Raw genomic sequence first — 72,089 nt, forward strand, 5'->3', positions numbered from 1 at the left:
CAATTAGTGAAATTTACTGAAATTTGACTTTCTTTCTTCTTATGGAGTATGTGTCAAGTCGTGTAGCTGAATTACTAAATCAAACATTTGACGATGAGGCCTACATATAAACCTACTTTGTGGTTACTGGGTAAAATTCTACCATTTTATTAAAAGAAATGGTAATTTGTATTTGATCCGAAATACATTTGGGTAGTGATCGTTTCCTCTACTTGAAACAATTCCGGTTCGCTAGGTACTAAATTCTGAGTTTGCTTTAAGGGACGTGTATGCAGTTGGGTCATAGAAGTTTAAAATACAGAAAATTAAGATTTCGATATATGTTCAATTAAGGAGGATAAAAAGCAGGAAGAAATTGTTGCATGTGATGTAAAAGGCTAGATCTGTCTCGATATATACAAAGAGGGAGAATTGTTAGTCACTTTACTTGAAAACTCTCAGGCCTGTTCAGTTACATTACCGATAACTGACAAAGGTTGTTGAACCAGAGTACACAAAAGTGTAAATAAATTACTTTGGATGCTATACAGTAAAGGACAAGAGAATATAATTATACAAAAAAGAGACGAAATTACTCATTTTATTAGACGTCGCTCTACCATAAGTACCTTATGGATTGCAGCGGTTTTCCCTGTGTCAGGTGAGTTGAACAATTAACAAATATTGACTATAGAATAACATAATCACTATGTATTACAAGATTCATCAATTAATGAAGGCAAATCCAAATTAGTTTAATTATTATTCTGTGATATAAAACGTTTCCGTATTCGAAGAATTATGTTCAAACTGATGGCGGGAAAGTCGACCATAATCATTATTCAGATTACCCCGGGCTGCTGAAATATTTGCTAGAAAATAGTTTTCTTTAGTGCTCAATACCAGGAGGGTTTGTAAACGATATTCTGATTTTGTAGGAATGCTACTGACATTAATAGCAGTATCAAAGATTAGGATATGGTCAAAGGATTAGGAGTGATCTTTGTAGGCGAGACGAAAGTTTGTAATCCACTTTGATTTCTGTTCTCGTGGAATTATCAAAGGAAATGTTAAAATTGTTTTTATTAGGTGTCTAAAGTGTTACCGAACTTTACATAACATCTTATTCTAAAACCAGCATACCGGGGAGGCTGCTATGCATTATGAGATTTGTTCTCATCACCGCAGTCACCTCTCGTTTGAAGAGTTCACAATTTTTGTTGTACTGCCATTGCTGCTGGCTTTTGATATTGAAGTCATCTTTAGAAATACTGATCCAGTTGGTGATGGGTTTGGTACAAAAGACAATGCATACTTATTCTTTATGGAAAGCTTTACACTACTTCTGGTTTGAAGAGATCGTCATTTTTCTTGAGCTTTAGTATGGACTGGGTGGCAATGGTTCAGTCGAGGGCTGGGTGGGATAAGCTATAGGTGACGACTGTGGCACTATTTAAATACGTAGAATACAACACTTCGGATATTTGCATGTGGTTCTTAACGATTCTTATTTGATCTACTGATTAATGTTCAAAATATAGAAAACAGCGCCCAAAAGTCACCTTAAACATACATTTCTGGGGTATAGCAGCCCTGGCTAGTAACTGACAGGGTATAGCATCATAGTCAGTATTGAGTAAATAATGTCAAAAATAATAGCAGATGATGAGGGGCGTTTGCTTAACGTTTTAAATACCCAACTTGTGGTTATTACATCTATATTTTTACCAGATAACTCTTACTTAGAGGTGGGAGAAATCTGTGAACCCAAAGAAACCCCACAGTACTGGGTAAAGATTTCGTGCTTCTTTCTATTTGGTGAAACTTTAGACCAGTTTGTGCAGAAACTTGGGACGTTAAACCCCATTTCATCCATTCATTTGTTAAACCATCCGTTTCTAATTATAGTCCCTCTGTTTATCTGGGCAGACATGTTATGTTCTTGTTACTTTCAGCAAATTTGTGCTGAAACTTGAAAGCGCTCAGCCGACATTTTTTTTTTATTTCCATTCTTCATCTATACCCGATTAAGCACCTTTAAGATGTAAATACACACTACATAAATACCATGTGCATGTTGTATTGTTTATATAGCGGGCGTTCTCTGGATTGTCTCCATATACTGGTTCTTAATTATAAGGTGTAAGGTGTTTCTGTCGTATTCCATACTACATACTCAAGACTTTGTATACATTTTCGATGTCAGCATATAGAGAAGAAAGAGTGCCATTCACTATTTAAAAATATGTTAATTGATTTTAATATCAACTCAATCGATGATCGTTAATCTACATACGTCTTAACCTCATATTAGATGTTATTACTTAGGCACAAGCAAAAAAGTCGTCGTATAATGAAGATGCTCGTGCGTACCGATAAAGCTGAAAAACACGACACCATAAGCTGGAGATTTTGACACGTTGCAGCATATGGACATAGGACCCAATTAATACGAATGTTATTAATGGTCTGCCTTTCCCTGTCGCTTTCCCACCTTTGCATGACGATTTTCGTTGACCTTTTGCTGTTGGATCCAAGACAGTTGCATGTTTTCTAGTATGATACTTCCAGTTTGTGTCGGTTCATTCCTTGCCAAATCACCCAATGAGGTAAACCCTACGATTTGCGACGGAATGATCCCTACACTACAGGCAGCGCAGTGAATGTTTGCGTCCATGCCCAGATCCAATCACCTAGTACTTTTATTGTTTATTTCTTGCAATGCCTGTGTGTTGTGTTTTGTCCTCGGGTTTTTGTTCTGGGTTTCTCTTTGTTGATGGGTTGTACGGTTCTCCTATACTTACAATAATAAAAAAAACGATATTCAATATGATAACCCATGCTGTGCTCATCTGACTGTTTGATCGGATACGGATAATAACATAATACACAAAACGGGCATTATCAATAATACAAGAATTTGTGAGATATTACTTAGAACAGAAGGCTTATCTTGAATAAATACTTCAATGCAGAAAATGTTTCAGTTTCTGTTTTTAGCTGCTAATTGTTTATTTCTCATTCTTACATGTTTAGCTACAAATCTCTTAGGACGAAAGCAAATCGTTTAGTTTCCAAGTGGTAACTATAAAAAATATCGAAAGCTTAAACGAATTACAAATAATCATGCACAGGTTAAGTTTGGATTTTTTTAAATCGGAAACAAATCCGATGCTTGTTTATATAACAGAGAGACACAATAGCTTAAGTTCTTCGATTATAAACAATTTCGAGTATTCTGTTTTTAGTTTCCGTGACAAAATGACGGTTAATAATTCTAGGGAAGCTTTGTATCTTGGCCATCACATTGGGAGATATATGCTGGTAAGGTATCTTATTTTAAAGACATATTTGTGATTTATCAAATTAACAAAATGATGCTCTGAACATGTACAATTTATAATATAATTTGTGATCTAGAGCGGACTTTATGAATTAAATATGATCAATGTCTAAGCGTGTTTAAAATTACGGAATGATAGACTCCCACCCCATTCCCTCTCCTCCGTCGACACAATTTTGACCATTCTATGTTCATGCAAGTTAACATATTGTGTCATTTTGTATCGGTGTTCAATATAGAGTTATTTTCAGAAAATATGTGCTTAAACAAAGGAATACAAGTACATCGATATCGTCAGTTATATCAGGATTTGTTCATTCTTTCAAAATTCATGATACCCAGCTTCTTCTTCCACTTTTCTTCTGTTTAATACCCTCACATTTTATTAAAATCCATATATCTTAATGTGGCTTCTCTAACTCGTTGAACAGAATCCCACTGATTTTAAACGTTTTTCTGCAATCGCCTCCGGAGTTATGCCCCTTGGTAACAAAACCTTTACATTTCACAGTTATCAACCCATCTTTCGGAAAATAAAGAATAAACATTGATATTCAACACTTTTGAACATTTAAAATTTTGTATAAGTTATTGCTATAGCTATAGTCAGTTTTTTTTCTGATCACTTCCAGATGTATTTTGGGTGTCTATCTTTAATGATTTTTAATGATCTTTTCCACGGTTGTTGCCTCGTTAATGGAATGGCAAAGCTTGATTGGTTATTTAACGATAATTTGGTTTATTTAGACTGCATAAGGTAAAAGTTTACAACATTTTAAGGTAAGGGGTGGGGGTAACGTCCACTCAATATAATTAAGATCATTTCGGGACTAACGTTTGGTTGAATTTTATTTCAATAATTCGCTTGCGCATAGGGGTATTTAGCGGTGAGAGGAAACCGGAGATCTTGTTACGATTCCCATTGTTAAATACTGGCAGACCATATTCATGCACTGGTGACAATATTCGGGTGTTTCCGGACGCGACTGATTTACATAGCTTACACATCCGAAAATCCGGGAGACCTTTGCTAAAAGCTTTAGTTCCAGTCCCCAGGGACCCTTAATGAAACCTGGCCTTCAGATTTCCAAATCAGTAAAGTTAACTAACATCTCAGTGTATTTTTGTCTATTTGAAAGTCCTGAAAAAAATCTTACGTGTTACTAAGTTATGTAATGCATTACAATGATGTGCAGGACAAAACAGTTACAATGCATTGACAATAAAGTTGTCTTACCTCTTTTGTTTGCAACTAGATGTATACCTCAAAGAAAGTGAGGACAACTAACTAGCTTATGAATAAAGCTCATTCTTGGACTCCATTACTCTGTAAATACTTGACAATAGTAGATTATAGAACTTATTGTCAATTTTCTCTTTAAAGTACTATATAATATATTTGTCTTTTTTACCCCTGTTCATTTCGTTTGAATTTTGACAATGACGTCTGCTTACTATTGGAGTTTTATTCAAACGCATGTTGAAAGATGGGGAGTGGTGTGTTTAATTTGAGTAATTGGAATAATGCATCATTCGCAATACACGGTCATCATATGTTTAATTGAAATTTTTATATAAACTTTGTAAATATGTGTAGTACCTGCCATATTGTTAGGTAGATTATTAGTTAGATCCGTGTAAAGCTGTTGAAACTATAAGTTGGTGCAGGCTGGTGTAGGACATTTTTTTCTTAGTGAAAAGATACAAAATCCGCAAGAACAGGTCGTCCCAAGAGAGGAAATAGGTAATTCATTCCACCTTTATTTTTCACACACGACTATTTAAAATTGTTTGTTTGGTTTTAATCGGGTATATTCGTCGTTATTGTTATTTTTATATCGTCATCAGTGGTACCATCGACAACTTTTGGTTAAAAAGTGTGTAGCCCTGTTTTATTATCAGAAGTATATTTGCCCGGTAAATTTTTCGCCACTGAAATCATTACACCCATTTGGGGGTTTTCTCCCTTTGGAGTCCTGTGTGATGAAGGTGTGGCTTAAGGGTTGTACATTCTTTGACCGAATATATCGATGAATGCTGCCTGAAATTGATACTGTAGCCGATAAAATATTTTCTTTTTCCAGCAAAGACTCGAACTCATTTCTTGGTGTGAGGGAGCGGGGTCCCATCGTTCAAGGTTAATATTTGTTTGTTTCCTTGTAAAAAAAAACAAACTTACGCTTATAAATTCTACTTGTAAATTTTCTCATGTAAAGTAGTATCAACAATTAGGTTTCAAATGATTCTTTAGACTTAATTCATTTATTCCCACACCTCGATATGATCACACGTTTCTTGATGTTTGTCAAATTAAAACATATTCTAATCGCTAAGTGTTTACACCTTAGGATTATCCTACCAAGTTGAAACATAATTATTACACAACCTACTCGTGGGAGGATACAATTTCTTACAAAAGATGCCAATATTGACAATCTTAATAAAACAAAAATATACCGCCATTTTGTACCTTTTTATATTTATCAAAATAAACAGGAAAAGAGGGAGGTAACGCCCATGCAACACAACCTAGGTAATTTTGGGGATAACACATGTACATGTATATATCTTCAATACTTCGCTAGCGAGCAAGGGTCTTTAACAGTAAGGGGTGGACATAAAAATAAAACCAAACTTCGTGTCACATGAAACCCTGAAATCGTAACCACGATTACTTTATTATACCCACTCTTATGCAGAGAATTTAATTTCATTGGTAGTATTTTGTTTGTGAATTTTGTTTATTAACGCAGGTGACGTTTTTTTTTTTGGGGGGGGGGCACAAATTAAGATAATAATACTATCGTTACTTATAAAGCGCGGTAATACTGAAGAACGTCTGAGGCGCTGTTGGTTGTTATATTCACTGATTATTTACAGGAAGATTTTTAAAACAAGATTGATTCATCTTAGTTGAGATTTAAAACAGCCCACTGCTGTTAATCATTTCATGGGAAAAGACAAGGTGTTTTGATTGTTAAATGTTTCGGATTTTTCTGGTTTTTTCGTATCTTCTCAGCGAATGTAACTGCGGTGTATTCCTGTGGCTTCTATTTTTGTTGTTCAGCTTTCGTATACTTTAATAGAAAACATAGTATTCTCTTTCTGATCCCCGGATTAAGTTAGCGGATTTTGGAAGGGACTTTGGTATCTGTTCTGTTATATTTGTATCATGAACTCAAAATTAAACAGATCATTCTTTAAAGCACCTCCGGATCGGAGATTATCCAGCACATGTGTATAATCTTACTACACCCTTCGTATCTCTGGAATCCGCGGTCGTAACAAAACGGTGTATTATTGTATTAAGTCTCAGCCCAAAGAGTACAAAAACAAGTCATGAGGATCGCTAGTTATCCAAGATATTTTCTATCTGTATTCTTGGTATCCTACACCGGCTTTTTTTTGTCACCTGCATTTCAAAGAAAGCATGGGGCTATTAAAATGGGTCCGTCCGTCCGTTACACTTTTTGCGACACAATAACGCTCCTTCTTTAAGCTAGAATGTTCTAAGCAGAGATAAGCAATTTGATTGGTTGATGGTTTGGGACACGATCACTTTGGTTTTAATTAAGTGAGAGCGATGAAACTTGGTGTATCATTTCGTTATATAGATACCTTGACTGAGTTCGATAATGAGCATTTTCGGCTAAGGGTAAGCAGAGCGATAAGCAATTTGATTAGTCGAGACGTTGGAGCTCGATAACTTTGATTCAAATTGAGTTTATAGTTTTATTACATCAATACCGTGACTAACTTCGACGATGAGCATTTTCTGTTAGGCTTAGTAAGTACTTCAGTCTGATTGGTCGAGACTTTGGAACATAATAGCTCTCCGTCTAATTGAGGTAGAATATTCAAACTTGATGTAGGTGTTTATTAGGTGAAATCTTTGTCAGTGTTCGACCATGCCCATTTTCCACTAAGGCTAAGCAGAGATAAGCAATTTGATTGGTTGAGACTTTGGAACACGATGACTTTGGTTCTGATTGGATGAAAGACGTGAAACTCAAACTATAAATTCATTATACCAACACCTGGACTAAGCGTATTTTGTGGCCTCTTCTGGCAAATTTCTTAGGAAACACTTGTCTGCGATATCACCCTAGGTTGAAGTGGAGGTAAAACCCTAGGAACGAACGAACGTGGATTAAGTTCGATGATGAGAATTTTATGCTTAGGCTAAGTAACGATAAGCAATTTGATTGGTCAAGACTTTGGAACATACTAACTTTGATTTTTATTGCGGTAGAAAGTTTAAACCTGGTGTAGATGTTCATTAGGTGAATGCCTTGACCAATGATTAACGTTTTCCGCTAAAGCTAAGTGCAGAACTAAGCAATTTCGTTGGTTGCTGCTTTGGGATAAATTTGATTCTAAGAGTAGAGTTCGATCGTGAACATTTTTCTGCTTAGACTAAGATAAGATAATCAGTTTGATTGCTCGATACTTTTGAATGAGATAAATGTGCAATTAATTAATATGTGTCATCTATTTATTTTGGGATATCGGCGGGGGACATCAGCCTCGTCGTTGGATGAAATTAGTTATTTTACACCTGCTCAAACCATGAAATTTAAAGATATGAAATAACAGCATTGATGATTTGATAAACGTCAGCAATCACACCTATCAATTATTATGCTAAATATGTTAGCATAAAGACAGAATGCCGACGGGATGCACCTTCATTGGTTTTGAACTGTAATTTAAATGATTTAACACTTTAAAGATAATAAGACTCCGCAATATTCTTGAAACGAACTTTAAGGGAAGATAGCACACTGCATAAACATAGCTTAACGGTGCAGCAAGTGCAAGTAATGTTCTCATCTTCATTTGTCTATTGTATCTGGTGCACAGAATGTATTAAATAAATACACGTTATGAAATTAACCCATCTGTCTCCCTTTAACGGCAGATAACTGTGGGAAAGACAAACGCCAGGGCAACAGTTTAACTTTAATTCAAACTAATACTTCGAAGTGATCTTTTATTCTTCAAATTATACACGGCGTTAGCAATATCAACATACTCGGTAGCAGAGAAGTATTATTTTAATAAATGCCCAAGGTATAATATGATTTGAAAGAAGCTTTCAGTCTCTCTCTCTCTCCACTGCATTATTTATATGATCTGTGTGATACACTGGCGTTTTGACGCTACTACTTTTTTGTATTAAGTGTTATAACCGTTTTCATGATGTAAAACAGCGATAAACAAGTTATTGAACGATATTTGGTATGGGCAAGTTTTGACTGCTGACAAAATTGAGACAGACGGAACCTGTAACGATGTTCTCTTTTTTTTAACAAATGGTGACTGCAGATAGGCTTATGTACCTCAATTGATGTGGGTTAATGAAGATTGGATTTCGCTTTGTCGACTTTTCACATCTTTTGAGTAAATAACGAGGGAATTAAAGAACTGTGTCCTCCACCCTTTTTACTCTTTCCCGCTCTTTTATTTGCCTCTCGTCTCTTCGGCACGTAATGGCCGATTGGACAACCAGGTCGTGACAAAAGTTTAAATAAGTTGAAGTCTAACTCCATCGTTTTTCTCCCCCGTCTTTATTGATTGTATTTTAGTTTGATGAAGGAATTACGTGCCGAATGGGTACATTCTATCTGTGAAAGGTCTAAGAATTTTATTTTTATTATTGAATTCTGCAACGGAGACATTTGCATTATAGATCCCGATATGTCTCATTGACATGACACCAGCTTGACAAATTGGACCATTCTTTTGTTTCGCTTTTTAAGAAAAAAAAGTAAGACTTTTGCTCTACTACTTTTTCTTGTTGACCGAGTGTACATTTGCTGCAGAATATCTTCCGTTATACAAATGTCTACAAACAGTTGGAAATGCCGTAACGATTTTTTGTGTATATATTTGCTGGGGCTTTCTATGACTCTTAAGTAATTTTTTATCCAACAGTTTCGACGAAATGACCTAGCCTGTTACCGGTAGGTGGGTGGAGCCGATGTGATTAGAATAATATTTCTGTTACTTGAATGGCGACGTGGTTCATAGTTTAGTCTGGAACGACAAGACAGAAGTTTGGAATACTTAGTTGTTCAACTGTTTAGGATGATAAAATATTTAAAAGTGCACGTGTTCATGGGGATTAGAGTGGATTAAAAAAAATTAGGAGTGACTTTATATATAAATTCCATTACAACTTGAAACAGATCTTGGCTTTTAAATTGGCAACAGAATTGGGTGTCTTGCATAGAACTTTTTCCATTTAATAAAAAATGTAGAATTTCAAGTCAAAGGATATTTGAAAACATGGTCTTGTCACTGCAGAGGATTTAGTGCGGAATTCTGGAACTAGTGTGCGACTTAGAAACAGGATTTAACGATCAATCATTTACTCTAGAATAGCTGAACTGTTTTGGTTTCATCAAAAAGCCCAGCATTTAATATCGACCTTTGATGGCCAATGATATATATATATTATGTAATTGTGGCATCAACCGATATTGAATAGCTTTGACTGTTAGAACTTGCATAGCACATAGAGTAATTTCGTATCGAGTTTCGGTTCTAGAAATGATTCGCTATAAACATTTAGATACGCACACGGAAAATATTTTCTTTAATCTTATTACGAATTTCGTCGATTTTAGAAAGCATCAAAGTTCGAACTATTTTTTTGAATGTTTAGTTGTGGATTCAGACTTGGATTAACTTCAGGTATTGGAACTTTACAATGGCGGATTGACATGGGATTAAAGATTCTGGCGTTCAGATCTTTCCAATAAAAGACTAAAGCTGGCGTGTGTGTGAAAGACCAGCACTAGATGTTGGATTAGCACATCGTTTAATTTTTGAACCGATCTCAAGTCGAATTTATTCACCAAATATCTGCACATACTGAGGGATTCTGACATCAACAAAGTGTTTTTCTTGGGGAAATTCTCTTCTTTTTTGATAATATTATCGTCTCAAGAAAGCAAGGGTTGTTCATTTCAGGATCGATTGACTTCACGAAAAGATGACGAATTCGTTTTATTTTCTGACTTTTCGCTCCATGTGTATTTTACGCGTGGATATTTCTGAAAAATAAGGAGGAAACTCTAGTTTTGGCTCCAGAAATCGCTGAAGACATTTTACTACCAATAAACGGTATCACCGAATCTGGTTACTCGAGTTCCGTGTACAGGAAAACTCCATGATTTTGTTGCTGAATTCCTTATTAATCTACAATGCGCCAGTTGATTAAAAAGTTGGGGTCCTCCAATTCTATTCTTAGAAAGGTAAGCAGAATTATTTGGGATGCCTTTTTTGTAACTTTGTTTTACCAAAGGAGTGTGATAGTTATTTCATTATATATAATGGAACTTAAACGTTTGTATTTGTCACTTCGATATTTCGACATAGTTATTTCTTATTCGTGTGATGATTGCTATATATTTTATTGGGCGGATATTGTACAATTGCCTATTTATTTATATGGAATAGACATTACGGAGAAACGTTAAACCGGGAAGTACCTTTGTAATAGTTTCTTTGACGTATTTCCATCTTTGCAGTAAATGCCAAGACTTGGACAAATAACTGGCTAAATCTATACTCTGTGAATATTTTAATGAATCCGGGTTATCTTTCCCGTTACATATCATACTGATTATATGAAGTGTTGAAAAATAAGACTTCTCTAGTTTTATGGGATAGTTAAATGTTTCCTTCGACCAGTTGCATCTTTGGTTACTCATGAAATTAGATTTCGGCTTCTGAAATACAAATAACAACAGGTATCGAAAGAGAGAGAGAGAGAGAGAAATGGGATTTAACGTCCACTCGATACAAACTAGGTCATTTCGGGACTAACATATGGTTCAATTTTATTTCCATAATTCGCTTGCGCGTAGGGGTCTTTAGCAGTGGGAGGAAACCGGAGGACCCGGAGAAAACCCACGAGGTTGGACAGGCGACCCTACTCCTTGTCACGTACAACCGGGGATTCGAAACCACGCAAGTTGACTCAATGACAGACTTAATGATACAGCGCGCACGTGCTTACCACTAAGCCATCCAACCCCCCGACAGGTATCGAACACAACGAAGTCTGTCTATGGGTCATGATACCATTTCAGTTCTATATTTGTATAGCATTTTCAATGGCCATCTATAAATATGATTCCCGTCATTATTCATTTCAAGGTGGTAAACATTCTTTTAAAGTTGTCGATATGGATTTCACATGTCGGGGATTTATAAATATGCCACAAGGAAAATAACTTTACATTTTTGGCAGCGATTTTGCTTACCTTTCGTTGATGATTTTACCTTTTAACCTTGCTAATCAATAAAGTCAAGAACATTGTTGAATTTTAAAACCAACCAATTTGCAATCAATGCAAAGAGGTATCCTAAAGCTTCAGTAGCTTGTATATCATTATAAAAATATATTCTCCAATCTACTTCATCGTTCTTGTTTTTGGTTTGTACTTATGATGTATTATTATAATTTATTTTGAATATCTTTAAAATTTAACTAATAAAATGAATATAGCAATGCGACTTCAAAAACTGCATGTAGATGCAATTATCTTTTACTTAGTGGACGTTTAAATGGTGAACTTAAACCAAATAGTGAAATAACGGTATTCAATAATGCAACTAATCTGTATGTATTGTACCAATCCGTTTCGTATAGATAGGGTTAGATCTATTTGATAAGGCCAACTTCATGTAAACATGGCTGGCGCTAATCCCAACCCTAACCCTAAACCTGGACCTAGCCCTAACACTTACCCTAACCGACAATCTCGCCAGCAATCACATGCCCTAACCGTATTTACATCCCAGCCACCTTGACGAAACTTGAGTTGGCCTTAACAAATAGATCTAGCCGTTTAGATATCAGTTGTGTGGTAGTGACAATCCCCCTTTTTCTGAGAAGATTCTTCTAGATGTACATCCTGATGTTTTGGTAGGGAATTGGCGGTAACGCGATGGCTATTACTTTTGCCAAAAACATGTACAAATAAAGTTCGTTTATTTCTAACTAACATAAGACAGGATCATTATTTGGTTCTAAAAGTTTTACATGGAAGGGGACTCGAGGAAGTATGTTACAATTTGCAGTAATCATGTTCTTGGAAATTTAAAGGTCGTTAGTAATCACGGCACCTGATGTTTTTCTTTCACATTCAGATGCGTTGACAATGATTCAATTCAGTTTCTTTCTGACACACAAGATTTTTATCGAAGCTTTGTTAATCCATTTATACGTAATTCCACAACTTGACATCGTGTCTAAGGTGAGGGTGGAGACAGGTTGGGCCTACCTTCTAATTAAAATAACATTTATTCAAACTTCTATCACAAATTAAATCAAAGAAAACAGTATTTCGAAATTTAGGGTGTGCTTTTCCAATTGTTTCAGTTTTTTGTAAAAGCTAATTTTATGTAAAGGATGAACTACAAAGCCCTGAATCATGTAAGCCTAATTTAGAATTTTGGGAATGACATTTAATTTAAATTGAGTTTTTTTTAGTATGTTTAAAGTTTTAAGAACTGGCATAAATAATTTTCAAAAAGTCAAACTAAATGATATTGTCGCCAAATGCGATAAACCCTACGTCAAATAAGATACCTGTACATACATTTCTGATTTTCATTTACGTTGTGAATATACAATTTAAATATCGTCCTTGATATATAGTCAATAAACAAATTTACTTGAAACTTTTATCTTGGTTTGAAAATGGGCGATTGTAACACGGAGAGAGAGGGAGGGAGAAATGGGGTTTAACGTCCACTCGACAATGTAACTCAGTAATATACCAACTGTACAAAGCGGACATAAAATTACCTAATCCAAAAAATATGGATGATTTTAATTTTTGTTTTCAGACAAACAAAACCAACATTTTTTATCAGTCTGTTTCGGGAGTTGGCTCGTTGTAAATGTGTTAAAACAGAATTTGTTCATTGCTTCAACAAAACATTGTTAACAGAATTATACTGGCAGGCTGACTTCGCATCTAAACGCACATGCCGTGGTCTATGTTTACCTGTATGTCCTGATTACGTGCCTCAGTTAGACAAACCCTTAATTGAGTTAGATTAAGTTTTGTTTCATTGCTTGCATTCCATTCCTACCTAGTGAAAGGATAGAGAGCTAGGTGGTAGTTGAATGGATATCATCATGTGATTATGTTTCGAAGATCGATTTACATCGGTAAGAAATTTTTTTTAGACTGATTTAGATTTTAAAATTTGATTTGCATATTATATAAAAGCTCGGGTATTTATCACCCCTACATTGGTAATAATATTTACAGCTGCTAGTATTGAAATTTTAGTTTTACTTTAGTTTATGTAAAAGTAGATGCTTTTATTACAATTTTGATTTAAGATTTAATGTTTGAACTATTATGTGTGTTGCGTTGTTCTGTAGTAGTTCAGGGTTCGCTATTAATTCATTAAGAATTTTGGATTATTATCAATTTAATATGACTTCGGAATTACGTATTACGTAAAAACCACAACACAATTTATATGGAAAACAATCACTGGTTTATACACATATAGCACGACGTTTCGACAAGTATTCTCTTATTGTTATCAAGTATTCCCTTATCGTTATCAAGTACTTGATAACGATAAGAGAATACTTGTCGAAACGTCATGCTATATGTGTATAAACCAGTGATTGTTTTCCATTTGATGTGCTCAGTCACCAAATGCCACTCAAAGATTATATGTATTACGGACCTATTACACACTTGGATCTACATTGAGTATCACAATTATTCAGTTTTTTGTGCTGATTCTCTATTAAATTGGTAGGAATTTTTAGATTCATTATCAGTTTAATTATTTGACGTTTGAATTTTGTGTTTATTATCCTTTTATCAGTAAGAATGTTTGTAAAATGGATGTATTAATACCTCGTTTCTCGTTAAGAATAATTATTAACATTTATGTTTTATATGTGTATAATTATAATGTAAAACGCAAAGTCCTCATATAGGTCTTACTTCGATGGGTCTTCTCAGATTCAGTAATGGCTGAAGTTGACTTTTAAAAATTATGTGAGCAAATATGTAATTATCACTTTTGGGTCAATGTATTTAAAAATATACCGTGAATATTCAAAACAATTGTATTAGGTTAACAATGGCTTCACCGCGCTATGTGAAATTTTATGTTGTGACGTTGTATTCGTTTACTCTTTTGTTTATAATATTGTACTAGTGAAGGAAGTTGAAAATATTTTTGTGTTGGGAACTGAAGGGAAGGGGTACATTAACACTATTTTTATTGGTAAACTAGGAGTAAGTATGATATTTCCATGTGCAAGTTGGGCAGACAAAATAATCGAATAAATCATTTCTTTAACATAAAACATTGTCCTTAATGACCCACACACGGACATTTCTCTGGTTGCCCTTCTTGCTGTGTGGCATTTCTATATTTATTTTGGTATTTGAATCAAATTTGAATTTTAAGAATTTGCTTTAAATGAAAAAACATTTACATATTTGAAAACTCCTCAAAGAATTGGAAATGTTTAAAATTTCAATATTATTTTTAATACCGACGTTAGGTTTATAACAACTAATGGTTGGCATGTTTATTTCCTGTTGTTATAAGATTACAATGATCAAAAAACACAATCTCAAACACATTGATTTGTTCAATCAATTTTCTCTGCCTTGTTCAAATTATTTTATGAAGCATATGTTATGAAACCTAATTGATTTAGAATACTTTATAACGAGTGTCATGTAAATACTAGTCGGGACTACTGTACTTATTAGACAGCGCGGGAAAACTGTTCAATAAAACCTAAACAGAACAAAGAGTGCGGGAACCTTATAAATCGGAATTTCTAATTTGTTGATACGACATTTTTTCCTTACCAGATGTTAGGTGGGTTTCTTTATGAAAAAATTACTGATTGGAAGTTTTTTTCTTACTTTTAAATGTCTGATAATAATGTATGCAAATATTTCACTATTACGCTCAGTGGTTGTTTATATTTTATTCTCATCTTACTTCAATGTAAATGCTAAATCCTCACAAAAAAATCCAAGAGTCAAATAACATGAGAGGTTGAAATTACTTGATATTTACTTTGTTTATATTTCATTTATACGTTAAACCAAACTTCTTCTACAACGTTTATTTGCAATTAAGACAAGTTGGTGATTTGGTATTTCGTTAATAAAAAAAAATCTCTCCCCTCTCCATTTTTATTTTGTTTAAAATATGCTGATAGAACATAAATAACATATGTTAGTCTTAAAATGGCGGAAGTGGTATTCGCAAGGCGTTATTTGCTAACGAATAAAATAAATTACTAATGGTTTACAAATTGGAAGTAAATGCCTTTGCCAAGGAGCGATATTGGCCCCCTGTCTTTTCTAACAATATTTGCATGAATTATGTCAATGTCTTATCCGTTTAAAATATTTAAGCAGATTTAATATTCTTCGGCAAAAAACTGGTCCTATACACTTTCCATCCTATAAGATATATTATGGTACAATAAGTAGGGCATGTGGATAACAGACAAAGCTAGCACGACACAACGGCAAATGGTCGGATAAAACCTCGGGTGTTTGTGTAGACTCATGCACCTACTTTCCTGAAAGTTACACGTAAAGTCAAATATTAACCTTAATTAAATATTTATATCAGATAAAAGCCTATATTTTATAATTGATTTCCCACATTGGATTTAATCTAAACATTATAAAGCCATGTTTGGATAACACTAGACCAATCACTATGTTGACCTTGAACCGACCCGAATCAAATTTTTCCATGTGTATTTTGGGATATATTTTAAGACATAGCATTTCATCTCATTGTGGGTATTATAATTTATAGCTTCAACAAAATTGGGAATCCAGACCGTTAAACATATGGACGAGATAAAAATCCAATTGTATGATCAGTTACGACTCCTAGAAGTCTTTAAATTTAAACTATTTGGTTTTTGTGTGTGCCGTCTGGGAAGTTATTCCAACCCAACTTCTAAGTTTCGATATTGGAAGGACGCATACATAAAATAGTTCATATCTGTAAGCTGCCAATATAATTCGTGCTGTTCCTTATACGTTTGATTGGAAGTTTCCCATGCGTGTTAAAAATCTTGAATCATTTTCTTACACTTCGTGGAAGGTGTAAATGACCTGGGGAAATAACGCGCAATGATGTCGAATCTTGTTAGCAGGAAAGACTGTCTTTATTTATTTATGCTGAGCTACAATATTTAAAATTCCAATAATCTAAATCGAAACATCTGACCTCGGCTGATGCAATTGTCTAAATATTGCTCTACCCAGACATACAAAAAACACAAGAGTTATCGTATGAATATATAGAGGGCGCTTTATTGACAAAGCGCGTGGTATAATGATCTATCTATGTGTTAATCCAATGTCAATATTTGACCTGTTGAGAATAACTCTCAGGTTTTTAAAATGAAAACATGTCTGAATATTAATTTTATTTTTTCACTGACAGGCTTTATTGTTTTATTGTTGACAATAAATTCAACAACTAAATACAGCGGTATGCCTAAAAGGGATTTATTTCATTCTTAAGATGATATTTTCCTGTGTCAAAAAAGTCTAAGGAAACCAAAGTGAATAGAATTTGTGCAAAAAAATCGAAAGCATTGTTATGAGAAACTCTTAACAGAACAGAGGGAGAGAGGTGTAAATGCATAAAATAATAGCATGTAATGCACAGAGATCCAGTCTTTCTTTCGAACTGCCAATGGTATTCAACAATCATTAAAGGATGCAAGGCTCTAACTCAATATTAGCTTCCACAATGCAAACATGACGAAATGGTCAATTTAAATCAAATTCATGTTGCTATCTTACCGTGAAAAGATGGGCTTTTGATAGCCAATATTTAAGACGAAATGAAAATTTTAGAATTGGCACACGAATCGCGTGGCAGAATGCCTTCGAGCGCCATTGGTAATGAAGCGACTCGATGAACGCAGCTAAACATACCCCACAGAAAAATACTACCGGTGTAGACTGGATTAACTAGACGCCAAATACTGCCATTAAATTTGGACTCTTCGCGTATTTCGCCGAACATAACTGATTAGACATTACAGTAAAAACAGAAACGATTGAATGTAAATCAGTTTAAATACATTAATATTACATTATTATATGCGTTACGACCCATTTCTAGGTGCCAAAGAATAGAGATTTAGCTCTGTTAAGCTACCTTCACCTGTATACGGTATCGAATTTAACAGTTCGCTAATGTTCGTTATGGATATCTACTGAGAAGTAACGATACTTTTGTTGGATGTTAGAATATTCTACGAAATAATGGCATCAGATTTTACAAATACAGCAAACATATTTTGTTTTGTCTGATAGTATTACCACACATATAATTGTACGTAATAAATACCACGGAGTAATCAGAGACAAAGAGTCCATAAACGGAGGGGATAATCGAGTAAATAGTAAGTGTACTTTCAACAGGTGAAACAGTATACCCAAGTAGCGTGATGTGTGCATGGAAGGGTAAACATAGTCTGCCTCTTACACAGCTTTAAAATCATAAAAATAGAATCACCAGAAATCGGTGTCAATGATAAGGATCTATGATGATAATAATCACAGATTATTAATCTCAATTATCTCTAGAAGGCGGGGGGGGGTGTCACGTGGCTAAGTGGGTAAGACGCTGGCTCGCTAGCCTGGAGGTCGGGTGTTCGATCCCTGCATTGGCCGAGAAAGTTCATCCAGATTTTCCGGCGTGGTTTCCCCTTGTCAGTGATGCAGGACGGAGGGCCTGACAAGGACAGCTGTCTAGTCGTTCGGATGGGACGAAAAATCGAGGTCGCGTGTACAAATTGGCGTGCACGTAAAAGATCCCTTGGCAGTTGGAATTCGATATAAGAGTAGGCCGTAGCGCCGCTGCCCGGGCAACAAAATTTCCCTCATAGCACACTGTATGGCGTATGCCCGTCTTCATTAGCCCAGTTTAGGAGCAAACGAGTACAAATTGGCGTGCACGTAAAAGATCCCTTGGCAGTTGGAATTCGATATAAGAGTAGGCCGTAGCGCTGCCCGGGCAACAAAATTTCCCTCATAGCACACTGTATGGCGTATGCCCGTCTTCATTAGCCCAGTTTAGGAACAAACGAGTACAAATTGGCGTGCACGTAAAAGATCCCTTGGCAGTTGGAATTCGATATAAGAGTAGGCCGTAGCGCCGCTGCCCGGGCAACAAAATTTCCCTCATAGCACACTGAATGGCGTATGCCCGTCTTCATTAGCCCAGTTTAGGAGCAAACGAGTAGGACGTTAAACCCCATTTCATTTCATTTCATTTCTCTAGAAGGCGACCATAAAATGTATTGACTGCACATTTCAATTTAGATGGCTCCTAGCCTTGTCTCAGTAATGTTAGCAATTTACTTCTTGCCAAGAAGAGACCATACCATGTCTCGCTCTGGCATTTGATCTCAACTGAGAAATGTACACGCTCTCTTGGGATACATTGCGTCATATGAAAAGAGTTAATATTTGGGACATTAAAAATTATTTTCTAAAGTTGTTAATTACATTACATAAAATTACATTGAAATAGCCATTATATATGTGATATTAAATTTCTGTAAGCTAGCAAACCATTGTTACAAGGAGTTGTTGGGCTGTGACACATAGGGACAAAAAAATAGCGCCTTGTACTTTAAGGAGGGTAGGTGAGGGCGGGGTGTTGTCTACGATATCACCTTAGGTGGAAGTGGACGTAAAACCCCAGAAACGAACGAACGAACGAAAGGGCGGGGTGATTAATAACAAATTAGTTTTATTTGCTTATGAAATGAAGTTATCGTTTTTAAATGAACAAGTAGTATTTTAAAGGTGTCTCTTTGTCCGATATATCTATGTGTGAGGGATAGGTCGGGGCGGGGTGATTAATAAGAAATTAGTTTTATTTGCTTATGGAATGAAGTTAACGTTTTAAATGAACACTTAGTATTTTAAGGTGTCTCTTTGTCCGATATATCTCTGTATGATCAATTTTAAGGCCAAATTAATGTTTGTTTGAATATTAGGGAGATGCCATAGATGTGATTTCGAAAATGGTCACATTTATCATATAATTTCGTTTAGTATGTTTAAGTTAAAATACTATATATACAGTATTATTATGAATAATTGTATTGCTACAAACCCCAGTGACAGTAATGGCGGGAAACATGGATGGAGTTCCACGGACTAGGTCAATATAATTCATAAACATCTGTGTTAGTTGGCCTTAGTCCGATTTAGTGTATTACTAACTATATGTTTCCAAAGGTATTACTTGATCAATAAAAAAAAACGGTCTATAGGTATATTTACTCTATCAATAGCCTTAGGATAGGTTCCCCATTGATCGAGAGGGCGTTGAGCAGCTTCCTTTTTAATAAACTGAAAGTAGCAATTGCTTTTAATATTTACTTGTGATTTATTAAGGGTTGCCACCAACATTAATTGTATACTGAAGTATTTGTTGAAAGATTGTCGTGGATTGGGTACATTAAAAAAAAATGAGATAATTTCAGCGGATATTTATTTTGTGTTACAGGACATTTTGATTATATTTAATCTTCAATGTAGTTGTTAATAAAGCTTTTGATAATTTAATAATTTAGGTATATATATAGAACTGAGTGGATGCGAAACTAGGGTATATTAGCTATTTTGAGACCTTGCTCCTTTCCGTCTTAATGTAAACCAGTGAAGTGTTGACTGGATCTTGTTTGAAAATTAAACATTTCTTAGACATGTATTTCAAGTATTATTGTGATTTTCTCATTTCACAACGTCACGTGTGAAATGGGCGACACTTGTTTCAAATTTGTTGGATGTGAATATTTTAAAAGAATATAGAATTCAGTGTAGAAATCTTCATCTTAACTTTTGATTTTAAAATGGAGGGGATGGACTGTATAAACTGAGATTGTTTTTTCTGGAATTATTGCGTCTTGAAGTCCAACTTAGTGACAGTATTTCAACCCGTAAAGAACTGACTAACCACAGTTTGTAAGGAAATATTGATCTACAAATTTGGACTTAAGTACCTTCTGATCGCCGAATTTCCACGAGCCTTTTATCATAGCGGTATAAGAAGTGAGAGTATTTCAAACCGTATTCCTTAAAGAGTATTTCCTAAAGAACTGACTAACCACGTTTTTTTAAGGAAATATTGACCGACAAATTTGGACTTAAGTAGCCTACCTTCTTCTGATCGCAGAATTTCTATGAGCTTTTTCTCATAGTTGTATTTCAAACCATATTCCTTAAAATTAATTTCCTAAAGAACTGACTAACCACAGTTTTTAAGGAAATATTAACCTACAAATCCCAGAGTTTCCATGAGCTTTTTCTTATAGTTTTATTAGATTTGACGGGATACGTAGATTCGGGGATATGAGTTTATATTGATTGTGGGCGTATTAAAGTAGCAAGTTGGTCAAGAGCTTTCATTGACATTCAGACCATATTCCACAGTGTTTCTAGGAACTATGTTGTAATATTTGACATGTGGTGTTGGCGACAGAGTGATATTTTCTTTGTGTATCTGTTAAAAATCGAAGAGTAACGAAATCGCCAGTGCTTGAGTGGCGATTGCTTGCCTGTTTAACCTGGCGTACAGGTGTGGACAGTTGTATTAATATTATCACTACTAAAACCACCTGGATTAGCCAACGACTTACTGACCGAATGGATTTCTTGGGTTAATCTTGATAGAATGACGTTCCCTGACCAGTCATTTTTCAATTCGGCCACAGGTATTTAACAAGGTAACTAGTTCCTACCAATGTTGAATTCACCTCTGGCCTTTTAATGGATCAATGTTATTTACATTCGTAAAATACAATATATTTAAGTGAAAGCTTTAATTTGAAAACAAAATTGGGTGCTTGACCATAATATCTACAATCGATTCTTCATTAGTTACTGACAGTCACCTCCATAACAGTTGCGTGTAGTGTTTTCTGATTAAACAATACCGATTGTCCATCTAAATGTCGAGTATATAAAATGGATATATACCCATGATGAAAAACAATATGGCCGTTTTATACAAAAACAATAGATCTGCTACTATTAACAAAATATCATAGGTGAAGGAAATAAAAACAAAATGGCGGCCATTGCTAAAAAGGTTGCTGAGATTATGGGATATCTTTTTTATATGTGATCGGCTTATCCGCTCTGATGGATTTCATATTGAGAGACCAGTTTCCTGAAACGAGAACACCCAAACGTATTAGAAAGGTTTATAAAACAAATGTAAGTAAACTATAACTTGATATTACATGACTGAAACGCTTTACATAACGATTATAGATATAAAGTTCCGGGGAGCCACGGTTGCTCAGTGAGTAAAGCGCTGGCTCATAAAGAAGGGGGGGGGGGACTGTCGGTCCGGTGTTGACAGTGAAAGAAACTCTGGAGTTTTCAGCGCAGTTTACACGTTGGCGTGAACGTAAAAGAGTTGAAAGTGGAAATAAGGGTGGACCGTAGCGTATGGCGTATACCCGTCTTCGTTAGCCCAATTGGTGCAAATATGTAGGAAGTTACATCCCAATTCATTTCATTTATTCTATATAGTACCAGAATTAGGGAAAATATTGTAATGCCTGTTTAATCTGTTGAGATCTAAATTACAGAGACAGTGCTATACACCATTTAAACTAAAGTGTGCATTAAAGAAATGTTTTTTTGTTATTCACTAGACCTATGTATATGCTTTAATAGTTGTGGTGGGTATCGTGCGAGCCAGAATATGTTTACTTCACTATTGGGTATTATTATTTTGATAACTATTCGTTTCGAAAGTCAACTATTAATTCAATCGCAAATAGTGATTCTAATTGATGGTTCGTTTGTCTCATGTTTTCGGCTTTTGGACGATAATTCATTAAGGCCACACCAATTCAAAAACAAACAAAAATGTCTGGTTGCTCTTCTTAAAGTTTTAATTATTTAAACATTAAATTTTTTGACCTAAGACTGTGAGTGCCTTCATCGCATTATTGGTATTCTATGTACCGGTAATACTGTTGACTTGTCGGAGTCACAGTGGCTAAGTGTGTAAGATTTTCCGGCGTGGTTTCCCCTTGTCAGTGGTGCAGGACGGAGGGCCTGACAAGGACAGCTGTCTGATCGTTTGGATGGGACGAAAAACCGAGGTCCCGTGTATACATTGGCATGCACGTAAAAGATCCCTTGGCTGTTGGAATTCGATATAAGAGTAGGCCATAGTGCCGCTGTCTGGGCAAAAAATTTCCCTCATAGCAAACTGTATGGCATATGCCCGTCTTCATTAGCTCAGTCGGAGCAGAACAGTAGGAAGTTAAACCCCATTTCATTTCATTTCATTTTCATTACATTTCGTTGACTTGTCTCGCAGTTACTTACAGTATGAAATATCAATATATCACCGACTGTCTACATCAAATGTGTTACAAAACCCAAGTTTGCGCGTACTCACTATCAAAAATACCTTTACACTACTAATTAAGGGTCACTTTGTTTTAAAACAAGACTAACATTCGTAAACCAAGCTACCTCAAACAATTTAATTCAAATAATATCTTTATTTCGACTGTCTTTATGGTTCTGATTTTCGGCGGCTGTGTTATGCACGAGAATTCGCTGATGTTATAAAGGGATGCTGAAAATAATCTGTATTTATTTAATTAATAAAGATCGTCTTATTTGCAGTTTATAGTTAGTGTACGGTGTAAATTGCAATTTTTCATCACTATGGTGGAGATAATAGCCATTCGATGTTTTAACATTATAGTTTAGGCATTACAATTTCGTTTATATTTTGACAAGAAGTCACTTAAATGTTGCTTTTCTCTACCTTTTCACGTCTGAGAATTGCGAATGTTTTCCTTTAAAATGTTGTTTTCAACACAGCTGTATTGACTAAATCCGAAAATGTTTAAAACATCGACGAAATTCCATGTGAAACATGACTGTTAAATTCTTTTCCAAAATATTTCAAAATTTTATCCTCGACGACAAACAAAATAGTGGTTCGGGAAAAAAGTACGAAATAAAAAGAATGACATTATTTTCCCGAAACAGGGTTTAGATATGATGGGGAAACTGGCACTATTTGGGCGATCTGATAAAATAACAGACGGAGCATGATACCAACAACCGAAATATGTCTTTCGTTTGTTTTCCAATGTATTTTTGTTTTATCAGCCGCGCTTGTTTGATATCGATTACCTCTACCCAGATTCATGTAATTTTAACATTATCAAATCATTATTTTAAGAGATTACTGAAATAGTTATTCTTTGATACAATCGATTGTCACCGACCTTAAGTATATTTTTTCGAAAATCTGTCATTATAGTCTTTTTTGTTTATTTCTTGGGGATTTTCTTACGTCCTTAATCTTATTTAGACTCAATGCTACCATTTTTGATTTACATTATGCAGTTTGTATAACTATAACAATGTTCCGTTCACAATATTAATCGCAATATAACCAAATCTATCGGCTACTATTTATTGAAAGATCACAGTGAACGAGTAGCATTCAAAAATTCTAAGAATACAATGTGTACACAATTAGTGCAATTTTCAACAGATTTGAATTCTTATTGTAATTGTATACGTTGGGAAGGCTGTAGTAGTTTAGTTGGTTTATATGCAGCGTATCCGCGAAAACGAGAAACGCCTATTTTATCAAAAAACATTATAAGTAGCACTGTAGGAATAGGTGAATAGAAAGACACTCACGAACGCGTTATCTTCTTATAAACTTTAGACAAAAGGGTTACGACCAACTTCTATTTAAACCAAAGGCGTTCCGAATTTCTGCTCGTCTTTTTAAGAAATAAGAATGCCACAGGCTCAAAACGAATTTCAGACTGAAAAGCGTTCAAACACTTATGTTCGGTTTCCCCTCCTTCAGTAAACTCAAGCTCGATAGAACCTACACAAACACACATGTATTCTACACACAAACTCTAACAATACGTCGTTAGTTTGTAGCAAAAGCGCCTTTGGTAAAAGCAATGCGTTTTAAGCGGGTCTGGTAGTGAAAGACTTCACTGTGGAATTTTGTTGTCGGTGGTTACTCCACTGTGAAATGTTTTAATACAACATGAAAATAACGTGTATGTCATCTGTAGTCTCGATAATTTAGTCAATTTTAAGCCGTTTAAACAACCTAAGTTAAACGTTCTCAGACATAAAACAGGTAGATATAAACTGGTTTATGTGCCTTATTTACAGAAATATTTCAACCAGCTGCATAATCGAAGTGTAGTCGGACATCATATGAACGACATAACAGAATTGGTGTTAATTTGGAATTTAATGTCCAAAATAGCTCTGTCCTTGAGAAAATTTTATTTCTCAATTTTATATTATTTGTACGTGGGAATGATATTCGTCGATTTTGCGGGGACAGTTATTTCTATTCAAATCCCCAATGAAATTTCAGGGAGCCCTTGAAAAGATATTAATTAATACAATGCGAGCATATCCCAATTAATGTTAAAAGAATATTCATTAGTATAATTCAAGAAAGTGTAGCATTTAATATTAGCCATCTATAATTTTTAAAACAAAAAGGCCAGGGGCTTAGCACATTGATCTTTAAATAAACATGCAACCCAAGACACAAACAAAGTTTTTAACATTGTCGGTGAGAAAAGGTTCTCCCCAGGACGGCGACTTTTGAGCAGTCGGCTACATTATTGACGGTGAAGGGGAGATGAGATTTGTTCAGGGCTGTCGGGGAAATGGAGTTAAAACTAAAATCAATTTGACTCCTGGAATCAAGAACATTAATCTGGTTTTTGAGATTGCTCTCTTTGTTTTCGGTTTGCTACATTTTACTGGTTAGGTGCCACGGGTGTCTCATGAGTCCCGACTTGACGGGGCCTGGTGCTAAATGCCATGAAGAATTCAAGATTTTTACAATCCTTCTCTGTCATCCTTGCCAGCGATGTGGCTTGTGAGATTGCTTGAAGATAATTTCGAGCCCGCAGGTCAAATACTCATAATATGTATAACTTGCACAGAGGATAAGTCTGAAGGAGGCGGTGGTTTCGAGGCGTTTTTTATCTCGTGTCCAGTTTTCATACATTTGTGGTTATGTATTGTAGAAAATTCTTTTCTTCAGATGTTGTTCATATGGTAGGTTTTTCGTGGTGTTTATCATCTGGAGTTGTATGTGTTGAATTTGGGTATTGTAGAATATATCTTGACTCATGAAACGGCTATTTGCATTTCAGTATAATATAGTTTGTGTTCGGAATTGTCCCTTTTTCTAACCAAGACTCTTATGAGCAATTCATAGAAAAGCTATTATACAGTAAGATTCTTATCACAGAATTAGAGGTAGTGACTGAATGCCACATACTCTGGGTCAAGTTTGACGGTCAGGTCTACTGTGTGGTAATGTCGAACCCATAGACCAATATTTCTAACCTTACAGACGAGTGCCTATAATCCAATTAAATATATAATAAGAATGTTATTTTTTTTTTTCAGGGAAGTCTCCCCAACACTATGACAAATGGGCCGTTCGTAGATAGACCTATTACACTTCCTTCGTATAGCTCCACATCTGACCTTTTGGGTCACGACTCCAATCTTGCCGACGGTGTCATCAACCCAGTTTACCATGATAGTTTAGAGACTGGGTTACATCTAGCTGGAAGTTACTGCGACTCTCCGGCTGATATGATGAAAGGGGGCGATCGAGATGACGCCTCTATCAGTGAAGCTGGTGATACATTGCGAAGGCGAACACCTCCAGGCAGGCAAGATCCACGAGACAGCCTGGCAAGGTAAGCAACATTAGATAACTCTTTAAAACATTATGAATTATAAAACGTTTAATGGCATTGTTAATAATTGCTATGGAGACAAGGGCTCCGTGGAATATATTAAACCGACTGCATTAGAAACTTCATTATTTGCAAAATGAACAAGAACGTCCAAAAGTATCACCTTTGTGCGACCGCACCTCTCCGTGACGACTGGCTGTGTCAGTTTCACTATGGAATAAATGTAATATTTACGTTTAAACGATGTAAAAGAAAATCCAAATAAGTTTTAGTATGAACACTTCTCAGTATTTTTTATTCCAGCATGGATAGCTTGCCGGGCTTGCGGCCGTCATGGAAAACCTGGGATATATTTCGCGTTGTGAAAGAAGACTCCGAATCAACTTTAGACGACCCAACGCTAAGTTTAGTGAGGAAAATAGTGAAAGTTTTAGTTGGAATATTTTTAACTTTAGCTGTATTAGTAACTACTGTGATTAGCAAGAGTACTTTATTGTTGCTGACATCTAATATCCATACAAATATAACAATTTATTGTAAAGATAGTGAAGACTCAAAATCCACGTTGTGTTCCCGAGTGCAACCAATACTAGATCCAGAAAATCCATTCTACGAACTGGTTCAAAATATAGAAATTCGTTGGATTTGGGCTCTCTTCCTAACTATTGTGATACCCTACGTGTTCAATTTTGGTAAATCTATGTGGCGTATGTGTTTTAAGAGTACGAGAAGTCCAACTTGGGGAGTTTTATTAGCGGTGAGATATATTTTATTCTTGATTCCAAATACCCTTTAATGCAGTTATCAATTTAAACCATTATATTTTTATTTCGGTCCAAACCAACCTCGACAATCTGGCAAGGCTTGTGTCTTTTCTTTTCTCTCGGAAGATCCGAATTATTTCTCACTGGTATTGCCATCTGTGCTGAATTTAAAAAATACTACCCAACAGCTGGATTCCAATTGCTGAGCTGTTGCAGACTTTAACAAAGAAATATATTAATATGTTTTCGGCGGGATATCCGAGGGCTTATAGTTGTAGGTGTCTGGTTGTTTCTGTTAGTTGTTACTAGTTTTGCTAGTCGCCCTGCACTTACTATTTCCCGTCTTCCAGTTCCTCAGATTACGAGCTTATCTGTTCCACTTGCTTGTATTTTTATCAACCTTGTTTTTCTTTTTTAGGTTTTGATATTTGAAAGTATCCATACTGCAGGTATCTGTATATTTACCTTTCAAGTGCTGCCTAATATGGACTCTTTACGAGGTTTGGTTTTGACGCTAGGTGTGGCTTTTTTACCTTCCTGTCTCAAGCTGTTTGATCGTCAGGAAGAAGCTGGTCGTTCGTGCTGGGTTGTCTTTCTAGATCTGGTGGCAATGTTTATCCAGGCCTCTGTGCTTTTAATGTGGACTCTTAAAAACTTAATTATGGGTGTGGAGACGGATGAAAGTTGGTCTGTTCCAATATCGCTGCTGTTGATATCTTTTGGCTGGTGGGAGAACTACATCAACCGCTATACGTTTTTGGGTCCTGTTGGTAGACAACTCCTAATACTAAAACGATCCATTCGGAGAATGAGGACTAAGATATATACATTAGTGTCTTTGTGGAAGATAGCTTTAACCGTGTGCATTATGACAATGCTTATGAGTAAGGGACAACTTTCGTGTATGAAGGTTTTATATTTCCTGGGCGAGAGTCCAACCTCAGAATGCCCCCATATGGTCTACCCATACAATATGGACAACACTGAAGTAACAGACTATTTAGACGATCCTTTTTGGGTTATGCTCTTCCAAGTCTTCTCCTGTCTTCTATGTTACTCTTTTGCCAAAACATCATGTAAAATATTGCTTCAAGTTGGAAGCTTTGCTTTACCTTTGGTCCTTTCGATGCCGATTATGATCGCTACGCTGATCAGCAGTTGTGAATCAGGGAAGGATAATCCTGTAGTGATATCAGCGAATTCCACTCATTCTTGGCTACCAGCGATACCCAGTTATTTGTATTGGGAATGTGACATTGGGGAAAGTGATAATTATTTGTATACATTAATGGTTGATTATTATATAATCGCTGCATTGGCTTGGTGGCTCTCTTTTATGTGGGTGGCTGTTCATATTTGGTTTCCTCGTGTTGAAAGATTGGTGCAAACAGAAAGGTAAGAAAGTATTTTTTTTTAAATTGAGCCCATGTACAATTCAGTTTGTAACTGGGAAACTGTTTTAAAGGGAAAAGTGGGAAGGCGAAGGGAAATACGCCACTGCTCATGCAAAGGTATGGCGTCAAATTTACGTTTTAAGGAGACATTCCTACGTTTGATCTGATCTGACCTGGTGAGATTAAGATACTGCTAGCGATAGTGTTGGTTTTTGTTCTTAATCAGAAAATTGCATTTATGTATTTATCAGAGACTCTGCTTAGAAAGTCTTTTTCGACATGATTTTAGGTTATTTGTCCAAACCATGTATTGTGGAATATTCCTGGAGCAAAGTCTGATATTAAATAGAAGAAGAGATGACAAAGATCGAGATTTCAGACATTATAAAGAGGTAAGTAGTGGTGGGTCGATGAGAAATCCGAAATTGAACACCAGGAAAAGGGTAGAAAACATTAAAATACATGAGAATAGTGACTTTTATTTGGCATGGATGATCAGATATTTTAGCAACTGATTGAATAAAGGTCGGCGGCTCAATAGAGGATACTAAGAAATTGTAGTGCTGTAATTTCGTTGATAGTCCAATATGGTTAAAATCAAAAACATGTAGTAATATTAACAATCAAATTGTCTGTATTGGTGCACATAGCTTGGTTCTATAGTAAAATATGGAAATTTTCAAACCCATTTGTATAAGAGTGGATCTGATGGCTTTTGTTTTATCCCCCGGGTGGAAAAACAATAATCCCGAAGGCGATGAAGACGTTGTGGGTTATAATACGACTGGTTGTTATACATCTTAATAGAACGTTGGTTAGATTACAACGTAGTATAAAAATCATAAAAAAACGAAACGAAATTGTAATCTAATATTAGTTATATTTTTTAGTAAACTATCCCTCAAGAAGCCTGAAAATGATTTCTTATTTATAATATGAGAATAAATTTTCGTATTTCAGAAAAACAAGAATGCTCTAGGAATTTTACAGCTGGAATCTGATCAAGAACCAGAAACTCAAGCACGGGGTTCCTTAAGGACAGATGTCACACCAATGCTATACGTGTGCGCCACCATGTGGCACGAGACTGATACTGAAATGATCCAGATTTTAACCTCGATATTTAGGTAAGTCAACTTAATGGTAGTTTGATCAAGGTGCTGGGTCTTTCGTCCGGATTAACTTCGTCTAGATCTAGATTTAATGCTAGATCCCCACTGTCATGCGAAGCGTTACAAGGATTGTCACTATTGTCCACGATCTGATACGTGCAGATACGTTCGGAGACGTTTCGATACGACAGACCTGACAGAATCACCACGATTACTTCACGATTAAAATCACGATTTCAATCGCAGCACGAATCGTGATAATGGGACCCTGGCATAAGAGAGCACAGATCACGGTCCATACACTAATGTCTAACATTCCGGTGTTGGCCGAGGAAGTTTATCTCCTGATTTTATGTCGTGCTTCTCCCTGTTTCAGTGGTACAAGAAGGGGGTCTGGCTTGCAAGGACAGCGTCTAGACGTTCGGTTTGGATGAAAAACGGAGGTCTCGTGTACACATTACCGTGCCCGCAAAAGAACCCTTGACAGTTGGTATCCGATTGATGTCTGGGCAAAACTTTACTAATATGGCGTATACCCGCCTGGGGCAAAGCAGTGCCAACACAAACACTCACAGGAATTACAATTGAAATAGTCGATCATTAAGACGACCCTGGGTGGGGTTCCTAAATGAGAAACTATTAAAATAATTAAATGCAATAGTAAAGAAGTACCAGGTGTCAACGAAAGAGTAAAATAAACAATATTTTTGATACTAATAAAAACAAAATAAATACATCGACATTCAATATGCGAAAAAGGGTGCACTCGACTGGGACTGACGAATCTTAACAATGTGAAGTGCCGATTGAAATGGTCTTTTGGTAATTGGACATTTTACTTGTCTTGTGCACAAGCCCTATAAAATATATTGTTTAGATAATGTATCAATGTATTGTTGTTTTGTTCAGGTTAGATTTGGATCAGTGTACAAGGAAACATGCATACATATTTTTTGATGTAATGGATCCTGATTACTACGAATTTGAAGGTAAGTGTTTTAATGGGGTTTTTTTTTACCTTTTTGGACAAGAACTGGTTACATGAAAAATTGTACATGAAATATACTGATGTCCAAAAGAAAGTACACACACTAAAAGTATGACTAAGTTTTGTTTAGATTAAAAACATTTGATAAAGCATTACTGAGTTTGTCTCTTGCGTCCAAACACAACATTTCTAAGCAAAATAAAAATGTGAAACAAATTGACATTCTACCCAAATACCCTATACCATGGAAAAACGACTTTGGTTGATGCAGCACAAAATGCACAGTGTATAATTTCTTTTGGACATTAATATAGATATGTGTTACTTTTGTAAAATTAACATTAAAAATTAAAATAATATATATTTTTGGGTGGACATTGAATACCAATCAAAATTGAAATTCAGCAGGTATACATATTATTGCATTGTAATTAATTGGGTTTTTATTGATTATTCAATCGCATTTTATTCCTCATTCTTTTTTTAGCTCACATATTCTTTGATGATGCCTTTGAATCCCATGACGACGAAGAGTTTGAATATCAGGCTAACGCCTTTGTAAAGCAGCTGGTTAGTGTTATTGATAGAGCTGCCAGGTTAGTTAATTTACTCTTAGTTTATTAAACAAATATTTATCTGTAGACTTTAAAAATAAACTAAGTGACACCGATTAAATATTCCAGTTTGATATACTAATTTATGGCAACTTTGCGAACCTTTGAAGCGTACAAGAAAAATCATGAGCAACCTAGTTCTCATACCGTGGAAATGAAAATCGTTAAAGGCGACAAAAATGATTGCTGTTGCAGATAAATGTACTTTCTCTAGAAAAATTAGGTGCCTGTACTTTTATTGTAAATGGTGAAATATGAAGAAACCCACTTTCTTCGTTTCTATCTTTTGTAACAAAAGCTTCGGTGACGGAAGGATCGAAGTTTTGATGTCTAAATAGAGACTCTGGTTCGATTGTTACATATTATCTACAATATGATAAATTAATCATCATCAACTACTGTTAAGGACAACGAACTCCTTTATTTTAGGTCAATATAACATTCAATTTAAAATGTTCTTAAAATTAAAATCGTTAAAGGCGACAAAAATGATTACTGTTGCAGATAAATGTACTTTCTCTAGAAAAATTAGGTGCCTGTACTTTTATTGTAAATGGTGAAATATGAAGAAACCCACTTTCTTCGTTTCTATCTTTTGTAACAAAAGCTTCGGTGACGGAAGGATCGAAGTTTTGATGTCTAAATAGACTCTGGTTCGATTGTTACATATTATCTACAATATGATAAATTAATCATCATCAACTACTGTTAAGGACAACGAACTCCTTTATTTTAGGTCAATATAACATTCATTTTAAAATGTTCTTAAAATTAAAACTGGTTTAGGGCCTAGATTAATTTAATGACTGACTATGTTCTTAAGGATAATAACGACTTTTAATGCTTGGGGCGGCGGGGGGATAGTAGTGTTTGCTCCCTAATTCGTTCTGTATAATTCCGATAAATTTAGAGATATAGCTTCTTAATTTGAATTTAATATCGTTCCGTACATCTACCACAATTAAAAATACAATATATGACGACGACTTAGTACATATTATGGTCGAACCTTAAATAAGAACAGTTTAAATAATAGTCGTCTGCTAATTAATTTTTGAACACCTAAATTTGAAGTCTCATTGCGTCATTTTAGCGCAATAGGAATCCTTTACAAACTGTGAACTGTGAATTTCAAAGAGGCAAACATGGTTCGTGCCGTTCGTTTCTAGAGTTTTACGTCCACTTCAACCTAGGGTGATATAGACAAAAAACAAATGGTTCAACTCCGTTCAGTATTTATATGCTGTACGCATGTACTAAGCTCGCCGCCATTTTGTTGCAGGCGAACAGAATCCACGGGATGTTTTAAATCCGATCGAATCTAAACCGGGATATTATCTAGCGTTGGTATTTTAATATTATTTTCTTAATTAAATGTTAAATACATAATCTGAGTACATATTAGCGTGAATTAAGGTCTGAGAAGTATTAGCGAAAATGAAAAAAACGCATCAAACCTTTGAATATAAGATAACTGTTTTAAGTACTAGGCTCCTGATAATTCAGTTTTATGTACCTTTCTTTATATTCTTGTATATGTTGACAGGATGGTAATAATTAAGTATGTTTATTTTAGTATCGTCCATCGAGTTCAAGTTAAAATGGATGACCCTAACAAGTATCCTACACCATACGGTGGTCGACTCGAGTGGCATCTACCGGGACAAAATAAACTCATTTGCCACATGAAGGACAAAGCTAAAATACGTCACAGGAAAAGGTGGAGTCAGGTATGTACTAAATGACTAGTAGTTGACAGGGGACTCGCGGTGACTTTGTGAGTAAGGCGTTGACCGGCTAACCTGGGGGTGGGGTGCGGGGATCGTATTCGATTCCGGTGTTGGCTGACCAAGTGTTTTTGAGATTCTGCGGTGTGATCCCCCCCCCCCCCTTGTCAAAGGATCTGCCAAGAGACATTGGTGTGTACGTAAAAGTTGGAATTCGGAATGAAAGTAGTCCTGACAAAATCTCCCTCGTGACACACTACAAACCGTATGATCGTCTTCATGTTAAACTCCATTTAATTTCAATCTAGGTTGAGAAACAGGACTCTGGTGACTTTCTACAATTGCTTCAAATTGTTCAGCTGGGATAGTCATATAACTGAAAAATGTTATTAATTTTCCAAAGATGGCTATACAAACCTTCGATCCCCACCTTTGTGAAGATGGTTCAAGTTCCCTTTCTGAGCAAAGATCCGAATTGAATATGTGTGCTTTTAATATAATTACATTCGATTCCGTGTTTTCGTGTTACCAATAAGGTTCCTGAAACGGTCTCTTTTGTTACTACGACCTTCGATTCCCTGATTTGCCTACACAATATCACGCCTAAAACTCTAATGCGGGCTAATTGGCATTTTCAAACCCGTAATGATGATCTGTAATTCACTTTTATCAAAAACAGAATTAACACGAAATCAATTTATTTTTTCCTAATTGTCGGTTTATATGTTTTATTATATTTTTTTTTTAATTTTAGGTTATGTATATGTACTACTTACTGGGACATCGTCTTGTAGGACAACCTTTACCAGACGCTAGAAGAAAGCAGACGATAGCTGATAATACATATATATTAACATTAGATGGGGATGTGGATTTTAAACCCTCGGCTGTTCAACTCTTGGTGGACAGGATGAAGAAAAATGAAAAGGTGGGAGCTGCTTGTGGAAGAATTCATCCAATCGGAACAGGTACATATAGCTACATTATTTCAGTATTACTAATTACCTCATTTATCGTAAATGTTTTCATACTGCCAAACCTTTTTTAAGATTTAATTTTAGTTGGACAATTCCCATGGTTTAGATAAATATGTTTGTTATTTCTAAATATAGGCCCAATGGTATGGTATCAAAAATTCGAATATGCAGTCAGTCATTGGTTACAGAAAGCTACAGAACATATGATTGGATGTGTTATGTGCAGTCCCGGTTGTTTCAGTTTATTTCGAGGATCGGCCATAATGGATGATAATGTTATGAGGAAATACGCAACTCTGTCTACAGAGGCAGCTCATTATGTTCAGTATGATCAAGGTAACTAGAATCATTTGGAAAATTAAGATTTAGTCCAGACACCAAGATAAATAAACGTTGTGTTGTTCAGGCGCCTGTCGAGGGAGGGAGAAGGTACAGAGGGCCCGGACAATCTCATCCTTGCACAAAGCATGCCTTTTCTTCTACATTCATCGAAATATAACGTCGAAGAAACTGCAGACGTGTGAAGCACTCCCCCACCCCCCTTTGGACCCACTCCACTCTTATCATATACGTGTGCACCTAAGTGAGCAGAAATGTTGTCTCGGAGCCTCTGATTTTATCAAATTCGCGGGTAATCCCCCAGAACTCATCTTGAACCCTTCGCTGTTCAATTCCCTGGATATGTCCCTGTTTGCGTGTGGCAGAGTTTAATCTTGCAACAACTTATCTCTTGGGAATTGAAAACGGGAAATCAATTTATAAAATACACTAAACACATCGCGACAATATTGCTTCTGTCACGCTGGATGTACTGTCGTTTAACTTAAGATCTATTTATCTATCTGGCCCGAGTTCACAAAGCATTTTCAGACTTAAGTTAAGAACTTACTCAAAATTGTTCGCCTTATTTTAACTCAAATATACCCCTTTGTGAACCTTTTGTTGTTTTAATGTATCAAATACATCAATAAGAAACTATGTGCAAGGTTTTGTGTTTCTGGATCAAAGATATTTCTCATAAACAGTGATTGAAAGTTGAGTAAATTCTTAACTTAAGTCTTTATAGATGTGTGTGTGTGTGCTACGAACTATATGTTGGGCACTATATATTAAAGTGACTTTAAACTCTCAGTTTTAATTATTCATTCAAACCAACAAGTCACTGTACAGATCTGTATTCTTTAATCAAGAGCGTTTGCTTAATACCGAGGAACTGCGTGTCTACAAATACACGATCCAATATATTTTCATATTGTACTCATTTCAGGTGAAGATAGATGGTTATGTACCCTTCTGTTACAACAGGGCTACCGTGTAGAATATTGTGCTGCTGCTGATGCCTATACTTACTGTCCAGAAAGCTTCAACGAGTTCTTTAATCAGAGACGTCGGTGGTCTCCTTCCACTATGGCTAACATCATGGACTTCTTAAGTGATTGGCGAAATATGATTAGAAAGAATGAGAACATTTCGTGGATGTATGTCTTATATCAACTCCTGCTGTTCTTCTCCTCCATAGTGACTCCGGGCACCACTTTTCTACTCATTGTAGGTGCTATCAACATGGCTTTCCCAACTCTAGATCTGCTTGATGCACTACTTGCTAATCTAGCTCCTATCTGCCTCTTCATGGTCATCTGTTTTGTGGCGAAATCGGAATGGCAGGTAAGAATGAGATTTTGTAGCCCATTTCTTATTTTGTTGCGTTTGTTTTCAAAAGATGATGTATTGTCTTAGAATTTTGCTAATATATATTCATATTTATATAATATTGTATCTGAAATTTGAAATATCTTTTCTTGTTATTTTCAGTTACGTATGGCAGCCATCTTGTCAGGTGTATATGCTCTTGTCATGATGTTAGTTGTAGTGGGTTTGGCTCTGTCTGTGAAAACAGAAGGTATTTGTGCACCAGCAACCATCTTCATCATCTTTCTAATAGCCGTCTTCTCAATATCCGCTATTATGCATCCGATGGAGTTCCTTAACATATTTTATGGTGTTCTGTATGTTCTGGCTATTCCCAGTATGTCTATGTTGTTGATGATATATTCCATGTGTAATCTTCATGTCGTAACCTGGGGAACCAGGGAAACCACAACAGCTGTCACAGTCAACCAGAAAAATAGCAAACCAAGTAAAGATGGCAGACTTCAATCGTTGTTGAACATGTTCTCCAGCAATAAACCAGAATTGAAAAGCGAGTATGGATTCTCCTTTGGAAACCTGTTCCGATGCATGTGCTGTCCTCGAACTGTGGAGAATACTGACGAAGTCCGATTTAGTGTGATTCTGGACAAGCTGTCCAAGATTGAGAGTGCTGTTGGTGCTATTAGAAATGGCTATCAATCCGTTCCAACTACACCCAATGATGTCGCTAATATAGCAGAAATCAAATCACTAAATGATGACATGGCAGAGAAAACTGCAACTATCAATGGTGAACCAGCTGATATTTCCAAAGAGCAAGAAGCCAACAGTACTAATGGTAATTATTCATGAACCATGTTTTCCCTTAAAATAAGAAAAGTTTAAGACTTTGTTGGAATAAAATAGAGAGGGTGCATTGGAGTTAATAAGATTGCTACGTTGGCCTATTAGTGCCATTCTTTTTTTTTATCTTTTTTTTTAATTTACCATAGTTTTTATTGCGAAGCACTCTATCATTGTATTGCAGAGTGAATCTTTATCATATGAGGTAAATTACTAGAAAAAGGTATAAATTAACGAATTGCACCAATAGACCATCGTAGATTGCTACTTGCACAATATAAAAATGTATTAGTCAGGTCAATATATGGAAAATACCCCCTCACCCCCCCCCCCCCCCCAAAAAAAAATTGCTACAAAAGGTTTCGCAACTGATTCTGGTAGCATGTGGTGTACTTTATAACATACTAAAAATTTACCAAAGTAGGACCCCTGGAAGAGTGTTTTTTCAAGATGGCGTCAAAGATGGCCACCGAAACGTCTTAAAATGATCATAACTAAGAAACTATCAACTCAAAATTGATGATCTTGGTGTCTTTCCTTGGGTTTTGGGGGGCAAAGAACACGTTAAGATCATTAAAAATGATGTTGGCCTATTATATCAAAAATGGACGCCAACACCCCCAAATGACCGCAAGTCCATAACTATTGACTCACATTTGATGATCTTGATGTCTATCCCCAGGTTTTGGTGGCCATCTTTGACCATCTTGAAAAAAAACACTTTTCCGGGGATTCTACTTTGGTAAACTGTTAGTATGTTATAAAGTACACTAAACCCTGCCAGAATCAGTTGAGAAACCTTTTGTGGCAATTTTTTGTTTTGTGGGGTTAAACTGTATTTTGACCGGACTATATGGGATTTTTGAAACTTTGAATGAACCATGTTTTTAATTCACTCATATATAACGAGGATGGGCGTGTCAAACATATATTGGAATGTTGGTTATATCTACAACAATAACATGGGCAACTGGGGTCATTGGGGGCTTTTACAGTATATTATATTCGGGGGAGATGCTGAAGGCAGAAGCAAAACCCTTAGCCTACCAGTGTGCCACTTTTGAAGGTGATCCTTAGCCTGCCAGTGTGCCACTTTTGAAGGTGATCCCGAATTTTATGGGACTCTTTTCATGTACAGTTTTATGAATTCAAGATTATTTTTTTTGTTTTTTTTGTTTTACAGATCTGTCACAGAGTGTTCGAACTAATCAGTTAGATGATGAGTTTTCTCCTTACTGGTTGCGAGATAATGATATTGGTGAGGGACGAGTTCGGTACTTATCACCAGAAGAGATTCGTTTCTGGAAAGACTTAATTTCCAAATATCTGTTCCCGTTGGAAAATAATGTGGAGCATCAGAAGAAGATGAAAGCCGACTTGAAGGAATTACGAAACAAGATGTGCCTGATGTTTTATCTCCTAAACGCCTTGTTCATTGTTATTATTTTTACTTTACAATATACCAATGCCATTCAAGGAGGCGATGGACTAGCTATACCTTTACCTTGTAAAACCGTTGATGGTAGCCGAAAACTAAGCTTGGAACCCATCTCTATGGTGTTTATGGCGGTTTTTGGAGTTTCCTTACTCATTCAGTTCATCGCAATGTTCTTTCATCGTATGAGCACTTTCCTGCACATTATAGCCTCGACTGATGTAAACTGTCTCAAAATGAATCAATCCGAAATCGCTGCTATGGATATTTCTGATAAGCTGGAATTGGTTCGACAAATGCAGAGTTACACCGAAGACGACGATACCAAATCTATTTCCTCGCTTGGATCTTGTGACAGTATCGAGGATGATAGCAGCATTACTAACGATGATTCGCCCAAACCCAGACGACGCAAAACTGTGATGAGATTGACTAAACGTCGACGAAAGCCTCCAGAGCAATCGGGTAACCTCACCTCAAAGTTCATGTCCCGATATTTGAAACTGGCTAACGATTTGAAGAAAGAACGTTTGTCTGAAAGTGGTGACATTTCCAATGGTATAAAGAAAGACAGTAGTAGTAAAAAGAAGAGGAAAGGTTCATTTAAGAGATCGGACCGTGCCTTGAAAAAATTGGAACAACACAAATCCGCAGTCCTAACAAAAGCCCAGAAGTTCCAAAGATACAAAGGCATGTCGAATGGTGAAAATGCTAAGGGCGATCCATGGTTTAAGATGATGAAGAATGCCTTAACCACATCTCGATCTAGCCTAAATACGATTGGCGAAGAAGACCATAAATACATGTCTCGGGGAAAATTTAAAAGATCAAACAGCCTTGATGGAAGTAACACATTGGAAAGAGAGAAAATCACAGAATTCCGTCCATCACGGGCCAGTTTCGGTGCATACTCGCCAGCTCAATTAGAATCTGTAGCAGAAGTACGAACAGCTGAGCATTTTGTGGACATCGATATGGATGGCAGTAGTAGCAGCGTCAAGGAAGATAACTCTAGTTTAGACAGTAACGAAGCTAATGAAGACATTGAACTGAAAGACTTAGGCGACAATAGTAATAATCAGAAACCGACAAAATTATGACCGATTCGAGAGACCCATAGTTAAAATGAATCCCCAAATTAGATCGTAACGAAAGAATTAACAGACGTCTTATTCATAGACTAAAACCGGGGGGGGGGGACAAACGCGAAAATTTGTGTTTTTAATGGGTTCTTTTTAAATATAATAAATCCTTAATAAATTGGATGTATTGCTGCACAGTGAACAATTACGGTTTGTTTGTGATGGGTATTGCAATTTCTTATGATGCTGATTAATGTACCATGGAGGAACAGCTCACTATTGTTTCGGGACTTGACTAGTGGTACGCCAAGCACCACAGTGTCCAATGAACCTTTTGTGATATTTGTGCCAAAAGCTACCCTTGAACAGCTTTATGTCACAGAAACTTGTGTTACGATTTAATAAATCAAAGATTCTAATCTTGAAAATGACTCGTACAACAGAAAAATAACGAAGAAAAAACGAAAATCAAAACAATTTTCTATTGATAATTGTTATTATATCAAACAATGACTGTGATATTTCTGTTATTAACGTTATTTTTATATATGTTATATATGTATTTAATATGTAAATATCCATTATATTTATAGAATAACATATTCTTGTTATTATACAAATATTTATGTTATTATAAACAATTGTTAAGGATATATTTATACAGAAAGTGCTATGTATTTTGTGTTCAGAGTGCGATAGATTTGCAATAAAAGTAACTATTTGGTTGCTTGATTTGTATTTCCCTTATAGCACACTGCATGGCGTATGCCCGTCTTCATTAGCCCAGTTCGGAGCAGAACAGTAGGACGTTAAACCCGATTTCATTTCATTCCATTTGTATTACTTATTGATGTTTTTATAGATTCAAGGATGACATCATAACCTGTAACAAATTAACGAAAATATTTTCTTAAAATTTGTTTTATTATTATTATACACGATGGTTATACAATTTCGATGATAAAATTTTAGTTTGCTTTTTAAAAAAACTGTTAGTATACAGCAGAAAAAAGGTTTTTACATTTTATGTATTTTTGTGTGGTTTGTTGACATTATGACAATAAATGGGGTATATTTTAATTTGATTATCTGATAAACCTGATAAGGTGATACTCACAAAAATGACTTGCCTTGGTGATACTTACAAAAGGTTGATACTCACAAAATGCTTTTAATTAATTATATGATACTCACAAAGCGCTTTTAATTAATGATACTCACAAAATGCTTGTAATGAATTAGGTGATACTAACAAAATGCTTTCCCTGATTAAGCAATACATATAAGTATTGTTGTGACTGATCAGGCGATACTCGCATTGTTTTGTTTGTTTTTTTTACATATTTAACTGATAATCAATATGCTTTTAAGAGGGGTTTGTAATTTTAAAGTACGTTTTAACTAGAAAGTGGTACTGAGATTAAGGGTAGCATACAGTGGGATTTTGTTTTCCAGATTCAAACTCAAATGTTTTTGTTTCCAAGCAATTGTAAAATTCGAATCCGGGCGGCTGAATCGGTAAATCTTTGTATTCAAAATGGTTGTCAAAAATAAAATCTTTAAAATCCTTCATGCCAATTCAATCTGGAAAGAGGGTCTAGATTTGGATGCGCTTGTATTGAAACCAACCTTTAAAGAAACGGTTTTCTTTTTTTTAATATATTTAAAAGGGTAAAATGTTATTTAGCCAATAAAAAAGTCAGTAGAACTTTATCTAGTCAGTAAAGGTGCTTTATTTTTGTGATTATTTTCTTGGCACAATATTGGTATCTTATACAACGTGGTCGTTACTTTACTTCGTATATAAGTTTTATTAACTAAAGCAGTCGTTTTCAACCGGGGTGGGTCGATAATACAAGAATTACAAAAGTGATAGGACCAGTGGACGTCCGGATTTAATACTGCTTACCCAAACATGTAACTAATAAATGGAAGTCAGGGTATCGAGATTTTTGTTATTTGATTGTGGAACATAGTGATTGTGGGCTACAAGGCGGGGGGGGGGGATAATTGGAGAGCGCAAAACTGAGAGGGGGTGGGGGGCGAGGGCGGTTAAAAATGGTTTAAAACCACGGAACTAAAGTATAATAAAAAGCTTTTTTTCACCAATTAATGCATTTAAACAAAACGGTGAATTAATTACTGCCTTACACACATATAATAATCCAGTCCGATTTAATGTCTAAAATGAAATATAACTGCAGTTATGATAACACGACTAGTCCATTTGAATTCTAGTACCTGTGATTTTAGATATTTTGCCTATTTATACAATAAATAAAAGTAATGTGGTATCTTGGTCATTGTCAGACCTTCCATGTATGTTTGTATGTTTGTAATTCTAATTTTAATACAGTATATATATTATAATATATATTTTGTGAGCTATATATTATATCGAACTTGTATTTTGTTAATACTTTTGCCTTATATAAAACATTGAATGTAATATGATCTATTTTTATGTTCATGTATAGACTAGATTTATATCTTGCCTTCTCTGATATAAGAATAAAAAATGACAAATAGTAGTACAGTATTATTATCTTCATTTATATACGTCCGTAATGGCAAATTCTGGTCTGTATATAGCGGCATTCATTACCTTGAAGTTGAGCCACATGTTTGACCTGGTTATTCTAAAAATTATAACACATGGTTAATCCTAAGATGATTTATTTTAATCTGTAAGGTAGAAGATTATAGTGTATTATAGCGGAGGCGCCAGTCTCCGACCAGAAATGCTTTAGAAAATCTCCAAAAATAAAACTGAATGAAAATGCTGAATCTGGGGAGAAAATTTTATATGGACTCCTTGTGACGGGAGCCACGGGGACAATGGAAGGGCCCACAGACCAAAAGGGGGCCCCTGTATCGGAGAAAAGGCCCTCTTCGACTTGGATCAAGGGCCCTGAGACAAAGAAATGTGCTCCTTAATCGGAGCCCGTAGCTAGCGCGGGGGGGGGCAAGGGGCAGCTGCCCCCCTGGAAAAATTCGGCGCCCCCGATTGGCGTTCGGCGCCCTTTTCATTGGACACAATACGAAGCCAACGACCAACGTGCACGTATCAGTATGGGTGCCACATAAAGGCGAGTGACATTGGTTGGGCGCCCATGACGAGATTGACGGGACGCCCAACCAATGTCACTTGGTTTTATGGCGCCACACCAATGTCACTTGGTTTTATGGGCGCCTCGCCAATCATGTCATTATATATGAGGCACCCCTCAAATGGTGAGGCACCTCATAATGACTCACACGATAGACACCACAACTTGATTGATGGGGCGCTCAAAAGTGCATTATTCCGAGGGGCGCCCATAATGACATGATTGGTGGGGCACCTTATAATGACAATATATGATTGTCGGGCCGAACGAAATGCATAATTCCGAGTAAGATTGGTTGGACGCCCACGACTTGATCATTGGGGCGCCCAAAACGGCATGATTGGTGGAGTGCCTCATCCCGGAGGGGCGCCCATAATGCCGAGATTGGTGGGCCGCCCACGACGAGATCATGGATGCCCATAACATAATTGGCGGGGCACCCATAATGCCGAGTGAGAATGGATAGGCGCCCAAACTGCCGTGATAATCTTCAAAATTCAAACAAGTCGCACTCTAACCCGATTCCGAACTTTTCGTTTTTCTCATAAATTATTACAGGTACGTTAAAGTCGTATTCCTTCCTTCAAATCTTTATAATGTTCATAAATTCAGCCTCAAATTTGAAATTTTTCGTCATTTTCAGGTGCATCCTAGATCCTTCTCCGAAGGGAGGCGTGTCCACGGTACCGTTCGCCGTGGACCGTCAAATGTAGGTACATCGACGCCACCAGAAACCCCATCGGCGCCCCCTGAAGCCTTTGACCCCCCCCCCCCCCCGAACAATTGGGGGCTATCTACGGGCCTGGGCCTGGGGCCCCGTTTACATCAGTGCAAGGAGCCTTGTACATTTTTCTAATAGTAAGGCAGATGTGCCACCCGATCATTCATCAGTGTCATTATGTGCAGGGAAAGTTCTCATTTGTGTTCTTATCGTTGTTCAATGGATTTGTCTTACTGATTTTTATTTATGTGTGGTGTCATACTCGTGCACTTATCATTAGCTCTCGAAGTGAATCGCGAATCACCTGCATTCCACATAAGAGTCCGATTTGAATTATCTCTACCCATTTGGACTGCAGGTACTGTGAGGCCCCACAGTAATTCTTTCAAAAATATAAAATTTTACAAGGCTAAGAATAATCAAAATTCAAACATTTGCTTTCAAAACAATGAATCCAACAATGAAATAACTTTTCATTTAATCGCAGGTGGCCCTCCAGCTGACAAAAGCCCCTGCTGAAAGAAACTTATGTGAAATATGTTGCATTATCCATTGTCTCAGTGGTGTGGTATCTTAGGACCAGTTTTGTTTCCAAGGAGTGGGTTATTAACCATCGCAACACCACTCTCCCTGCATCTGCATCTGGCAAATTTCCCTCATAGCACACTGCATCGCGTAGGCCCTATACCCGTCTGCAGAAGGAGGGCAGATCTGGACAACGAAATCATGGATCCCAGTCTGTATCTAAACCGACAGAAATGTGCTCTAAATCTCATCTGCGGCCATGTAATTTTTAAATTTTTCCGGGGAACGACCCAGAACCCCACGTTGCTGTGGCCCGTCGGATCGAGTCGCCTCCCTTGGCCGATCCCTTAAATCCGCCCTTGAAATGAAATGAAATGAAATGGAATGGGGTTTAACGTCCTACTGTTCTGCTCCTATGCTGGGCTAATGAAGACGGGCATACGCCATACAGTGTGCTATGAGGGAAATTTTGCCCGGGCAGCGGCACTATCGCCTACTCTTATAATCGAATTCCAACTGCCAAGGGATCTTTTACGTGCATTCCAGTGTATACACGGGACCTCGGAAAATCTGGATGAACTTTCTCGGCCAATGCAGGGATCGAACCTGTATATATACGTGTAAGGTTAGGGGCGGGGGCTTAATGTTTTTGTATTTGAACATGGCCATCGCAACATTATAAATATTCTAGACCATTCTTCTTTTCATTTTAGAGCTTCGCTCCGGTTTACATTAGTACTTATACATAGTGCGTTTCAACAAATAACCATTCCCAAAATACATAATGTTTCTAGTTCGTTACAAAGGCCTGAATTCTTTAGGAAATGCCGTATTAAAACCTGCAGTTTTTTCATCTGCTCTACAAGGCGCACATTCTCACACATCCTTGCTAGACCACTGAGTGTTGCCAGTCCCAGAAACTAGGAAGGAACAGCATAATATATAGCTATTGGGATGAAACGAAAAACAGAGTTCCCATGTACACGTTTACCGTATATTAAACATACATTATGCAAGAGCTAAATCTGTCTATTGCAGGTCTTTCTTAAGGCCTGAAATGTTATCTAAATTATTAATTAGACATTAATTAACTTATCCAGACCATAATCAACTCTAGATGGCATCGCTAGCCTGCGATCTTAAGTGGATTGTGAGCCGATTTACTGCATAACTTTCCTTCTCGATTACATTAGAATGCACGTAAAAGATCCCTTGGCAGTTGGAATTCGATATAAGAGTAGGCGATAGTGCCGCTGCCCGGGCAAAATTTCCCTCATAGCACACTGTATGGCGTATGCCCGTCTTCATTAGCCCGGTATAGGAGCAGAACAGTAGGACGTTAAACCCCATTTCATTTCCTTCTCGATTAAACGATTAAATAGATAATCGAGACTATACTGTTTATCGTACTGACGTTAGTAATGATGATCGAGGCTAGGCAGAAATTTCATTCGCTTAGTTTTCGGTTCATAGTGGATCAATTTGAATTATAAATTTTCAGCAAATTGCCTTTACGTTATCTAAGGCGTTTTTGTGAGTCGATTAGATTAGGTTATGATTTGCTAGTACGATTTGGTATGATTTCGATTTGATTAGCTATGGTCCACAAATGTGAAATTTGATAATTACGATTTGGTAAGATGGCTGCCACCACGGACACCGATCAGAAAAAAAATTGTCTCTGCTAACATGACGAGGGGGGCGTGTGTTTCACGTGTAGTCCAAGTTACCTACAGATTACAGTGACACTGCTGGCACCCAGAGGGCCTAAAATTGCTTAGAGCCAGAGGTGATCTAACATTCTTGTGGACTATAAAGTTAACATTAAAGGAGCTAAATCGCTAACATTTGGGACCTAGAAATTGACAAAAGTGGGTCGCAATGCATATAATACTGTAGTATGAATGTATATAAACTGATTTACATTCAATGGTTTTCGTTTTTACTCCAATTTCAAATCCGTTATGTTCGGCGAAATAAGCCAGCAGTCTCAAGCGAGTGCAAATTTCTAGCGTCTGGTTATTCCAGTTTACATACGCCGTTTGATTTGGTGCAATGTGTCTAGCCTCGTCCCTCGAGTCTCTTGATACAACTAGCGCATTATGGTACACGATTCGTGTACCAATGGTAAAATGTTTATTTTGTCTTAAATATTGGATATCAAAAGCCCATCTTTTCCCGTTAAGATCACAACATGAATGTTGATATAATTTGACAAATAAATCGTGTTTTCAATGTTGAAGATTTTGGATGATATTGAGTTAGAGACTTAGCTACTTTAAACACATCAAATGCGTTTTAAAAAAAACATTTTTTATGGAGAAAAACAACAATAAGCATTAAAAATTACTTACGATGTCGAACATTCCGCCATTTTGAAAACGTCAAATCTAATCGCCTAAACACCTCCTGGGACGATTAGGTCGATTTGCCTAATCAGTTGAGTTAAATCGTCTCACAAATGTAACGATTAGCATAATCAACTTGGTTCACAAATGCGTATAATAGCTAATCGGTCTAATCTAATCGGTTCACAAAAACGCCTCCTGTTTTTAACTATTATAGTGAGAACTGCCAACTCGTTATCGAATCTCCCTTAATGTATCTTTAAGTATCTCCACTTTTGTCTTTTGAAACTCTCTGCTAGACAGCTTTTCAACAACCCAACTGTCTATTAACAGTATAAATCTTTGATGTGATGTTGGGGAATGAATTAAACTACAAAGCTTACAAACGATTTTAATAATAATTACATATTTTCCGCATAGTGGTACAATTTCAAATATTCATTCAATAACATTATATACGACGCTTTAATGTATGGATAAAAAGCTATATTATAAAACAATAGGATCTCCAGTTTTAATGGTATGAAACAACTTTGTTTCCGTTTGATTATAAATATTTATTTCTGTAACACGTTTAATTCATCACTTGATACATAGCCATCACCTGAAAAAAAAATCATCTGATTATCATATATGGTTGAAACATAATCTATTGGAAGTATTTGAAATTATGCTATTGGCGAGCATGAAACGACGTGTAGGAGTTGGCAGCTGTAAAAGTGCAACTTCCAAAATGGCAATGCTCACGGATAATAATATAAAGTTGCTTTCTGTAATTAATATCATCTCACCTGAATGCGATATATGTCCACAGATCACCATTGTTTTATATTAACAAATAACAAATAAAAACACTAGATTTAAAAAATTCATAAATCAAACAAAAATATTTGCATCAACTTTGGATGACTCACAATCTTTAATGGGTCGACGTTCGTGGTTCTCCAAATCAGCACCTAGTTGACGTGCTCGTTCTGAATATTTGGTCTCAATGGAGTAGCGCAAATTAAAGTTATTGTAGTACAAAAAAATCTATATATAAACATTGAGTTCTTATGTCAAGCCAATAAATCACTAAACGTTTGTTGGGGATGTAGTGTAGAACAAAACCGCGGTCTTTCTAGGCTTTTTAACCTAGCCGCCACTCTGATTAGGCGCATTGCATATACTACGATTAACATTCTAATACTATTGGTATTGCTGGACAGATTCTCTCGCTTTCCGACATGGTTTCCCCTTGTCAGTGGTGCAGGACGGAGGGCCTGGCAAGGACAGCTGTCTAGTCATTCGGATGGTACGAAAAACAGAGGTCCCGTGTACACATTGGCGTGCACGTAAAAGTGTAGGTCATAGTGCTGCTGCCCCTCCAGATTTGCCCCATAGCATACAATCCTTGATTCGCTTTAAAAGACTCCGTTGCCACGCCCACCTTTTATCCCAAGCTCGCCAATATAATATTTTATTAATTTCAATTGGTCATATTACAGATATAAAATCCGAGACCACGCCCCTGATGGGTGATTATGAATTTATCATTTGTATCATATTGATAATGTAAACCTGAGACAGCACAACCTATACATTTTTGATGATTGGCCAATGTTTACGTATCTTCATTAATTATTTAATTAATTAGTCAGGAAATAATGAATGAAATAATTACTTACCATTTTGGTCTACAACATGCTGTAATAGTTGAAATAATGTGGATATTAAAGACGTTATTGGTACACCAGTAGAAACACTGAAAATAAAATACTATAAATACAGAAACAATTGAAGGTGTCGGAATCAAATGGAAAAAGACCCTGGTCTATTTGGAATAGAGCCAACACAAGTTGCAGACGGATGTGCTACAGCGCGCGTATAAAGAAGCGCTTATGACAGTGTTATGTAGTATAAACCCTTGCCGTAGACCCACTAGATTTTGGGGCCCTATAGGGTTCAGCCTGCTAAGCCTATGGTTAAACCCGACACTCGCTGAAGCACTACTATAATTTGGAGACGACTAACGATGACCAGAATCTACTGAATCTCTTCGCGAACTCTGATAGCTACATGTTGACATATATGTCAGCCTTGGCTAGAGTCCGAAATGCTACACACGGCGCTGTAGGATTTTTGTTTCTAAGTCCCTTCCATACCTCCGACTGAAACAATTCTTTGTTTGGGTTGGGGTATTTTTTGTAGGGGGTGGAGGGGTGGGCATAACCGTATAGCTAGACAACCTGAAAAGTCGGTGTAAATGTAGGCGTTTTTAATGGTGGATAGAAACCCTTTTACAGACACAACTGAGGTGATGATCAATGGATCAAATGGTCTAGGTGCATTCGGAATCCATCAACTGCACTATATCTTTTAATTAACTTGGCTTACAAGCACTGATATCAAAATAGGTTGCCACGCCCATCATCTACACATTTTTGTTTTTATCAAATTGGCTTTATCCGTTATCTGGAGCATTTCTAGACATTCAGATCAAAAGGAGAACTTGTGAACAATTAAAGATGTAAAAAAGTATAATCCCTCTTGATTAGTCAGACATAAATTGTTCACCTTTTCAAAGAGTAATTGCGTGTTGGGGATACATTAATGACACCTGAGCGGTAATAATACAACCCGTAGCGATATTTATGTTCCAGTGCACGCGGACAGGTGAAGTTGACTTTTGGAACTTCAAGCAATTAATACCTATCGCATGAGTACACAACTAATGGCGACAGAACAACAAATAAATAATAAATTAGTGTAATGTACATGTTCGTACAAAAGGCTTATTATCACAATTCCATCATGTGTAATTCACTCGTATTAAATGTTTTAGCGTTACAAGAAGAGCGATCTATAAATTAATATTTTCTAGTCCTTTACGGTACACACTAACAAGCACCTCCATTATACTAATGACAGTCGATCTGTTCAGACAATAGACACACCGACAAATTATTTAGTAACAAAAAGTATTTCAACAATCATTAATTGTAATGAGGAGGAGCAGTTTAGTCCAAACGATTCGAAACAACTATTTATTCATATGACATCCTGTATGTAATTTCGGTATGTGTTTGTCAGAATAATTGCAAGCTCATTACCATAGAAAAGATTGTTTTTAAATTGCATTGGTGCGTTTGATTTAGCTAGATGGATAGGGAATAATCACATTTTAGATAATTTACATTTGAAATCTTTTTTATAAGCATCAAACAAGCGTTGCATTGATGATAAATACAGATTGAATTCCGCAAATAAATAGGAATGGTATTATGTGTACTACAAATTTCAAGTAAGCCCTACCCCATGTACGGCATCCGTCACTACTATTATTCAAATAATATATTTCTGATTAGTATTGCGGTACTCAAAGAAATATGAAAGTAGTTAGGGACATTATGATGTTACTTTCTGAAATATAGTTTTGCAATGGGTATCATCTGGCGACTGAAGCTAACCCTCGAGGCTGACAGTGATCCAGTAGCGAAATATAGATTCAGGGGGACAGATTCCATATAAAACCGTCGAGAACTTATCTAAACAAAAATGGTGTGCCCTGTTGGTTCGTAAACGGTCGCCGAACTGTTAATGTTGTGAAATAATCATTGAAATAATCCATTTTCGAAAAGAGTTATTTGAAAACTTGTGATACGAGTTGAACTGCTTCGGCTATATACATAAACAAAAACTCTCCCCAAATTGTTTATGTGAATAAGTCAGATAACGAAAAGATAACTCTCGGTGATATCAATAGGATCTAAACCTCTTTATTTACGCCAACGTCAAGTATTGGATTAGGTTGGTTCGTTTCGATTATGTGATTATGTGGACCTAAACCTATACTAATGAACACATCAAATTGAACTAAATCGACAAGTTTATTTTGTACACAAATTACTTTCAGGACACGACGACTTGCCCCTAGAGTTTTGCCTTTATTTGAACCCACTAACCGCCCTCACCCTGCTTCTGTCTCTGAAGTTTTACAACAGGGTATCTGGGGAAACATATATAATTAGAGTAGGGATTTCCTTGTACAAACATGTCAATAGTTTTTAATAAAAAAAATAAATGTTGTGAGACAAAATAATTAACAAAATAGAAACAAGCCATGTGCATTAAACAAATACAAAGATTCTTATATACATACGAAGCTTTTGAAGAAAGTGAATCACGAAGATGCGTATTCAAAGTTTGAGATCAGGTGAAAGTTCATAAGCGAGATCAAACTGTGGATGTTACTCATAATGCACGATTGCGCCTTTTACCAAGAGGATGGGGCGATAAACTTCCTGCCTTTCTCTACCATTCTCACCCTACACTGGGCGAGCCTCTGAAACACGACTTGCACTTCTGGCAAGTTTCCCAGGAAACATTTGTCTGCGAAATCACACTCGGTCCAAACGGGCGACGTTAAGCCCCACGTGGGTATTACGTGAGTAAAACAGATAAATCGAAATGTACACTAGTCCAGCTATAAATAACTATGGGATGCCCAATTCTAAATAAATACCGAATCTATTTAATTCAAATTAAAAATTTTACAGAAATTTAATACGACCAGTTTAAATTGAAATAAACCAGGAAGCCCATAGGATTATGTCTCCGTTAACATACTGTATTTTTTTTACCTGGTTAGAATCTGTGGATGGTTAAATTTATCAGAACTTCTTTTACCATAATACATCTCCTGGCTTTTTTCTAGGTCATTTGGAATTCCTCTTTTATGTGAAGTTAACTCGTTACTGTAAATACTCTTTCCAGGAAGAACAATATATCGGCCAGAAATGGCAGGAATAAGAAGCAGGCCTAACAGCGGTAGATTCAAATACATCGTTTCTGCTTGTTGAATATGTCGGAGAGTCTGTGGACGGTTTATATTTAATCTAAAGAAAACAAAACATTCACATAAAGAAAGGTACACAACAGACACCAGAAAAATCTGACATTCTACATAGCTGAGATCTTATTCTTGAGCGTCTATTAAAAGAGAGAAAAATCGGGTTTAACGTCCACTGGACACAAACTAGGTCATTTCCAGACGAACCTATGATTTTATTTTATTTCAATAATTCGATTGGGCGAAGGGGTATTCAGCAGTGGGAGAAAATCGGGGGACTCTGCGAAATCCCGCCGGATTGGACTGTTGGACAGGCCACCCTACTCCTTGTCACGTCACGAATCAATGACAGAACTTATGATATAAAGCACACGTGTTAAACCATTCGTCCGCTCAACCCTCCTGTAGCCTAAATTATATAGATGAATAAAGCCTCTTAAATAAGGCCTCCTAAAATGTAAAATTGCGTGTGCATGGATCAGACATATTTTTCTCAGCCTTTCATAGTATAAATGACTGAGAAAGTCTTGAAATCCACAACTACATTCACCGGTCATATAAATTACGTTTTGTAAAATTCTGACACACGGACTAACCAAAAGTATATGAAACTTCATGAAAATTATAAAGTTTTTGCAAAACCTATGTCAGAAATTATCGAGAAATGGTGAACAGCCTAAGAGCTATGAAGAACATATATATAGGAAATACCTGGTCAGGGACCATAAAAAATTTGTTGTTTTGGGGGGATTTTTTTCTGAACTCATGATTTAGTCAAATTTCAATCATGTTGCTAGCTCTGTTGGTATAAAAATAACAGACATTGTGTTGAACCTATTAACTTAATAGTACCGAAGCTTTTTTATATTATTATTATAATTTTAACATAGAGTCTTTAAATTTGAACTTAGTAACTTGAAATTTCGACATAGCATCTTGAAATTTCAACTTACTAAATTTTAGCTTAGATCTAACTTTAAATTTAAACTTTGATCTAACTTAAAATTCAGATGTACAGGAATACAGATCTATTAAGGTTTATTTCATGCATATATGAATAATTTGACTCATAAATTCAACAAGTTTTTATAATGTGTGATATTTCCCAAACTCAGTTGGACTTTAAACTGCATCAACAAACTGTTGAAAGAAACATTAATCCAAAGGGTAATTTTGCAGTTTCGTACATTCCGTTTCAAAATTTGCGGAAAGGCGATTGGGGCATCTTTGATCAATCTGTAAGATCCCAAAAGTCGGTCTTCAAGAAAATAAACGATCAAATCCCCCCCCCCACACCCACACACACGCATACATACACCGGCCTTGTGACAAATAACTTCGGAATCAAATAAAAGATACAACAACGGTCATCATACCGAGTTTACTAAATTTTAAAAAATAAATCGGGGTGGGGGTAAATTTTCAACGATCAATACTTTATTAAGAAATGTGTTCCGTGCGCATCTTAAGAATTGTTGTCCTTGTCCATCGTTACGACTTGTTTCCTTGTCCATCGTTAAGACTTGTTTCCTTGTCCATCGTTAAGAAGAGTTGTTTTTCTATGGTCATCGTTAAAAACGTCGATCAAAAAAAGTGTCCAGTAACGAGTTCAAAAGCTTTATTGTGTCTGACAGAATGTAAATAGTTCCGCTATTTTATCTCGAGAAATTCTAAATTTTGATTGGGGTAATTCTAACAATCAATTGAAAAATTCCTGTAAATCTGAAAACGGAAAAGTAAGTACTCGAATCTGTATATGGTGTCATCAAGAAATATGCATCTCCATTAACTAATATGTCACATCGACGAAATATTTCAAGTTAAAAATACTTTATAGAAATCAAAACAAGTAACATGAATACTTCGATGTCAGCAGACTCTTCAATATCTGATTCTATTTGTAGAACCCTTTTTTATCGTGTTATAAAACAACACTTCCTCTTTTTTTCGTGTATATAAATTATTTAATTTATATGATTTTCACCATTATTTTATAGTATGAACATAACAGATCTGTGTATTATATTTTATATTCTTTGTATGAGGAGAGGCTTTGTATGATATAGACTTTGCCTGTGCCCTTTTCATAAATTTCTGAAATAAAATATTGTTTACACAAAAAAACAAGTAATTTGATCTACTAATTGTTTTACTGTTACGACAAAACAAAATATTAAACAAAAATTATACTTACATAAGACTTAGTGTATATGGGGCCTAATACCTCAGTTAGTTTTGGTTCGAGCGGCAAATACGAACTGGCCGATAGAAAACTTACCAACATTTATATGAGCTGGAATTAGTACGCCTTAATTACACGTTCGATTCGGCCCTCCGTGAAATGCGATGTATGGATACCAGTATTGCGTTATGTGGGGATTAATAATTAACACGCACCATATTTGGATCTATGGTGTCCGTACCCTGGGGAGAAATACAAACTCTTTTGTTGACGTGCTCCGACCATTCCTAGCTCCCCGTGTTTATTAGAATCCCATACACATGTAGATAAATGTATTGTTTTTCATCTATATTTATTGGAATTAATATCGAATTATTTTTTATGGCTATAGCGTGTAAAGTGTATTTGACTATTTATACGAATGTTCGTGATATGTATATTTACATCTACAGGTGTAGTATCAAGATGTATTATTATTACATTATCTATATATACCCAAACAGAATCAATAAAATATACCAATACGAGAGGTATCGAATTTATCTCCAGGTATATTTTAAGCGTGGGCCATTCCTAATTTTGTTTATTTTGTCACATCAATAAATTATTAATGAGTGTTTCCTTTATATCTAATTCGTTAGTGTCTGACTAGGATGAATAGTTAAAGTTATATGTTATAATGTTCACCTACATTAGAGAGACAATAACTCGGCTGTATTAAATAAAAATCATATTACTCGTAATTAATGCCAATTGTTTGAGATCGATGAAATTGCCCTCAGTGCCGATATGTCACGATTAATTGACATGATCTTCGTTTATCAACCTTATGTAGGTTTTAATGACGTAAAATATAGTAAGTTGCACAGAGATTAGGAGCGTAAGTGCGTAAATTACAATGATGTGGTAATAGGGGGTAAGGTCACCTCCGAACATCACAGGAGAGACAAATTCTCCAAATCTCGCTATATGTTAAAATCAAATGTAAAAAGTCGAATATCAAATATTTTATTACCAAACGTTATTTATTTACAATTTCGTGACTACTTTCTATACAGCAAATCCTCATATCGCATTTATCAGTGGGTGTTCCAGAAAACGTGACTCCATATACTGTCTCGCGCACAATATTCGTTACTAACTGAAGCGTTGTTTTCAAACTACGTCATCCCAGAAGACGAAGCTACAATGTGTATATTAATCTCGGAACCTGTGATGGAAACCCCTCTCAACCCACCCCACCCCTCACCCCAATAAGAAGTGGCACAAATTGTTCTAGAAATCGTCGTCGTTAATATACCCGACATTTAAAGATACATTATGGGAGATTTTTATAGAGAGTTGGCCATTCTTGCTATAACAGTTCAAAAGTAGATGATGAAAGAAGAATATATTGAAAATTTCAGTCAAATTACTTTATTCTGAACATAGTTATCATCGTTGTAATATTTGACTAGAAATGGTAGTGAAATGTGCCTTCACCTTGGCCGAACGTTTGATTGACAGGCGTTAACTCCACCTACATATCTCGATTATCAAGTAAAGTTTTCAATGGCTTGCGGAAACGCTCTACAGCGGCCTCGCTAAGTACACTCTATCATTTAGCCTCGATCTAACTGACGTATTCTCATCAGGGTGCGCGATATTTGAATTTATCAATAAGTGAAATTCTATTTAAATCCGAGCTGTAGCCGAGCCATCCGTGGGTCTACAGAGTTGATTTTGGGCTTGTTGTTTAAATAAAGATCTAATTTATAATTTCTATAACATTTTGCTCTTGCATAATGTATGTTTAACACTTGTACTAAGCTCGTAACGGTAATTAATTTAATGCACATGGTGTAATGGGTAATTATAGAGCATTGATTTATTTTTTAAAATTGTTATTGGTATCAATGGAATAATGGCCCTTGCTTGAAATAATCATATGCTTCCAAAGTCCACCCAACATCTTCGTCGCGGGTGGGGGAGGGGGGCATATGTGTAGGAGCCGGTGAACCGTCCATTTTTCGGGCAATGTATTTCCGTTTTTCAGGCACAAACACCAGAGAATTGAGACCATATATCATAGAAATATAATTGAATAACTGTAAAATGAAATTACGATTTGAATACTATAATACTTAATTGGGGCTTGGTGGAAAAATCATTTTAGTTAATGATTGGTTCATTCTGAAAATTCGGGTCACAAAGAAAATTTTTAGGCAAATCATGCTGGAAAATCCCGGGGAACTGCCTCGACCAACACCGTGACCAAACCTTAGACCTCCTGGTTAATTAGCCAGCGCCATATTCACTGGGGCACGGCGGCGCCCAACAATATTGTGAATGTTGAATCTCTCAAAAATGGTTTTGCAGACGATGATAACTGGATATGGTCAAAACGAACGTAAACTAATACGAACAGAAATGTGGTCATATTTAAATAATATTTATCTTAATATATATCTCTGGATTCATATTAACAAACAATCGATCGTTTTGATTTTATTTATTACCGTTATTACCATTCTGTTGCCGTTTTGACTATAAGTTATGTCCGTTTTGACTAAAATTGTTTGACCATTTTGTCGAAAATGTTTTAAATAAGCCCTCGCCATCTTTAAGTTTCGTTTGGAGAGTATCTACTCTTTATATTTTCCAAAAAATGTAAATGACGATCTGCTGCTTTAAACTATATATTTGACTTTATGTTGAAGCTTTAACATGAAGAGGAATGGACATCAAATGGGAAAGCTACTTGAAGATACATTATGGTAGATAAGATAAAGAGATGGCACTTCTCGCTATAATAGTTAAAAACTAGATAGTGTAAAGGTAATTTGCTGAAAATTTCAGTCAAATTGATCCACTTTGAGCCGAGAAAGAAGCGGGTGAAATTTTTGCATAGTCTTGGTCATCATTACTAAAATCATTAATTTTAACAGCATAGTCTCGATTATCCACTATTTTTTATTTAATTATCACTGGCCGTTAGCGGCATATAGGAATCTAATCCAGCCAACATCGAAGGCTAGCCTTGACATCGAGAGTTTATTATGTTCTGGATAAGTTAATTAATGTCTAATTGATTGTTTAGATAACATTTCAGGCCTAAGGAGAGACTTGTAGTAAGCAGATTTTGCTCTTGCATAATGCATGTTTAATCATTTAAATAATGATGTTGGGATTGTTGCTTAAATAGAATGAATGAAGTAAGTTTGATAGAAAGAGAGGCAGCTAACGAAAGGATCATGGTAGCTCGCTTCTAAAGATTCAGAAAGTTGTCATTGTACAATGCTACTCACCAACCAACATTGCATATGAACAAGGGAAAGCATGTGCTTGATAAGGTATACCAAGATATAACCCTATGAGGGATGGAAGATGATAATTGTAGCCGGTTGAGGAGGTTGGGGAATTTCCGGAGTTCAAAATGGCCGATTTATATAAATGAGTATTTTGAGGAATACTAACCCTAACCTTTTTAAAAGGGGTAGGTCCAAAAAGGTAAATTTGATCCAAGTTCAGTCTTCTAAAAAGGGTTAGGTTTTAAAAATTTGGGGGAGAGGTTAAATCTCCACATAAGCACTGACCTAACTCAGGGTTAGTATTTCCCAAAATACTCATTAAATTCAAAGCGGTCATTGTGGACTCCGGAAATTCCTGAATCTCCCCAACCGGCCTACGATTAGCATCGCACATGAGGGATATGGGTGGCAAACCGGATGAAAACTCATTATGGGTATGCACGTTGTTGACAGATGATGCAAACGATGAATTATTTGCTGTGAAATGAATAACCTAGTGAGTGGTGGGACAATATTTCCCGTCGTAGGATCCACATAGTTTCATGGATATCTCCAGACATGTCAGTAGTGAACCAAATAGACCATATCATTATCTTTCGTAGTGGAGAAATCTTATATGTAAAGGAGCAGATGTGGAAACCAACCATCCAATCAGCCGAGGTAAATTATTGTAGTAAAAAACAGACCAGTAAAGTACACAAGCGGATGAGGGGGTGGGGGGCAAAGACAAATATTTTCGTACACTTTGAAGACTAGGATATATCATAGACGACTCCATAGAGCCCAGGGATGCACATATACTTCTAGATGTCAAGAGACTTGGGTTAAGCGGGCGTCACACTCTCCCGAAATTGACACCACATGGACAAACGATAGATTAAACGTTCAAATTCAGCTCTGATCGTATGACCTACTGTGGAGTTTCTCAGGCCCCAGCAGCAATTTCTTACGCGGCTAAAAACTTGCGAAAGTTCATTTTCGTTTTGAATTCGTGTGTCCATTTAATCCTTCATAAGGCTATCGTGAGGGCATCTTGTCAAATCGTTCGTGTCAGCTTCGTCTTTACTTCGTCTGATCATCGTGCCATTGGGCATTCTAATTTTTATCCGATTAAAAGAAAACGTTTAAATGTGTCACCGTTCCACATCAATGACGGCTGGGTTCGAATTTTGTGAAAATCGGAAAGAAACTGCAGGACAAAATGGCCGCTCCCCGTACGCAAATAGTTTAAAAGTATGTAATACCAAGGTTGTGGACCCTCTAGAGGTCACAATTGTTATCCAAGTTTGATGAAACTTGCAATGTATGTTTATAACCCAACCATCTCGATGCCTTTCGATCACCCGATTAGATTGTATTACATACTTCGAGAAGGTATTTGTTGAGTAATAAAACCTTCTAGTAGTTTACGAATGGCCCGGTGTTTTTACGATCTGAGCCGATTTTACTTTATCGTGTGATTATCTGTTGTCAACTTCGACAGATTGTGACACCCAATAAAGCATTCTCCTGGGTCAGTCCTGAGCAACTCTTCAGGGCCATCATGTGGCCTGCGGATATAAAACTACTGTACAAAGTTCACATCTTCGTATTACCTTCGTGTGTGGTCCGGGTGCCATCGTGTGACGTTCGGTAGGCATCGCACTTGGTTTGGCCGTTGATTGGTCTTTGCGCGAAATTCAAAATTTCATATTCGTATGGAGTCAATTTCGGAATAGTGTGACGCCAGCGTAAGGCAAAGACTAAGTGACAGACGAATAAAAACACTTTCTGAAGAAAAAAAATACTGCAGCATAAACGACAATGTTGTCAAGAACACTGCTGGAAATGGCAAGCCTATGGTTTGAAACACGCTAGGAAGATGTGCCTACAATAAAAATGTCATCTACAACACAAATCTATCATTCTTTTACTGTGGATAATGGAATAAGACAGGGCTGCCAGATAGCTTATAATTTCATTGGTAATGGATTTGGATTTGAAAATAATAACGGAAGTTTTTCGCGGAGTTCAATGCGCGCTAAAGCTGGGCGTTCGTTTTTAAACTACCTGTACATTAAAATGGAAATTTAAAAAATATATATATACTGCAGTGACTTAATTCAGCGTCGCCATTACTATAGACAATTTTATGATATTAGTATGGTGACCGTCGTATTCAGTTCTTTATTTCTTTAAGTCTACTGACTCATCAGATAACATATATACACAAGCATTATCAACAATATATATACATTATAATTACAAACACAGTATATACATGGCAAGTAAATACAAACAGACAACACAGTATAGGGGTGGGGTGTAAATAAATTGTGTTAAATTGCTAGCCTAAATAGGATACAAAGATTTAAACATGACGGAAAGAATCGGTAAATATTATAAACTTCATAAAATCATGGGTTAATTTATTTTCCTTTCCGATCTTCTAAATGCCTTTAAAACGGGGAAAATAAACTAAATTATTACCATAGTAATGTAACAATAGAGTGGTTCTTTTCTTATCTGCAGAAATGAGAAATTTGGCCATGGTCCGTAGTTCGGATGTTGAAGTTGTACTTAATAATAGAATTAATTTAAATATACATGTATTAGGTTTTCGTAAAAAGTATGGTTTGATGAACTGGTGTCGCAATTCATTTTAACAAGGACAGTTTAGAATAAAATGAAATTCGTTTTCTATATCGTTCAGGTTACAAAGTGTACATTTTCTTTTCACTACGTTCTATTTATTGTATATGCTTCAGTACTAAACCCGAGGCTTAAAAGTTGGTCAGAAACACAGGGTAAAATTGATGAAGCCCAGGCTGGATATCGTAAGGGTCGGTCTACAATCGATCATGCGTTCACTCTTCAGGGTCTGGTACAAAAATATCTATTCAAATCCAAAGGGAGGCTATTTGTATTATACGTTGACTTCAGTAAGGCATATGATTGTTTGAGCAGAATTAAACTGCTATCTGTATTAATAAATAAAGGTCTCCATGGGAAAATGTATGCTACATTAACTTCTATGTATAAATCTGTTACCTCCTGTGTAAAACTTGATTCTTATGTAACACGATCGTTTAATTGTGATTCCGGTGTAAGGCAAGGATGTATTTTAAGCCCATTGTTATTTTGTTTATATATTAACAATCTTGTTGAGATGCTAAATTCTTCAAACTGCAGGGGTATATTTACCATTCCAGAAGCACCAGAAATTGCTTCGTTATTATATGCTGACGACGTGTCATTGTTCTCTGATTCAGTTGGGGATTTACAATATAAAATTAATTTGTTAGAGAAATTTTGTTCAAAGTTTAATCTTAAAGTAAATCCAGATAAAACCAAAATAATTGTTTTTAGAAACGGTGGTGTAATAAAGCAAAATGAGAAATGGTTCTTGAATAATGAACAAATAGAAACTGTAACTTATTATAACTATCTGGGCCTAATGTTTTCCTCCAGATTGAACTGGAATAAAAATATTACTAACTTATCAATTAAAGCGGAGAAGGCCTTGATACCTATAAGAAGTTTAATTAGAAAGACGGAATATTTAGATATCAACCTGTGTTTCAAGATTTTTGATCATGTTATAAAACCTGTCCTCATCTATGGAGCCGAGTTGTGGGGTTTTCAATATCGGCACGAAATTGAAAAGGTGCATAACAACTTTTGCAAGTTCATTTTAGGAATTCATAAGAGTTCCTCAAACGCTGGAACACTTGGGGAATGTGGAAGACACAGTTTAAGCATATATTATATACTTTGTGTTGTATTAAATATTGGTGTAAACTATTGCGTATGCCCATAGATCGTTATCCTAAACAAGTATTTATTATGTTAAAACAATTAGACAAAGCCGGCAGGGTTAGTTGGGTGACAAAGGTCAGAATTATGTTATATTCCTTAGGATTTGGTTTTGTTTTTGAAACTGAAATGATCGGCAATTTTAACATGTTTATAAGTCAAATTATCAGATATAAACTTACAAGAATAGTCAGCTAAATTATCATAAAGCGAAAGTTTAACAGATTATTGCAAATTCAAAATAAATCAAGTTCAGGAATCTTATTTATTATCGAACATTCAATTAAAACACAGGAGAAATATTACAAAATTTAGGCTAAATCTATTACCAACATGTTTGAATTTGCATAGACGGAATCAAACTACTTTTCCATTATGTCCATTATGCCATCAATGTGATGAAGATTTATTTCATTTTATGTTTGAATGCATAGAAACGAAGAACATCAGAGATGTTTGTTTTGAACGTGTACATTTGGCAAATATCAGTCGTTGTAACTTCCTAAATCTGTCAAATTCTAGCGATCCTTGTATATTATTATCCATCTCCCATTATATAGAAAGGGTCACCAAGTATCATATATAAATTGCTGTAAATAATTATGTCCGTGCCAGTTGATTGTTTTAAATATAGCCTACTCAATTGCAACTACAGAATTATACTTATTTATACAGATATTTTGAAAATGAATCGCACCTTTTAAAATATAATTGTACATATCATTTTCTATAGTTGATTCAAACTTGTAACGTTTGGTCTCTGACCTATATTACTGCAATAAACTTATTCTTATTCTTATCTGCCTATTTCTATATTATTTATTATGCACGGATATTCGGAATTTGCTAATAGTATTAAGGAAAATAGATTTAACCCTTTTTTAAAAAAGAAATAGCTCTGCAGCGTCAAGTTATTAGTTAAATGTTGATAAATTATACCCTTGGCGGACGATTTTATTTTTTCCATATTTTCTTGGGCAAAGATATCGTATAACCTATTTTTATACGTCCACATTCATAATGTGAACGTATTATGCCGTCGCCCCTGTCTGTGTGTGTGTGTGTGTGTGTGTGTGTGTGTGTGTATGTATGTATGTGTGTGTGTGTGTGTGTGTGTCTGTGGTTCGCCTACAGGGCGCAATTCTTCATGGATTTTCTTCAAACTTGGTATACTTATTCCTTATACCCCAAGGAAGATCCCTATTGTTTTTGGTGCATGCCCGACCCCCCGGGGCAGAGCCACGCCCATTTCTAGTATTTGTTTGTTTGTCGTCTACAGGCCACATTTCTTAACTAATAATCTTGAAACTTTGCATACACATTCTTTGTACCCTAAGGAACATCCCTATCGTTTGGGGTGCATGCCCAACCCCCAGGGGCAGAGCCACGCCCATTTTCTTTTCGTGTGTCTTTGTGTCGCCTACAGGGCGCAATTCTTACTGGATTTTCTTCAAACTTGGTATACTTATTCCTTATACCCCAAGGAAGATCCCTATTGTTTTTGGTGCATGCCCGACCCCCAGGGGCAGAGCCACGCCCATTTCTAGTATTTGTTTGTTTGTCGTCTACAGGCCACATTTCTTAACTTATAATCTTGCATACACATTCTTTGTACCCTAAGGAACATCCCTATCGTTTGGGGTACATGCCCAACCCCCAGGGGCAGAGCCACGCCCATTTCCCATTTTCTTTTCGTGTGTCTTTGTGTCGCCTACAGGGCGCAATTCTTACTGGATTTTCTTCAAACTTGGTATACTTATTCCTTATACCCCAAGGAAGATCCCTATTGTTTTTGGTGCATGCCCGACCCCCAGGGGCAGAGCCACGCCCATTCCTTATATTTATTTATTTGTTTGTCATCTACAGACCGCATTTCTTAACGTATCAACTTTACATATTTATTCCTTATACCCTAAGGATGATCCCTATTGTTTTTAGTGCATGCTCGCCTCCCCGGGGCAGAGCCACGCCCATTTTTGTATTTGTTTGTTTGTCGTCTACAGGCCGCATTTCTTAACGTATCATCTTGAAACTTTGCATACTTATTCTTTGTACCCTCAGGAACATCCCTATCGTTTTGGGTGCATGCCCACCCCCCAGGGGCAAAGCCACGCCCATTTTCTTTTTCTATGTGTGTGTGTCGCCTACAGACCACAATTCTTAATCAATTGTCTTGAAATTTTTTCATATGAATTGCTTATACCCTAACGATGACCCCTATTGTTTTTTTACCCCCAGGGGCAGAGCCACGCCCATTTTCTTTTCTTTTTATGTCTGTGTGTCACCTACAGGCCACAATTCTTAATCAATCGTCTTGAAAATTTTTCATATGAATTGCTTATACCCTAAGTATGATCCCTATTGTTTTTGGTGCATGCCCGACCACCAGGGGTAGAGCCACGCCCATCCCTTATATTTATTTATTTGTTTGTCATCTACAGATCGCATTTCTTATCGTATCACCTTGAAACTTAGCATACATATTCCTTCTATCCTAAGGAACATCCCTATTAGTTGTGGTGAATACCCAACCCCCAGGGGCAGAGCTACGCCCATTTTCTTTTTTTATGTCTGTGTGTCACTTGCAGACCGCATTTCTTAATCGATCATCTTGAAATTTTTTTTAGACTTATTCCTTATAGCCTAAGGCTACGTTTTTACACTTATTCCTTAATCCTAAGGCTGGCCTCTATTATTATTTTTGGTGCATGCTCAACCCCTTGGGACAGAGTCACGCCTAATGTTTGTGTGTCTTGTGTTTTGCCTACAGGCCGCAATTCTTAACCGATCCTTTTGAAATGGGGATACCTATTCTAAACGTCATGCTTTTAGAATAAAGACATCGATTGTTTTAAAATAAAAATTGTGTTCTGTTAATGTGAACGAAACGTTAAACTGATAGCAGTCCTACAACCCAGTTTTATTTCACAGACCCTCAATGCAAACTGGACCATATCAAACAAAACAGGAATGTGGACGTATATTGCTGCGTTAGCGATGCTCTTGTTTATAATATGGAACTTACTGTTATTAACGTCTTTTAAAAGCAATATATATCCAAGACTAATTCTATCTAATTCAGTTTTAATAAATTCCAACATCTTGTCTGTGCATTTCAAATTGGATGATTTGGTGGAAGCGTCGTAGATGAAGTGGATGTTACTATCGTAAAACTGGAGGGATGAGGCTGTCAGTCAGGATTTCATCAGCTCGTTCAGCGTTCACAGGGCCGGATAGGCATAGTAGCTCATTGGACTAAGGCCCATTAGGTATCGGCGGCGGGGGGGGGGGGGGCACTGAAACTTATTTGTCGTGCAACGTGTCAGTGTAAAACCTTGTTTCAAGTTTACAGCGGCTATCTCATTATATAATATATTCAAAACCATAAGGATCACTTTACAATAAGTATATGACCGGAGTATATGCAAATATTTCTATAAATTTGGGGCCCCTAGCGTTCACCATAACTATATTAAATTCCAATCTCAAAAAAATTCTTGTTACTCTCTACAACTTCCAAATTGATGTGTTTACGAGATAATACGGACGGACAGACGACGACAGCGACAACATATACAAATGTGATGAAATTTATATATATTTCTGTTCAATTTTCCGAAATTACTGCGCACCATTAAATCGCTATTACTGTAAAAAAAAATCTTTTCGATTCATTGATTGCACTAACAGACTTTTAGATTCTAGAGCTAAAATACTATCACATTAATCTGAAATCAAATAGAAATCTAATAAAACTTTAATAAAGTTTATCCTTTTAAATGATAACTATCTTACCCGGATAATGGTTGTAATTCACACCAATATTACACTAATGCATATTCTCTATTGGCCAATATTCAATCACATTAGTCACTAAACATACAAGTTATTTCCTTATTGATAATTTATTCTCTTTATTATCAACTCTCTGAATTCACCTCACTCGATCAACGACCTGTCAATCAATTTAACGATAATCTATTGGGAAAGAATGTTTGTTTTGTTTATGTAGGCCTACTGTGTCAATAAATCCGTACTAGACATATTTTGTTGACTAAAACTGTATAATTCTGTCTATGTGAAAGACTCTTGGGTTCTTCCGAAGAACTACAAACGTTGATTCCCAAATGGGGAGGGCCATAAGTCCCAAAATTCCACGCCATATCCCCATATCATTGCTTGGATACACATGACTATAGACTTGCTGAAGCTATAAGTGAGCGAGTCGCGATTTTCAATAAATTAAATTTTAATGTTCGGTAATATCGTTAATAAAATCGAGTGATCATCAAATATTTCTCTTACTCAGGCAATTACTCTTCAAATAGCTAAAACAAAATAAAAACTCATTCGACATTAAGTCACATACTAAGTTTTATTTACATTGTAGAATCTTGCTGCCATTTATAGCCGTGATATCTACAGCTGCAATTGATACATTATTCGAGGCTTTGAGCAAGTAAACTTAGGTTCAACTGCAAAATTTTCAACACACATCATCACAATTTGCATTGAAATAAGTAGTTAAGTTACAAATAGTGAAGAATGGAACACTGAAATCATAATCTTATCTTACCAGTTTCTCTGTATTTTCGAGTGACATGACACACGTGATTCTGGTTTGGCAGCCATTTTAAAGTGAACAGAAATTTCGCATAGCAGTTGGGTTTAATCAATTCATATAATTATATGGTAAGGTTTCACCTTTATTTCAATGGGAATTGGTTTATTATATGTTAAGCTATGTGAAGTACAGTTTGGGGTCAGTGTAATTGGAAATTAAGGGAGTTATAGGCCAGTAACTTGCTCGACGGAAGGCCTTAGGGCGATCCACTACTGTGGCTGGAGCAAGACGGAAGACATCAGTAGTGGAACCATTTCTATGTAGAATCCGGTGAGGGCCATTTTGTAATGTATCATTGAAAAGTCTCCCAAAACTGTCAAAAAGAATGAAAGCATGGAGAGTATCTTAGTCATGCTTAGCTACGAGAACGTAACTAAAACGCTGAGATATACTAATGTGCTTTTTTTTTTTTTAGCTACGATTGGATGCCTTCGGTTCCAGGTGGCAAACTCAATTTCTTTATTAATGTATGTACCATCTTAAAAATTAGTTAATTTTATACTATTAGTACTTATTACACATACGCAGTCCAATCTACTGAAACAACATTCATTTATCAGCAAATATTGACAATAAAGTAAATCAAGCGTTGTTTTTTTCAAAATTGATTCGGACGTTCATAATTACGCCGTATTACTACTGCGCATCTCTGATCAGATGGGTACATTGATTGGCTATTGCACACGAGGCCCCGCCTTTATGTGTTAAAGACGTAAATTTAAAATGTCGGAAAAAGCAATCTACTGTCGCTTTGATTTAAAAAGAGGGGATTTGTACCCGTTTCAGGTAGAATTATATGCTTAATTGTAGTTGGGTGTGGCAGAAATATTATAAATAACAATAACCAATCGTTGTTTTGATTAAAAATATTTTCAATTTTGTTTACAAATGCCGGGTGCGAATCGCTCCCGCATGTGCTACACTGAAGGTAATAGCATCATCTCTTATCTCGAAACACGGAGGGTTGAGAGGTAAGGTTTGTTATCTAAGTCATGCTGTACACAGAGATCCATCTACTTCATATTTCGAGAATAGATCTCTGCACTAAATGGCCGCCATATCCAAAAATTAGTATTATTATGTTTTGTAATGCGGTCCTACTCTGTTTCACATCTGCCATACACACAAAGACTAAATAAACTTTTTCAGTTTTATTAAATGGATAAAGAATAAATACTTAACAAAATTCTCGTAGTATACTTAGCGTTTTCGATTAAAATCGTCGATTTAGGACATAAAATGTCGGTCAACTAGCTTAGTGTCTGTTCTCAAGCGGAGCTAACTGTAAACAGACCGCCCAAGTTTAGTATGTATCTTAGTTCAACAATGAAGACAAAAGACTGTACAATGAACAAGTTTCGTAATTAATAAAAATGTCAAAATTTAATGAAGACAAAATTCGAGAGGTGTCACCTGGGTGTACTGCAGTGCCATACAGCAAAGTTGCGTTGGAAGAGAGAGGAGGCCTGTCTGGTGGCACTTGAAAACAGTTTTTCTATCGGAACAGCAGGAGGATACAAGATGACCGACAAAATTTTATTTTTCCACGAACACACTGTCGGAAAGTATGCGTGATGCGTTTTGTATAGGTTCTGGATCCAAATGTTTTCAAGTTATATGTATAATGAGCAGTGTGCAGCACGATTTTGAATTCCTTGCAGTTAAGAATTGAACTATGGGTCGAAACCCAGATCATTAGTAGATGGTAATGACATATTTTACATTTCACGTGATCTTCAAAACTCAATCTGATTAATATTTCGTTTCATTTTTTTTTATACTTCGATGGCCTACACTACATAAAGATCTGACCCGTTCTACTGGGAGGTTGTGTCAGGGGTCATATGAGCGGCTTTTGAACCTATTACATGAGACATTGATTAATCAATCAGTGTTGACGTTTCTAGGGGTTTACCTACAGTTCCGCGCAGAGTACGCCAAGAACTCACCGTAACAGATCGTTTCATTGGCTAATTCGTCACTTCAACTAGAACGCCTGTTATATAACAACTCTTCCAGGTCCTATTGTTGTGAAGACAAGAAAACGAAATTCTGAACTATAAAAAACGAAACGAAATAGTATATGTGTTTTAATCTGCTGAAGACACTGAAATTGCTGTGTTTCCAATTTTTATAGATTGAATGTCACACTTCCGAAGTCAGTATTTTCGTCGTTGAGTTTCAACATTTTGAATGACATCCCATGTGTAATGATATCTAGAAAATTTTCCCTTTTCCAGATTCCTGATCACGACATCTTGATCAATCCGATTTGGCTTGTAACTGTCAATAAGCTGAGTGTCTTCAGCAGAAAATAGATACAGCTGATTATAATCTTAATCTTGAATAAGGTTACCCAAAGACTTGGGTATATACATGTATTGTGCAGATTATGGTACCCAAAACATAACTGACTGAACACCAATGTGGTATGTTAATTTACAATATATTGTGAGATGAGAATCAGACTAAATGAAATGTTCATCTAATTTTAATTAGATTGTGGAAAATATTAGATTATTATTTACTTTTAATGTACTAATTTACATTATTACTAATATATATTCAGAAAGTATTTTTAATTAAAACCTGCCAGAATTTCCAGCATTGCATCTAATAGCTCTTTCAATCTTTTTACTTTCAACTAGTTTGATGTTTCACTGGGGCTATCAAGACCTGTCTCAAACAAGCCAACAGTGAGGCTGATGTCCCCCGCCGAAATAGGAAAATAATTAGAGGACACATATAAATTTATCACAAATTATCTTTTACAAAGTATTGAACAATCAAACAGTATATCTTTACTTATAGTCTAACAATCAAAGTAGGAGAGTTATTGTTTTCCAAAGTCTCGACCAATCAAATTGCATATCGCTCTGCTTACCCTGAGCAGAAAATGCTCATTATCAAACTTAGTCAAGGTATTACTGTAATGAAACTATACACCAAGTTTCATCAATCTCACTTAATTAGAACTAAAGTTATCGTGTCCCAAAGCATCAACCAATCAAATTGCTTATCTCTGCTTACCCTAAGCGGAAAATGCTCATCTTCGAACTCCATCAAGGCATTGACCTAATCAACACATACACCAAGTTTGAACATTCTAGCTCAATTAGGAAGAGAGTTATCGTGCCCCAAAGTATCAACCAATCAAATTGCTTATCTCTGCTTACCCTAAGCGGAAAATGCTCATCTTCGAACTCCATCAAGGCATTGACCTAATAAACACATACACCAAGTTTGAACATTCTAGCTCAATTAAAAGTTATCGTGTCCCAAAGCATCAACCAATCAAATTGCTTATCTCTGCTTACCCTAAGCGGAAAATGCTCATCTTCGAACTCCGTCAAGGCATTGACCTAATCAACACATACACCAAGTTTGAACATTCTAGCCCAATTAGGAAGAGAGTTATCGTGTCCCAAAGCATCAACCAATCAAATTGCTTATCTCTGCTTACCCTAAGCGGAAAATGCTCATCTTCGAACTCCATCAAGGCATTGACCTAATAAACACATACACCAAGTTTGAACATTCTAGCTCAATTAGGAAGAGAGTTATTGTGTCCCAAAAAGTGTGACGGACAGACAGACGGACAGACAGACGGACGGACAGACGGACGAACCCATTTTAATAGTCCCCTGCTTTCTTCGAAAGGCGGGGGACAATAAACAGAGCTGCAGGTTCGGTTTATTGGCCTTCTCTAAGGTGTGAATAACATTAACAAAGAAAGACAAGGGGCTCAAATTCTGAAGGCTGAAAGGGTGGTAAAGAGAAGTCAAATTAAAATTTGTCATTGACAAGTTGATAAGGTAGCTGTTCCAGTACCATTAATTTATAGGGATCTTAAATAATCTTCAGTTACCCATATTACCATATAACTATCCCTAACAGCTAGTCAGTGGGATATACACTGTGTTACTGTAGATGAATGGAAAGTATACCAGAGGAATATTAATATGTTCACCATCTCTTGCCAACATTTTACCCCATTAAAATTACATTTAATAAACAAGAACTAAAGAGCATTTTTAATATAATCATAAATCATTTCCATTTAATTTGACATATCTGTGCTATATGATCAGATGGTGCCACTATGCTAGGTAGAGCTATATGGGTAGTAACATCTTCGTGTTCTGGCATGGGTATAACTTCAGTCACAGTTAAATTGTCTGAATCCACAAATATATAATCTAACATGCCATGAAAACCAGCCGTATAGTTTGTATATTTTGTGTAGCCACATCCACTTATTATATTAAAATTATGATGTAGTTCTAAATCGTTTAATTTCTCTTCCTCGCCACCTGTTAATATAGAAAAACAAGGACATATATCCAACTCACATATTCAAATAACCTAAGTTCAACTTAATTGAACTACAGTCACAATATGCGAGAGAGAAAAAGAAACCGGGTCCAACATCTACTCGACTTAAGAAAGGTCTTTTAGCATAGGGGTCTTTAGCAGTGGAAGTAAAACGAAGGACCAAGAGAAAACCCACAAGGTTGGACAGCCGACCCTTTATATACATCATAATATATGATAAGCTCAAGCTCTGTATTTTGCATCATATTTTTACCGATAATAAGTTTTTCAGCATATTTGTCCCTTAAAACAACTTTAGTTATATTATCCCAATACTCTAAGGCGAAAATTTATCAAATATGCACAATTCCTGACATTTAATTTACATGTGTATCCAGGTGGATTTTTCTATCAAATGTTGGACATGAAAGGAGGGAGCTAGTCTTAAAATAACCTGATGATTTCCCCTGTGTCATTGTCTAGTTCAGTACCTGGTTTGGCATCTCCATATGGACCATTTAGTACTTATTGTATATTATGTAGGCTTACCATTTTATTTGGAAAAAAATAAAAAGGCTATGGTATTAGGTATTGAAACCAAGCTAAACCGGATACTAAGTCAAACTATGACACCAAAACACACTAAGATTAAAGTTTCACTTACTGGAATTCCACAGATAGTAATCAGAAGGTATAAATTTAGTTGTCATAAAAGTATTAATTTCTTCTTCAGCAACGCTGTTAAAATCACCACAAAATATAAACGATACTGTTTTACCCTGAAATATTTTCAAATAAATATTAATAAACCTAAACTAAATCCAATCTAATCAAAATTAGACCGTATTGTCACACCCGTTATTATGTTGTTTACATTTGATGAGTTTAAATGCAAAATGCGGAATAAGTCATTCAGATCACCAAATCTCTGAGGAACCAGACTCCAGACATCTGCATTTACTCTGTTCAGTTAGATTTCCCATGGTACATCAACCAATATCAAGATTGGGAAACACTGTACTGTCTAAGGTCATTATAAGAATTTAGTGATGTTAGTTTCAATCCCTTACTGTAATAAGACCAAATTTAAATTTGTTATCAGCGTACTGAACAGCCTCCCATACATTAAATAGGCCAAGCATTTACTCAAAATCGCTAAGATAGTTATACTATGTTAAATATTTAAACTCTTCTGCATTTAAACTCTTCAATTACACTACAGTTCAACCAGAAGTGCAATCATAGTGCAACCAATACCAAAACCGAACAAAAATAGAGATCAAATTAAAATAGACTGAACTAAAATTAATTGTTTCAATGTTAACAGTGGTATCAGTGAACACAATATTCTACACAAACATAAGCAACAAAGTAATATCTTAAAAGCCGTAGATATATTAATATGATATTATTAAGAATTAGTTACTTTTCTTTTCTTGATGAGACAAATATCCTCTAAAGACCAAGAGTAATATAGATATATATGACCTAATAAACATCAGAAAAACCTCTCTAGTCGATCAGATTTTACAAATTCTAAATATTATGATTGGCATACCTCCGATGTATATTGAGACATAACAGACTCAATATGTCGCAAACATATTGCGATTTGTAACAATCGAATATGTGATGCTTTTGGGTGGAAAAACAAATGTGTATTGGCCACCATGAGTATTTTATCTTTTACATCCAGTGATTCAAATACAGTTAATTGTAACGCAGTACTTCGAGCTTCCATTTTCTCTTTCAGTGGTCCTAATGAACAAATTTTCTGCCACAAATCTGAATATCGTTCATCATTAGCAACAACTTCTGTTAGAATAATATCATGTTGTCCAAGTAACCTATTAATGTGGAAACAAAAGAAAAAGAAACAATATTAAATATGTTTTGAAAATTAAGGCTAATATAAAAATGAGCAATATTCTGGCAACTAATCAAAAAGAAAAATGATATTTTAAAATTTGGAAACTCAATATTTTTCACAGTAAATGGCATTATCACTCTCTCTATGCAATGAGCGAGTAGCGAACTCTTATTTTATTATAACAAGCAGTTGCCATGCAAAATACACCCACATTTTGGAAGAGATGTACAGAGTACAAGGAAAATCAATAGGACTCATCCTCTCATTGTTTTACATCGAATTATAATAAAAAAATTGTAGTCTCTAACATGTTCACAAGGTTTTCAGAAAAGGAAGGTAAATTCAGAATGGAATTACATATGGAACGCTGAAAATCGATAGGATTCATCCTCCCATGGCCAAATTTGAAATAAATATGTTAAAAACTGTAGTTTCTAACTGCATACAGAACGTTTTCAGCAAAGGGGAGTTACTATGGGATTGACAGATGCAGAATGCTGAATGTCATCGGGTTTACAAAAATTAATCTGTTAAACACTATGGCCTCTATCACATTCACAAAGTTTTCCTTTAAGTGGGCACCAAAATCTAACTCATCCAAGATCTTTTGATTCTTAACACATATTTTAAATTTCATCTAAAACAGACAAAAATAGTGGCCTCTAGAGGGTCCACAACGTATTAGATGTTTTACTACTATTTGCATGAAGGGGCGTGGCAATTTTGATTATGGTGTAAAGGTGATATATTTGAACAGTTTTTACAATCAAATAAAATTTTTGACCTTTTCGTACAATCAGGCGCAATAATCCAGGAAGTCACAGTGCCAAAATCAGACACAACCTACATCTTTGGGATATAAAGACATACTTTTAGTTTCATTAATTAAAAATAGAGATCTTTGGGATATAAAGTTTATGAACATACATTTTAAGTTTCATTAAAATCAAATAAAATTTGTGGCCTCTAAAAATGTGATTTTTACTGGGGCAATAATCCTCGAAACTATGGTTATATTCGTGCAAAAAACGAATACAACCCAGATCTTTCATTAAGTTTCGTTAAAACAATTATGACATGTAGAATGTCCACAAACAAAATGTGAACAGATGTCCAGATGGACATAGGCAATTCCAAAATGTGGGCATATAAAAATGATACTAGTCATGCCAGCTACATGTACATGTACACTATTTATAAATTAACTGACAATTATTTCGTCAATCATCAAAATTGTATAAAACGCCCAACATCCCACTATATTTTCTAACCTGACAAGCTGACTTAAATACAACAGTAATATAAATAAATATATTCCTTTGAGAATAACCCTTTTAAAGATCAATCAATCACTTTGCATGATGTCATACTTTCTCAGGCCAGTCCATACCAGTTAACAGTTGTCTTTGCCTGTTCAGTTCTCGTGATCTATGACAATACATGTAGTTATATGGTCAAATTGATAAATGAACCCATTTTTAGTATTTTATTAAAACAGTGTTGATCATTAATAAGATAAGGGTGTTAGTTGAGAGCTGATCTGCATGCACAATATTACATTTACCTTAATTTGGATCTTCTGTAAAATAAAGCTGATCCTTCTGGAACTTGACCTCCCTTGACCTTCAGTAAACCACTTAAACCAAGAAGATCTAAAGCTGGTTTAAAATCACTCTCAAAATATTTTCTATCACATTCTTGTAAACAAATTATATCACCATTATAACCTGAAAA

General features: G+C 35.9%; 3 protein-coding genes across 3 annotated transcripts in view; 2 read left to right on the top strand and 1 right to left on the bottom strand.

Moving 5' to 3' along the window:
• The first annotated feature begins 21,524 nt into the window (after positions 1-21,524).
• On the top strand, positions 21,525-28,709 carry LOC126832362 (chitin synthase chs-2). The gene is made up of 4 exons (XM_050563110.2): positions 21,525-21,621; positions 25,861-26,159; positions 26,463-26,916; positions 27,342-28,709. Exons 1-4 carry the CDS (start codon positions 21,547-21,549, stop codon positions 28,320-28,322), a joined length of 1,809 nt encoding a protein of 602 aa, XP_050419067.1. The 5' UTR covers positions 21,525-21,546; the 3' UTR covers positions 28,323-28,709.
• Positions 28,620-41,276, top strand: LOC126832359 (chitin synthase chs-2). The gene is made up of 10 exons (XM_050563104.2): positions 28,620-28,709; positions 29,278-29,444; positions 30,339-30,418; positions 30,905-31,013; positions 32,608-32,761; positions 33,513-33,726; positions 33,871-34,071; positions 35,003-35,400; positions 35,548-36,223; positions 37,412-41,276. Exons 1-10 carry the CDS (start codon positions 28,623-28,625, stop codon positions 38,761-38,763), a joined length of 3,438 nt encoding a protein of 1,145 aa, XP_050419061.2. The 5' UTR covers positions 28,620-28,622; the 3' UTR covers positions 38,764-41,276.
• A 26,914-nt stretch (positions 41,277-68,190) lies between these two features.
• The window catches only part of LOC126832364 (2',5'-phosphodiesterase 12), a 6,091-nt gene continuing 2,192 nt past the window's right edge, over positions 68,191-72,089 (bottom strand). The window contains exons 3-6 of the mRNA XM_050563112.2: positions 71,920-72,082; positions 70,044-70,332; positions 69,150-69,264; positions 68,191-68,484 (exon numbers count right to left, since the gene is read on the bottom strand). Of these exons, the coding sequence (XP_050419069.2) occupies positions 68,222-68,484; positions 69,150-69,264; positions 70,044-70,332; positions 71,920-72,082 (830 nt within the window). The 3' untranslated portion in view covers positions 68,191-68,221. The remainder of the gene's footprint in view (positions 68,485-69,149; positions 69,265-70,043; positions 70,333-71,919; positions 72,083-72,089) is intronic.

This window comes from Patella vulgata, chromosome 9 (assembly GCF_932274485.2).
Source record: "Patella vulgata chromosome 9, xgPatVulg1.2, whole genome shotgun sequence".
NCBI lineage: Eukaryota > Metazoa > Mollusca > Gastropoda > Patellidae > Patella > Patella vulgata.

Excerpts from the sequence above, each read along its gene's own strand:
- LOC126832362 (XM_050563110.2), top strand. The coding sequence starts at position 21,547 with ATGGATTTCATATTGAGAGACCAGTTTCCTGAAACGAGAACACCCAAA. Across the intron at positions 21,622-25,860 it reads GAAAGGTTTATAAAACAAAT|GGAAGTCTCCCCAACACTAT; the intron begins GTAAGTAAACTA and ends TTTTTTTTTCAG. Across the intron at positions 26,917-27,341 it reads CTTGGGGAGTTTTATTAGCG|GTTTTGATATTTGAAAGTAT; the intron begins GTGAGATATATT and ends TTTCTTTTTTAG.
- LOC126832359 (XM_050563104.2), top strand. The coding sequence starts at position 28,623 with ATGTATTGTGGAATATTCCTGGAGCAAAGTCTGATATTAAATAGAAGA. Across the intron at positions 29,445-30,338 it reads ATTTTAACCTCGATATTTAG|GTTAGATTTGGATCAGTGTA; the intron begins GTAAGTCAACTT and ends TGTTTTGTTCAG. Across the intron at positions 33,727-33,870 it reads AATTCATCCAATCGGAACAG|GCCCAATGGTATGGTATCAA; the intron begins GTACATATAGCT and ends TTCTAAATATAG.